This window comes from Acomys russatus, chromosome 32 (assembly GCF_903995435.1).
Source record: "Acomys russatus chromosome 32, mAcoRus1.1, whole genome shotgun sequence".
In the NCBI taxonomy this organism is placed as follows: domain Eukaryota; kingdom Metazoa; phylum Chordata; class Mammalia; order Rodentia; family Muridae; genus Acomys; species Acomys russatus.
In genome coordinates this window covers 19,601,247-19,673,335 of record NC_067168.1, presented here as the reverse complement: position 1 = coordinate 19,673,335, position 72,089 = coordinate 19,601,247, and the positions used below count along the sequence as shown (strand labels likewise).

The window sequence follows — 72,089 nt, the reverse complement described above, 5'->3', positions numbered from 1 at the left end:
GGGGTCCGGTAGGTTTTTGGTTGCTTTCTTGGGATTTAGAGAGTTATTATCAACTGTCAGAACCTGCTCTGGACAATATCAACCAGCACCTGGAGATGGGGTATGAGGCTAAAGAAATAAAAAAGATATAGGAAAAGATAGTAAAGATATAGCAAAAGATACAAGAAAAAAGAGACAAGTATTCAGGAGGGCCAACAGTAAATACTGTAGTTCCGAGTTTATTTCTTTCAGAGCTTTTATACAGTATACGTTCATGTGAACCAGAGGATTCTTAGAACAAAAACAAAAGCTACCAATTATTTCAGTTATCTATGTGTTTAGATTTCTTTTAAATTTTAGGTGAGTTACATCAAGCTCCACACCCTGATCTGGAATTAATAATAAACATAAGTATCTTGCCAAATCCCCAAGGCTGTATGAGAGTTTCAAGCTAAGATCGATCGAAGTTCTCTGGCCTGTTTCTGTTAAGCAGTCCAAAAAAGTGGCTCCTAACAATTCCCTCTTCTTTATATAAAAAAAAATTGGGTAGACAGACTGAGCCTGTATTAGGTTGTCCTATTCAGGGTATAGGGTCTTCACCGTCATTGGTACATGAATTCCATCATTCATAGTCTGTCTTAGGTTGGCCCGTCTTGACTGGTTCTTACCTGTCTTTGCCTGCCAGCCTCTGCTCAAGGGAGGTCAGGCCTATTAATGAAATTGTCATGGAGCTTAATGTTATGCAGCTCTGCATGGAGTTTTGTAAAAGAGTTTAACACGTACACCAGTAGAGTGGGCAAGAGACATAACGCCACAATCACACAGAATCCAAGGACTAGTACGTGAATGGCAAGATGGCTAAAAGAGGACCAGGAATGGAAGAGAGCTTTGTAAGCTGTTTATAAGTCGATGTGCAGAATCAACAGCATTAAAGAAATGGGACCAGCATCCTTTACAACTAACATTTCTTGAGGTCGCTGAATAAATGCAAAGAAACATTAGAATTATCTCAAATACATGTAAGATGAGAACAAATCCTGCTCCGCACATAGTGACTGTCATTATGTTTTTTTCTTGTAACATAAATTCATTTACATTTTGCATGACATTCAAAGTGTGAACATATTTTTAACCCTTGAATTCTATCACTCAAATATAAGACCATATCAAATAAGATATTTAACTTTAAGTTAGTATCTATTGTTACAGTAGAATGTATGGGTTCAGCCTAAGATGGCTAATAAAGGACACAGAGTTTGAAGTGTACCTCAAAGCTGCCAGCACTACACTGGGCAGAATCTAAACTGAACCAAACCTGCTCCTAAAACTAACATAAACAAACTACTTTAAACCTCATATCATTTATATATATATATATATATATATATATATATATATATATATATATATATATATATATATCCGAAGCACTTGCCATTATGGTGATCCTCGGCCATTTCTCTCCCGCCCCCCCACCCCCAATCCTCCTCAACTGTAAACCCTTTTTCCCTCCTCAACTGTCAATCCTCGCTCCACTCTCTCTCCAGGAAGTCCCGCCTTCCTCTTCATGTCCTTCTGCCCAGCTTATAGGTTAAACAGTGCTTTATTGACAGTTGTTACATCCATTCAAGACATTCCTCCACAATCTGTATCTTCTTGAATCTCTAAGGTTAGAGAAATATTTTTGATAAAGTATTAACATAACTGTACATTAAAATAAAAATATCTGAATATGAAACAAAAAAGCATTAACATAAGTCTAGTCTGATTGTAACAAAGCCAAAGCAGCAGTGGTACTAATATTCTCACTCCAAACTTGAGGATAAACAGTAATACAACCTAATTAAGTTTTATTAACAAAATATATAGGCATACCAAAGCCAGATCCAATATAATTAAAGTTCATGAAATCTTGTTTTTTAGTCTTTTTAGTCCATGTAAATCCCAACAAAAGTATCATTTGTAGCAGCTCTAATTTCAGGTCCTTCCCATAATGTCGCCTTTACTCATTTTCGACAGGTTTGTCAGGGATATTAACAGGAGAGTTGTTGACATCTGCAAGTCAGACCAGCCTTTTGGGAAACCACCAAGGGTTATCAGCATCCTATGTGACAAAACATAAACATGCCCTTGTCCCCATATTAGCAAAGAGTTGGGACCATTCCATAAACCGGTAATAGGATCCTTCTACTTTACGTTAGCATAAGTGCTTTGTGTAGTTGGATGTCAAAATTAGTCAGCTGTTGAACATCCTTAAGTATCTAAATTTTAAAAATTCAGACTAAAAAGAGCATGGTGTAAACTATTATGTGGGGAAGAGGGGTATGATGTCCCTTATTTATTTAAGTAGTTGATTTTTCAAACTCCTGTGGCCTCATTCAATGATGCCTTGACCTTGAGGATCATAAGGAATTCCAGTTTTATGAATAATAGAAAACTGAGAGCAAAAGTGTTGAAACTTGTGCCCAATATACCCTGATCCACTATCAGTTTTAATCATTGATGGTGGACCTAGATCTTTAAAACATTTTAAACAATGGACAATAACATGTTCAGAAGCCTCGTCAGTCTGAGCTGTGGCTAAAATAAAACCTTAATATGTGTCAACGGTTACATGAATGTATTTTAATTTACCAAATTCTGTAATATGTACGACATCCATTTGTCATACTTGATTAAGAATCAACCCTCTAGGATTAACTCCATAATTAGTTACAGAAAAAAAACTGTGGGCACATGTGGTACTGTTTAGCAATTTGTTGGGCAGCTTTTTGAGCAACACAGAATTGTTTCTTTAAACTTTGACTGTTTTAATGGTGCAAAGCATGTGAATTCTGAGCAAGTTCAGTTTGAGAAAGAAATATTTGTGGAGTAGACTGGTCTGTACAGTCACTTCATTTAGATGAAGGACCAGGTAAACCTGAATGTGCTTTAATATATCCTATAAAATAAGGGTGTGTTCTCTTATGCAAGCATCTCTGTATTTGAGAGAATGATTGAATTTGATTGATTACTGCTTTATTACTTGTAATGCTTGAACCACATACTGACTATTTGTATAAAAATTAAAAGAGTCTTGTGCCGTCACTTCAAACACAGCTGTCACAGCTCTTAACTCTACTACTCATGCTGACGCAGAACACAGTTTTAATATGTATTTTTGATCTTGGATCACATATACAACAGTTCCATTGGATGAACCATCAATTAAAAACTACTGGGACTTCAGGGATGGGGCTTTCTTTTACTCTATTTTGTAAAACTAAAGTATGAACATTTTAAAATAGCAACAACTTATCTTTAGGGTAGTGATTATCTATTCTCCCCATGAAATGAGCCAAAGATATAGTCCATGCGTCATTATTTTGAAATAACCAATCAATCTGTTGGTTAGTAAAAGGGATCTCTATAACGGCAGGTTCAATACCAAAGTATTTTTGTGATTGTTTTCTTATCAATTGAATTAAATATGCAACAGATTCATAGTAAGGAGTTACTATTTTAAAATGAGTTACAGGGAGATTAACCCATAATAAAGGGCCCCCTTTCCATAAAACAACTGTAGGAGTATGTTTAATAGATGAAACATAGGCTTTTAAATCTAAATTATAATCAATATATTTTATTTGTTGATTTGCTACTGTAAGTTTTATTTAGATAATAATATATTATAGTTCCTTTTTTGAGAGTGAAGTCATAGAGCATAACCATCATTTTTATAAAATAACACCAAATTTTAACAGTGTTAACAATTTAGTGTTTTTAAAATCAATACCAAGTGTACTATTTTCATGTTACAAAGTTTGGCTGCCAGCAAGAAAAGATCTTGTTTATTAAAACATAGAGGTGCAGTTCTAATACTTCATTAAAAAACAATGCTTTTGGGAGACCTGGTGGCACTCAGAGGAAGGACAGCAGGTTGCCAAGAAGAGACTTGATACCCTATGAGCATATACAGGGGGAGGTAATCCCCCTCAGAAACAGTCATAGGGGAGGGGAATACTGGGAAAATGGGAGGGAGGGAAGAATGGGAGGATACAAGGGATGGGATAACCATTGAGATGTAACAAGAATAAATTAATTAAAAAAAAAAACAACAATGCTTTAAATCTTAACACTTATAAATCTAGTAGGACAAGAATTAAATAAAAATCTTATCCCAATATAAAAGTATGTTTGGAGACATGTTTCTTTAGTTGGTTTATGCCATTTTGTTGTTTAGAATGGCTGTAACCTTAAATTACAAGTTTAAATTAACTTTTTTGTTACAGATATTACAGATTTTTAACCATGTCCAGGCTTCTGAGCTTGTCCGAAGTTCGGGTAGCCCTGTGCTGGCTGCCAGTTTGATCTAGGCAGAGACTTTCAGCTGCAAGTGCCGGGCTCCAAGCAGAGCTAGTTTGTCAGTTTTGCTGCCTCTTTTTCTAAGAATCTTTGAAATTACTTAGAATTAATGGCCTGCAGGTGAAGCTTGGCATTTTTTTCTCAGAATGCAAGACATAAAACACATTTAAACAATTAAACAAATGTACACACATAGAAACAAAAATTGACATGATGATCATAAAACAGATAACGTCTGACGGGCAAGACAAAACAACACAGTCTTGAGAATTTGACAATATACGTCTGAGCAGATTTCAGGGAGAATTGTGAGCTATATGACCACTATAAACCTGTTTTCAGCTTTATTAACTGTTTAAAGGGAACGGGTCTATGAGATCTTACTCTCTCTGACCTTGAGCATCAATCAATGTCTTCAAAAACTGGCTATGCCAACTGTAATCCATGAATGTCTTCTCCTTTATCACTAGCTTTTCATAAGGTGGCTTGCACCGGAAGCATAGCTTTGGGTGTAATAGACATTGTCTTAGAACTCTGAGCGTTTTTAATCATAGCTGTCATTGGAGAAGAAACCACAAATGAAGGAGAATTGATTGTGTTACACTGTTCGGAGATTTCTTTACCTGTAATCTAGAAAGCCTTTCTTATTTATTTACGGGCCAAATATGTTCTTTTAAATGTTTCATCTGCACTGCTAGTGTTGAAAAAGCTGCCTGAAGAGCCTCTATATTACTTTTTCACAGGCTCAATATACACAGGCTCAGGCCGCAGAGCAGAAGGCTTAGTTTCACTTTTCCTGAGCATTGAGGCCTTCCTTGTAAACTTGGTTTCTAGCTTTTCTCTCTCATGCTTGGGGTCTAAACTATCCCTTATAAGTGCCCAGAGACAGAGGGATCTCTCAGAACATTGCCAGGTACATATACAACATAATAATCTTGTAACTTTTTTTCCTACCTTTTTTCAAGTTTCTAGATTTACAGTGCCTTCTTCCAGAAACCACAGACATACATGCTCAACAAAATCTAAAAAAATTGCTTAACTGCTGAAGTCCTATTTTTGCTCCTGCAGCCTGGAGTGTATTTTTATGCACATGTACAAAAAGCAAACTACTATTTCCTTTCTCCATTAGGGTACAATACTCTCAAAGATTCACTCACCGCTCTTCTTAATTGATCTCATCTTATACTTCCTACGGTGCCCTTCACGTATTTCCTAGTCTCTCAGGTCCCAGGATTGGGTGTCACTTGTCAGAGCCCACTCTGCACTATATCGACCAGTTCCTGGATATGGGGCATGAGGCTAAAGAAATAAAAAAGATATAGGAAAAGATAGAAAGGATATAGCAAAAGAGAAGAAAAAGGAGACAAGTATTCAGGAGGGCTAACAGTAAATACTGTAGCCCCAATTTAATTTTCTCAGAGCTTTTATACAGTATATATATGTGTAAACCAGAGGATTCTTAGACTTCTTTCAAATTTTAGAACAAAGAGTTACATCAAGCTCCACATCCTGATCTGGAATTAATAATAAACTTTCTTAACCAACACAAGTGTCTTGACAAGTCCTTAAGGCTGTGTGAAAGTTTGCAAGCTAAGGTCATTAAGTTCTCTGGCCTGTTTCTGCTAAGCACTCCAAACAAACAAACAAAACAAAACAAAACAAAAACAAAAACCTGCTCCCTACAATCAATGGGAGTTGGTTACAAGTTATTATTGGTCTTATTTAGAGAGAAAACAAGGTTAGACTCAGAAAAGACTTTGCCTTTATCTTACATTCTTAGATCTGGAGATCGAGGCTGAAAAGAAAAAAGGGGGAGAAATAGAAATATATAGGGAAGACAGAACAAAAAGTGTATTAGTGAATCTACTCATCAACTTAATGCTTCAATTGTCACTCACAAGGGTATTTTAAATTCAATGGTATAGAATTTTGTATATAGATGCAAAATAAGTTTAATTCTAGATACAGTGGTATAGAATTCAAATATAAGTTTATTTTTCACATACATTATACGTGTGTGTGTGTGTATCTACTCTAATATGAGACATTGTACTCAATTATAATATAAGATTTACTTCCAATACTTTAAAAGTGCTATTGCAGGATGTTTACGGTAAATAAATTATACAAGTTGATTGTTAGTTGATCAAATCATGGTCATGTCAATTACTAGTCTACTTTTTGGTGCAGCAGATAGATATGATTCTATAGAAAGACAAAGTAGGCTAGTTAGATAAGGTCTTCAAAGACCTCAGAGACATGAAGAATATGTCATTTAAAAATGTTTTTATTCTTTTAAAGATTCAATGACAATGAGACAAGCTAACTTCTGGCAACACCCAGCCTACCTCAAAGAAGATGATGAGTATCAAAGAACCTCCTTATGGAGATGGCTTCAAATGTGGCAAACAAGACACTGGGTGAAATGTCTTCATTTCTACCACAGACAGAATTCTGCCTAAAAATGTGCAAGCTTGGATGCAGGTAGAGTTGACAGCCAAACTCTGCTAAGACAAGGTAAGCAAGTCCTCAATAGTTTCTGCCTCACAAATATGTGTGTCAGATATACAGGGACAGAAGGCTGAAGATAATGCTCTGATGTTATAGAGAGTTTTGGGTGACTATTCAGGTAGAATACTGTCTCTGTCATCTCATTTGGAAAGCTACTAACTTGCACTCCCGGCATACTCAGGTAATGAAGTTTATTCCTTCTCATGTCTCTGAAGGAGTTGAAGACTAGGCAGCTTAGTTTTACATTGAAGCTTAGTTGTTTATGTGTTAAGATGTTTTTAGGTTTAGATAGATGTTTTAAGTTGATAATGACAAGATGTGATTACATTCAGAATTTTAGATGCACCAAGATAGAAAAGATGCCAAATATAAACAGCAAAACACTAAGAATGGTTATATAATCCCTGATTGTGTCATGGTTCTCCTTGCTATAGGTAGTTTATTGTATATATGTGTAATAATACAAATGTATATGTAAAAAATTGAAAAATGTTTAATTAACTGAAAAAAAAACCACCTTATTTCTGGGGCATGGATAGATGGCTGAGTTTCAAAGAGCCCAATTTGTTTCTCAGCTGTGATTTGTGTGGCTCACAGTTGTCTAACTATAGCTCTAGGATCCTGTGTTTCTAGACTCCAAGTTCCCCTACTCCCTGTTTATATACCCTCACCTACATACATATAATTGAAAATAATAAATACTTAAAAATATCGATGTCTGAAATCAACATTTATGTATGTACTTGTTAAGATATGATGTCTCAGTATGTAGCTCAGGCTAGCCTTGAGCTCAGGATCCTCCTGCCTTACCTTTCACAGAGCTGGTGTTACAGGCATGGGTTACCATACTTTGTTTGAAATTTGCATTTAACTAAACATCTTGTAGTCCACATAGCAATGTCACTAAAATTCATGAAAGGAAGAAAATATATTTTACTCACTTACTTGCAAATTCAGTATACTTTCTTGAAGGCTTGGTGACATGAACAAATATTCTCAAATTTTGACAGCAGAATAGAACCTCCCGGGAGAATCTGATGCCCCTGCTGTTGCTGTGGGATTTGGTCAGGATGTAGGATTTGCCTCAACACCAAGGTCACGTCTAGGTGTGTAAGAGCCCTGATGCTCAAGGGCTCTTAATCTGCCCACTACAAACCCAGGGTATTGTTTAAAATGCTGTCTGGAATCCACCTCAGAGAACAAAATCAGTATCGAAGGACAGGATACATATTCATATTCTGAGGAAACCTCTAGCAAACTTTGGTGACCCATCTGGATCATGACTGTCTGTACTACTGGCTCCATGTAACCTCACGTCCTCGTCTGGCTAATAGAGCAGTGGTTCTCTGTCTTCCTAATGCTGTGACCCCCACTTTTTTTTTATATAGTTCTTCATATTTTGGTGACTCTAACCATGGCATTATTTTCATTGCTACTTCAGTGTTGTAATTTTGTTACTGCTAATGAACCATAATGTAAACATCTGATATGTAGGCTATCTGATACATGACCCCTGTGAAAGGGTCTTTTGACCGCTCCCTAAAGGGGTCTCAAACCATAGGTTGAGAACCATTGCCTCAGTGGTGATAGGTCCGTGCACTTATACAACATACACATATACAACTTCCTTTTTATAAAGCATTTGTGATCAGGGGTAAAGCATTTGTTGTTGTGCTTGAATGTTTGAGTCTTTCAGTTCAAACAAAATGTATATACTTCATTTTTTTACATGTAAATTTACCATGGGATTGTCTGACAGTTAAGGGGTAGTATTACTTCATTGAAGAATCCCTGGCTAAAGGTCCACATTTCTGTCATCTTGTTGTAGAATTCAGTTTTCATTCCTGAGATCTGCTCGCAGTGAAAAAAAAAAAATTATCTGTGCCATTCGTAACACTGGCCCTTGAGTCTACAGGAAAGAAGACAGAATAGATTATTGGCAAAAACTCTGATCTTATTTTTATTTGTCTGTTATTCCATTTTAAACAGAGAACATGGCTAGGAGTGTAGGGATAATATTTATTTATTTGTATGAAATACAGTCATTGATTTTCACGCCCTGAAGTTGCCTACACACACACACACACACACACACACACACACACACACACACAAATTGTGTTTGCTTTTCAAGACAGAGTTTCTCTGTATAACAAATCCTGGTTGTCCTGGTGTCCAGAACAGGATTGTTTCAAATTTACAGAAACCTGCCTGCCTCTACATCTTGAGTGCTAGAACTAAAGGTGTGCAACACCATGCCCAATCCCCTTTAAAAGTTTTTTAATCATGAGCAGGGGAGAGAATAGGGCTGGACTTCCTGCCAGCCAGGGGAGGAGGAGTTAGAGAGGGAGCCCAGAGGAGAAATTGAAGAAACTTGAAGAGGAAGGGGCTGGAGTTGAGGAAATCTACAAAATACAAGTATGGCTGCGATGTTCACTGGGAGTCAGACAAAATAGCATAAAGGGTTAAGAACAGAAATCAACTGCTCAGATTGTGTTGTGAAGACTCTCAGTTATTTGTGTGATAGCTGGGTTAAGAAATAAGCTAAGAGAAACAAGGACAGTTGTATGAAATTAAATTCAACAAGCACCCACAGAGCTACCAGTCTTACAGGGCTCATTACAGCAGGGGTGGTATGAGTCCAGAAGAAAGCCAAACCCAATGGCTTCTTCCTCCGAAGGAACAAGGTGTTCTTTGGAACGTCTTAGGATCCGCATTAAAGGATCGGTCTACTGAACCACTGGAAAAACATACCCTGTGGTTTTCCACCAAATGACTGAGACGAACAGTCTGATGTCTGGCTTTTTTCACTACCCTGTGATAAACTGACCTCCCAAGTGGGATAAAGGAAGAACATAATCGTTGCTGAGGTCTGTGCTTTGTGCCCAACACAGATTGAGTGCCTACAGCAGTGAGAGTATATCTCTATACATGTTAGTTTAGGTATGTAGACTCTCCAGAATGAGTGCTGGAAGAAAAAGTTGAAAATTAAGAATAATCTAAAATACCAATGCTGTAAAAGACATTTCACTAAGTGCTTCAAAACTCTGCAAAAGTCTTGGTTTTATGGCAAGGAAATGGAAAAACAAAAACAAAACAAAACAAAACAATAAAACAAAAACCAGAGACCTGTGCTTTCACTCTTGGTTTTTCTGTGAGTTTCCAGGGTACTTTGGATGTCTGATCTTGATCCGTTTCAATTCCTTCATTTGTAGATTAGAATGTAAAGCAAGTGGTCCTAATTGTCCTTCTAGGTTCAAGTCCTTCATCTCATAGATCCAAACAGAGGGAGTCTTGGCTGAGAAAATGATTGTGCTATACTAATAAAATCCACAAGCCTGTGCTGCCCCCTACCGTACACTGTCACACTCGGTTTTCTGACACCAATGCTGGGGAGGCTGCAGAACCAAATAATACTTTCTCCTTAATTTGCTTCTTCCCAGTACCCTCCCTTTGTGTATTTCTACAAAAGTAAAATTATGAAAGACGGTATGGTTTTAACTCTTGTTATATGTTACTATTCAAGAATTGAAACTCTAAGTATACCTAGTGACTGTTAATGAAGACAATTTGGACAAAGTTTTAAAAAGTTGCTCAATGAACACATCCTACAACTGGACAAATGAACTTCATTTGAGCCTGGGTTATTGAGGAGCTGGAAAATTACATGAATTTTAAATGAATGCACTGGACACAAAAGATCCTAGAAAGTGTACCTTCAAAATAAACCTTCTGCGAGGCTGATTAACTTAGGACCTCTACAGGTGTGAAGAGGTTCGGCTATTGCAGGTCTAGAATGCAATTACAATTTATCAGGGGCTAGTTTTCTCTACCGTAATAGCTGTGTCTCACCTGCCTCAGTGTCAGGCCTAATATCCTGTGACCAATGAAAGCCTTTGGAATGTATTAACTTAGCAAGACACCGGCTGCCACTGACCCCCCCTTCCCCCCCCCCCCCCCCCCCCCCCCCGCCAACTAAGAGTGTCAACAAAGAACACCTGAGGACCACGGCTGAGGTTCTCTGCTTTGCTGTAGCCTGCCTCTCTGAGATCCCCATCAGTGTATCTGGAAAGAGTTGTGATTTATGACTTTCTTCTGCTGCTATGAAAGCTTCATGAAGCTGCTTCAACATTGAATGTAGAATTCAGGGTTTACTAAAGAAACTGTTTTCGTGACCCTTCCTCCATAGCCCTGGGCCGTTACGGCCCCACAACTCTTTACTTGTTTTATAAAGGAGCAATATCATCAACATCAAGCTTAGGAATCGTTTGGTATTGGAGTTCTACTTCTCTGACGTTTTAGAAATTGCATGAGGCAGGGTGTCAGGAGGAGGGGGAGGGTCCCAAGAGCCAATGCAGGACCAAGGAAGGGGAGGGGCCATGCCATAAAGGGATTTGAATACCATGAGGTTAAAGTGTTGGCCTCATAGCGTGCCCAGAGATCTTACATGCTGTGTTCCACCAGTCCACATGCATTGACATAAAAGCAACATACTTCCCCCAACACAATGTAAGCCCCTCCCGGGTCAGCAGCGGAAGTCCAGTGCTCTCCACTGTAGAACAGCTTCTGCTAGAGAGGTGATCTGTGGCTGAAGGGAATCGAGACGGACCGTAGTGGAAACCATGGTCCTGTCAAGCTTACCCTGCAAGTCACCAACCAGAGGATATGTTTGGACAAGGACTATTCTAGCAGTACCCATGGCACCCAGCCAGATGGCGAGACTCAATCTGATGAGCAGAGGGATAAAGGCCTCCCTTTTCATTCAGTGCCCTCCCGGCTATAAAGCAAGTTCTTCAGGCTCGTAGAGATAAACCTGGGCAACAATCCTTACAGGGGTGCATAAACCTTGAAAAAGAGGCTTGACATAGGAACTGATAAGGTTTTCGCACCAGAGAAGAGACGTAGTGTGTGTATATGGGGGGGGGGGAGGGGTCGTTACCACATACTGGCTTGGGGGACAGTGGTATTATGAGAACTTATCAGATGGAACCTGGAGAGGGCCCCATGAGTCAAAGGGGAAATGATAGATTAAAAAGAGGAATATTTTGTAACTTTCACGGGGGTAAGGAAGGGACTATGGGAGTTCATGAAGCCGAGATCAACTGCCAATAGTGGCCAGGAGAGGGGAGTGCAGAAAAGGCATGGAGAGGAGTTAGGGTTAGGGAAAGGAGGTTGTCCATATATTGGATGTATTGGAGGCAGAAGAGGGTGGCTTGGACTTCCGCTTGATTTTGATCCTCCTCTTGAAGAATGTTAATGTGGGTAAAGACCAACTCAGAGGCAGGGGAGGGACAAGCTGGCGGGAGATCTGTAGGCTAGCTGCAGGGCATTTGGCATAGCCGTTACTTAGGGTAGAACTTACACACAACTCTCATTCACCATCTTTGTCCTGGGGATCACTGATAGAAATCTGAAAATGAGTAGTAATGTTGGTGAGCATGGTACCACCACAACTGGTGGATTCCATTCCGGTACCTCCACTATCTGCAACCTCCATTTGTGGAGGCCTGCTGGAGGAAAGCAAAGGAAAGGGCTGGGGATAGTGGAAATAGCAGCAGGGTGTAGAGGAATTTCAAGCGCTGCCAGGCAGTCCTATGATTTTGTCCATTACAGGTCTCCCTAGCAAAGATTCTCCAGTGATGGGTTTTGAGAGCTTTTGGAAGAGGCTGGGCAGTAACAGAATTAGAATAAAGAATAACGAAAACATATAAGACTAGAGGAAAGCAAATACAAATAGCCAAAACACTAAGAATGTAACATTTATATAATTCCTGATTGTGTCACAGTTCTTCTTGCCATAGGTAATCAATTGTATATATGTGTAATAATATAAATGTACATGTACAAAAATAAAATAATTAATAAAAAAACATAAACAAACAAAAAGACTAGAGGAAACGGAAGTCTGTGGAGGGCACATAGCCTGGGCAGTCTCCACTAAGTCGTGAATGTCCTTCCATTATAAAATAATTGTGCTAGACAGGAAGAGATGTCCCTCCAATCCTGGGGCGTGGTTAGAGTGGCAAGTTTACTTTGGAGGAGAGACTTAGTGCAAGGAACATGAATACTATCTTCCTTGGCTCCTTGTCTGAATTCCTTTAAATCTGTGGCTTGATAGGAGTAACAATTGAGATGTTTGGCCCACATGGGGTGAACATTGACTGGAAGTGTCTTAAATTCCGGATTCATGATGTTTATGGGCTGTAGAGGGAGAAGCAGAGCTAGCCGGAAGCTTAAGTGGCATTTTACTTACCTCTGTGATGGAATCATGGAGATTACACAATTACCGTGTGGTGGAGAATGACAGAGGGGAAGCCCAGGGCTTGTGTAGCATTCCTTCTCTGTCTTGGTGGTGTCTTGGAAAGTTGATCGTTGCTGGGCAGAGGAAAGAGAAACAGGGGAGGCTATGAGCCTGCATAGCAATCCCACTGCTTTGGCTGAGGAAGGGGGGAGTGAGAAAAAGAGCAGATGCGCCAAGAGCTTACATTCTCCTCCCGCCAAGGAATTGTTTGGCGATAGTGAGGGATATAAGCTGCATTGGACTGGGCAATAGCAGGCCAGCAAGGCCTAGGAAGAGATAGCCTTATGGATGGCTTTAGTTTTCTGTCCAAGGGCTGTGAGATCTGGAACAGGGCAGTCTTTAAGACTGTGGGTCCCATTTTAGGGGATCTTATGCGTTGGTTGGTGGATTGCAGCTATGATAGGCAGAAAATGGCGGAGGAAGATTTCCCTTCTCGGATGTCTCAGAGCCAAGGCAAGGTAAATGACTCAAGTTCCTGGGTTAGGGCTGTAAGGATCACCTGTGGCTATATATGGAGCTATTTTAAGGACTTCCTCCTCAAACAGGGAGGCTTATTTTCTGGTGAGTTTTAGATTCCAGGGGACTTTAAAAGGGCCGATGATTCCCTAATCTGAGGTTTCTTTTGATATAATGAGGCATTTCCATGATAGAAAAGGAAGGAAATGCCAGGGCCAGAGAAGAGTATTCCATAGCTTTACAGCTACCGGGGCTTCTTCAAGCCCCAGATGCAAGCCTGGCCATAGGTTTAAGAGTTCTGATGGCTGGGCGTGGTGGCACACGCCTTTAATCCCAACACTCAGGAGACAGAGGCAGGCGGATCGCTGTGAGTTCGAGGCCAGCCTGGTCTACAAAGTGACTCTAGGACAGCCAAGGCTACACAGAGAAACCCTGTCTCAAAAACAAAACCAAAACCAAAACAACAACAACAAAAAAAAGAGTTCTGTCGATCACCCTAGCTGTGTTTACTGGTTTCTGCATTACTTTTATTTTATTTTTAATAAGGAACTAACAGACATGGGGGATATTGCCGACACCAAAAACTCTGTCAGGGTTCAGACAGAGGTTTCTACCAATACCAAGAAGTATCCTTGGCCAGAAAGTGTCAGTTACCCTTTCAACATGCCTGACCCCAACACGACAGAGCAAACTGGAAACAAAGAAGGAAAAGACTGACAGACAGACAGATAAACACCCTTCAGCATGGGGGAGGCTTAGGCTTTTGGGGGCTGGGGCTGGGGCACTCACCTATCTCTCATTTAAACCCAAGATCTTGTTACTTCTGAGCTGGACGCCAGTTGTTATCATGTGTGCTTTCCCCCTTGGGATGTTATGCCGAGATTACCCAGATCGCGAGACCCCCAAAAAAGACCACCAGGACTCGATATCGATGCAATAGACACAGGGTCCTGTATTACGGGCTCAGAGCTTCGGATCACAATCCTTCCTGATGGAGCAGGATAGGAGAGTGATACCTGAGCTTTAAGGGTAATGGGCTTATAAGGAAAAACTGTAATTAGGGGTGCAGGTCACAGGGAAGTAAGGACAAAACCATAAGCAGAGGTTGTGAGTCTCAGGAATGTAGTCCTTCAGGCAGGTTGGGTCTCCAGGGAAGTTGTTTTATCTGAGGGGATCATTGGGCGTTAATTGTATTTAATTGTTCCGGGGCAGTTTCTGGAGAGTGCTGGCAAGTGTCATTCCCAGAACGCAGGGAGAAAGGGCACCTAGAGGACAAGTTCTCATACAGACCATCATTAATTGCAGAATATAAATTACATATGGGATATGGCATTAATTTTGCCCCTACAGGAGTAGCCTATTCTGTTGTGTAATGAGCTAGGCTAGAGAGAGGGAAGCTTAGCCAGGTGTAGGTGAGTGCAATGCAAGATCTTGATTAGGGATGAGGGTGTAGGCAATGAGCACATCCAGGAAAAAGCTTCAGAGAACTGGCTCAATTTATTGAAGGGGAGAAAGGGAGTATTTATGACCCCAGGGAGGTGGTCAGGGTCTCTGGGACAAGGTTTATGTGGCTGCATACCATTGGTCAGGACAAGAATGTTGGAAGATGCTTCATCTGCATACTCAGGGGCTGGGGGCAGGGTGGGGGCGCGACCTTATAGGGCTGGGGGGGGGGGGGGGGCGGGACCTTATAAAGTCAAACAAGGAATGAAGCCTAATAACTGTCAGGGTAATACATTCTTCCTAGGGTTGATGGCGGGGAAGCCGCCGACTTTATGGTGCGAGGCTGGGAGAGGGGCGGTAGCCAACGCCTGCCGTCCTCATGGTTGAGGTTTCCAGGGTTGAAGCTCCCTTGACCTTCCTCCATAACCCTGGGCCATTATGGTCCCACAAAAGTATAACATATGGGGCTCCAGAAAAACTTCTTTCTCATTCCCTATGAGGTGAGAGTTTGTGTTTCCGCATCACCAATATTTTCCTTAACAATCTTAGAAATATTAAACATTTAACGACAGTATGATGCCATCTCAAAAAGAAAATAGCACTAACATACTGTGATAACCCACAAACCCAATGCAACTGCTTTATGCTTATGTTATAGAACTCTCCCTACATATCTAGCACGGAACTTCATGCCGTTTTTTTAATGACCCCCTTCTATTAATGCTATAATTACAAACTAAATACAATTCTCTTGCTGTAGGAAGCTTAGAAAGTCCGACTGGAGTATAAACCAAACATACTGATGGCAAAGTACAGCTTGCTTCTAGAAGAGCAAGAATTTAGTAGCGGTTAAAAAGTAGAAGTGACCTGAATTCCTGACTATGGAAAGAGGCTGCACTTGTGTCCTCATTAACAAACAGTTTCGATTCACCATCCAGGACAAGGCTGATAGTGAGCCTCGAGCTTAATAATGTGTGGTTTTAGAACAGAGAATCACCAACAAAATGAAAAGCCCTAGAGGTATGCACTGACACACAAGGTGGACTAGAAAAATCCAGCCACTGCTAAGCAGCCATAAAGGGAATTATGTATGATATATATATATATATATATTAATTCTATTATAATAAAAATATTCTATATTAATTATGTATAATTAATACATAATACATGTGTAAAATATTATTACTTTGCCACAGGTAAGAAAAGTTAAATTACTTGTGGAGAAATTAAAAACTGAATATTGTCCTCATTGTTTAGAATTTCATATTTAAAAACACACCTATCCTACAATGTGTGTGATTGGTATCCCTAGAGCACCACCAGGAATGGAATTGAACTCTGAAGAGATCACAGTTCACAAAAGGACACCTTCTTGTGCCTCGAGTCCTTCCCTGCCATATGTCAGCATTTCAAAATACACACACACAACACCCATTGCCACTCTATTCTATTTCTATTTCTTATATTCCATTAACATGAAAATTAAACAAATACCACCCAGAAAAAGAATACAGCATAGTGGTTAAGGTTTAACCTCTGAGCCTTGTGTGGACAGTAACATGTGTGAAACATTTGCAGAATTCTCAACTTGGTCTACTCCACCCTACAGTGAAAGTCTCATAGTGTCCACTGTAAGAATGACAGGGGTCACAGTTGTACAGCAGTGTCCTCCTCATGAACCATATTGAAAAGATTGGACAATGTCTAGCCTCATGCATTGCTATAATAATTAGCCAGTCTTTAATTTCCCTTATGAAAATTTCCAGATTGACTTTTAAAAATTTATCTCCAGACTTCCAGGTACTTTCTCTGACATATGGTATAGTCAGCCTCAACAGTTTGAGTGTGACAGCAGTATTATTACATGGCACAGTGCTAGCAGCCCCTTGTGAATGTACCAGTACTCCAAAGGGTCAATGTCTACCATAGTCATCAGAAATGTGTGTTCTAAAGGTCTCTCTTGACCACAAGCCTTTACAAGCAGTATTTACATATCTTGTTTCTTGTGCTTCAATTTCTGAGGAATAGGGGACGGGTGATGGGGAAGAGGGAGGGTGGATGGGACTGGGAGGAGAGGAGGGATGGAGCTACAACCATGATGTAAAGTGAATTCGAAAAGCAACAACAACAAAACCCATCAGCTGAATACATAGGAAGCCCACAAAGTGGGAGGAAATATTTTTCAACTACACGTATGATATAGTTTTTTTTTTCAAAGTCAAGGAAAACAAATGACTAATTAAAAAATTGTCTAGGGAGAAATGCTTTGAATCACAATGGTGTCCTGCCTGCAAGATAACCTAGTACCATGGTGGCACAAGCTTTATGGGAGTAAGCAACACATACCTGATTTGATTTAAGGCTCACTCCACAAGGTAGGACCCACACCTGACACTGCTTGGGTTAATTAAGTACCTGAGATTAGATAGTTCCGGAACCTAGTGTAAAACTAAGTACAACTAAATTAAGTTAAAAAAAAAAAAAAGTAAAAGTAAACTAACTTCTAATGGCATTTCGTCATACTCCATACATCAGCCATCATCAGAGAAGCTCTATCATGCAGCAGATGGGAATGCATACAGAGCTACCACAGCCAGATACTATGCAGAGAATGGGCTGCCTTGGAACACTCACTCAGTCTCAAAGGGAATGTCTCCTTCAAATCCTTCCCCTCAGGGTTCAGGGAACTCCTCGAAAGAGAAGACAGAAAGAGTGTCCAAACCAGAGGGGATGGAAGACACAAAGAAAACAAGTCTCTCTAAGTTAACACAATTACAGTTCAATGAACTCACACAGTCTGAGGGCCTGCACAGGGCTCTGCTGGTCCCCTGTATATATATATACCACAACTTTTAGTTTAGTGTTTTATGGGATTCCTGAGTTTGTGAATAAATGAGTCTCTGATTCTTGAGCCTCCTCTTGGGCTTTTTATCCTTCTATTTGTTTTTGTTTTATCATATTATATTACATTAAATTACATTAATTATTATATTGATTATATTATATTATATTCCTGTCAAATTCTGTTTGTTTTCTAAGGAGAGACAGAAAGAGGGTGTTACAAATGGGAAGGGAAGTAGGGGAGGAAGTGAGAAGAATAGAGGGAGGGGAAAACATAATCAGGATATATTATATGAAAAAAAAAGTCTATTTCAATAAAAGGAAAGATAATTTAAGAATGGCTAAGGATCTGTGTAGGGAGTTCTCAAAAGAATAAAATAAAAATGCCTAAGAAATATGTCAAAAGGTATTCAACATCCTTCGCAATTAGTGAAGTGAAAAAATCGAAGCTGCTTTTAGATTTCATCTTACCCGAGTCAGGGAGAATGACTAACCCTGAGAAAACAACTAAGAGCAAATACTGTTGTAGGTTTCAGACAGGTGTAGCCCCTCTGCAAATCCATGTAGAAATTCCTCAAAAAGCTAAAAGTAAATTTACTGTATGATATCACTGTACCACTCCTTGTTATATGCCTAAAGGACTTGGCATCCTACTCCACCGATACTTCCTCAGCCATGTTCACTACTCCTTTCTTTACAATAGCTAGGAAATGGAAACAATATAAACGTCCTTAAACTGGTGAATGGATGGACTGCCTTCCCAGTGCTGGTACTACTCAAAATGGCCTGGGATCTTCCACATCTATTATTACTTAAGAAGCTTGCCAGCAGGCCAATCTTACGGGGCATTATCTGAATTGTGGTTCCTTTCTCTTAGATAATCTTAGCTTGTATCAGCGTTGACAGCAAAACCAACCGGATCCATGTTGCCCTTGCTTGTCTTCCAGAAAAAGAAGGTAAAGCCCTATTGCTGAAGATACCATACATTTAGGACAGAAAACTTGGAGGAATAGAGGTGACACTGCCCTGGAAGCCTCCTTCCTGATCTCTCTCTCTCTCTCTGTCTCTCTCTCTGTCTCTGTCTCTGTCTCTGTCTCTCTCTGTCCCTCTGTCTCTCTCTGTCTCTCTTTCTGTCTCTGTCTCTCTGTCTCTCTGTCTCTCTCTATCTCTCTGTCTCTGTCTCTGTCTCTGTCTCGTCTCTGTCTGTGTCTCTCTCTGTCTCTCTCTGTGTCTCTCTCTGTCTCTCTCTGTCTCTCTCTCTGTCTCTCTCTGTCCCTCTCTCTCTTAAAGGTGCTACACAAGCTTCCAAGGCAGAAAACGAATTATATTCTTGCCCACCACATGCTGGCAACTTGACCCAAGGCAAAGTCATCTGGGAAGAATTTTCTATTGAAAAATTGCCTTTCAGAAAGATTGTAGAGCACTTTCTTAATTGATGATTGATACGAGAGGATCCATTTACCGGGGGCAGTGCCACCCCTGTGCTGATGGTCTTGGATACTATAAGAAAGCAGGCTGAGGAAGTCATGAGACGCAAACTAGTAAGCAGCGCTCCTCCGTGGCCACTGCTAAAGTCTCTGCATCCAGGTTTCAGCTCTGATTTTCCCAGACTGTCAAGTTTAAGTATAAGTGACATGAACCCTTTTCTCCCCAAGTGGCTTTTGCTTGTGGTGTTTTATCACAGCAATAGAAGCCCTAATTATGACACAGCTGTAATTTTTACAAACCATAACAATTACCAGAATGGCAAACTATACCCAGAATTACAATAGTGGCTTTTATATCCCTGGAGTCACCAACAGTTGTCTAATTGGATGTATGACCCACTTAATCAAAGGGAGTTCATGCCCAGTACTGTAAACCTAGCCAACTACCCATGGATGGTGATGTTATGGACTCTAAAGGAGAACCTGTGACTGCCACTTCCAAAAAGGAGTTCAATTCCCACTTGCATCTCAGGATTTATCTTCATATATACACAGATAAGTGTAGCTCTCACCTCTCAAAGGAGATTCTCCAAAAATAGTGTTTTAATTAATTGTTTCAGGATTTTGATTGTATTAATATTTTGACCATATTCACCTCCCCATCTTTCCTTACGTCATGCCAGCCTTTGTTCCTAACTCCTAACTTTCACGTTCCCTTCTTTATTTTTCTTTTCTTTTGGAAGATAATATATCACAGCAGAAATCTTTTTCCTTTGGCTCTTACTATCTTTTTGCTTCCCCTTCTGTGATGTTCCCTTAGTCTTAGGCATAGGAACTGTGTTGTAACTGTGGAGTGAGAGGGACAAGGAAATTTGATGGGGAAGAGTATATGGTAGACATGATATAAATATAGTATTCATATATGAAATTCCCAGTAAACAGGGCTGGACAAAAGACTCTTAGTTGTTCTCTGTTTTTTGACCACTTGTGGATTTCTGTGACAGTCTGTCTTACAAAAAGAAGCATATTTGGTTGTTGTCGTTAAAGGGTAGGAGGGGAATTTTAACCAAACAAAAAATAATAAACACTACCCAAAGAAACTTCTTTTTGCAGCAATTAAACACCATCACAGAAATCCACAACTCCTCAGAGAGAGGAACGCGGAATTGGGATGCCATCCCCAGCTGATACATCTACGACATAACCCATACACTTGAGGAGAGACTGTACAAAGTTTAGGACAACTAGCTCCAAGTGAGATAGCGCTTTCTACATAGGACAGGGAGCATCCAAGAGATTGTAACAGCATGGTCTTCTAAACAAGACCCACGCACAAAGGCAATACTAATTGACATTTCTGCATATATGGGGAAATCTCACAGGACCCTATGCATTGATGTAGAGATACAGACAGTTAATGGGAACTAAAAGAGGGATAATCTGTCTTCTCCAGGGATTAGCTGCTAATACATTATCCAATTCTTAGTGGTCAATCCTAAACTCATACACATATGAACAACACTAAATGGATTTTTCAGCTCTGTGTGTGTGTGTGTGTGTGTGTGTGTGTGTGTGCATGCACACGTGCATGTGCATGTGTGCGTATGTGTCTTAACTAAAGAAGAGGTTATAAACTTGAGAAGGAGAGGGAGGAACAAGGAAATTGGAGGAGGAAAGTATGGGGGGCGGAAATGATATAATATAGAACTCACACAAAATTCTCAATAAAAGAAAACAAATGTAAAATATATACAAGTTCAAAATGAAAGATGACCTGAAATAGGAGTGTAGGGATGTGGGAGTGGATCTGGGAGGAGCTAATGGGAAAGGTTAAGGCGGGAACGATAAAAAAAAATACATTGTATGAAACTATCAAATGATTGGCAAATATAATAAAACAGAATGTTAGTTACTACTATACACTAGCTCAGTAAATAGTTTATTAATAAATCTATACAAGAAGGTAAAGAGCTTATTTAGTAGTTAATAAAAATTACTTTAAAAATCTTTCAGGAAAGCATTCAGAGTCAGTCACAACTCAGAGAATAAAATACCATCTTACTATTAGTTCCCTTACACATTTATTTAAAAGTCAGAAACCTGAAGAGACAAGAAAACACTCAACTTTACAAAAAACAAAAAAACAAAAACAAAATAAAAATAAAAGATAAAAAAAAAACACGGTTCTGTTTATTGTTTAGTTAAGTTGGTCAACTTGATACAATGAAACTCCATCATGAGATACAGAAATCATGTGCATTATATTAAAATCTGATAACTAATTATTGCTTAAAGAGTTTTGGTGTTAGAGAAGTATTAGAGTCTCACACACTGAAGTATGAAACGTGCTACGTAAAGCAGCCACACCCATCAAAATGAGGTAAGTATTGAAATGGTGTGTGGATGGGTAAAGGGATAGGTTCATACCTGATCTGTCTGAATGCTGCTTATCTCGTTTATATGGAAAGCTCAAGATACCATACTGAAAACTCATATGTCTAGTTAAAATTAGAGCTGCACTGTAAAATATAATGTAATGAATTTTAGGCAAGAATTCATATTTTTAATAAAAAGCAGAAACAGCAAGTAAAGGTGTGTTACAAATAACTGAGAAAAACAACTGTTATGACCAAAAGATTGGTATAATTACAAATGAAGCCCCTGTTTTTTTGTGTGTCATCTTGTTTTGTTTTGTTTTTTTTAAGCTGTGGCCTAAGTCTCTCTTCTTGAGATAACCCAGCTCAAGAGCTCTTAATCTTCATTTAATAAACTCTAAAACAATGTATCCATGAAAGAAGCCAGTCTACATGCTGGTAGGAAGCCAAGGTGAGAGACTCATATTAATTAGTGTATTCATATTAATCAGTGTATTCATACGTACACTGTCCTTAGTACAAATGAGTGCTCTACTGGTCTCCCACAGTTCTCATTGATAATCTGCAGACAATGTGGAAACAACATAACTGTGTTTTCATACTATTTGTGTATAGAGTTATTTAACATGTAAAGCAGTCAAGCGGTGGTAAACAATGGTCAGATTTATATAATCATCTTTTATAAACTGTCATTAGGACATCCTGGTCATTAGACTTAATTTTTTTTTTAAAAAAAAACGCCACATGAGATACAAAGATACAATATGTGATCCCAAATATCAGGGTAAATATTTGGCTATTAGGCATGTGTGGACAAGAGAGGTCATGCTAGATAGACTGAGTAAGCAAATGTACAAGGTTTGTGCTCAGGTACCAAAGCCCTAAGATGTGAAGAACGTATTTGGCTGTGGCCTTGGCCAACTTTCTCTGGTAGCCTCATCCTGCTTCAAAAATGGGTAGTGCCAATTTGTGCAGCTGAGGGGATGAAAAACTACACATGGGAAATATAAACTACCGATAAAGAGAATAGTTTTATTTTGTACTGAAATAAAATTCCCCACTGAGAACGTTATGGAATTTTATGCATGTAGTAGAATGATGGTCTGATAAATGCTAACAAAAAACAAACAAAACAAAACACAACCATTTCCTTGTACCTTAAGGCATGTTATTTCTGTGTACCTTTTTGGTTCTAAAGATGAAGAGTAAAAGGGGCAGATATCTATCTTATCTTGAATCAAGTTTGCCCTCTTGACGAAGAAGAGAGGGACAGATATAGAAGATGTATTATGGCCTGTTGAAAATTAAGGGCTTAATTTTCCCATAGGTCATGTGCCTATAGTTTTAATGCTTGTATTGTGTGTGTTTACACAGCTAATAGAGCAGAGACTTCAGAAGAAACTGGTGTCCTAAGAAGCCAAATACTCAACTGGGACACACGTCAAGCCGGGATATAGACTTGCAAATAACTGAAGGTTGGAGTGTGAGCCCAATGCAAACTCCTATAATTTTGTTTTCAGTTGCTGCTCTTCTTGATCTCTCTATCTTGATGAACGTCGAGGAGTACTTTCAAAATACATGAAGTCCTGGAATGGGAAAAGGAATTATATTTACTTTGAGAGACAGATGGCAGATAGATATAAATAATTACATTATTATATGTATATAAATACATGTATATAAATACATATAAAGAGCCTTTGTAATTTGTCATGGGAACACTCTATTCCAGTACAAGTGAATTAATCTAATGAAATATTTATGAACACAGCTAACATGTAAGAATGCAGGTGGATAATAAACTTTTCATATTCAGCACCAATTAAAAATGCTGTCAATAACTGAAGGAAAAGCTCAGTAGAGCTAAGGGTGATGTAACATTGGTGAGTGTGATTGCAGTTGACATGCAAGAGGAAGAGGGCGACTGATTTGTACTTACTCTATTAATGTTTAGTGGAGCAACTGTTTTGAACTATACATTAGTTATAGCAACATAACTAATGGGCAATGAGGAGGCTATACGCAGTCAGTCGGACACCTTCCAGGTGTGTCCCAACAGACTTTGCTCTGCCGAGATCCATCACCCTGGAAGTGTCAGCATTTTTCTCCCTGCTACGAAGGAGTAAAGCCAGTCTGTCACCCAGTGCAAAGTGTGTAGCTAGAAGTGGTAAAGATAGAAGCTGGCCAAATTTCATAGCAAATATTCGGCTGTAGCATCCTGCTTCCCATCACAAGGACTAGTTCCCTCCATGCCACAGCAAAAGGCTTACAATGAGGAAGCAAGAACCAAAAATCATTGCTTTCATCTTCACATCCAGGTCCAAAGGGAAGCGGATCTCAAAGTGGTCAGCATTTGCCATTGTCGACAAAAAGCCATTCCATTTCCTGATAATACTGCCGATGTTAGATACTCCGTCTAGAGAGTTGACCTGCAATGCCAAGAGCAGGACTTTATAGTGATTGAAAGCATCAAGGGGCATGCCTCTGTCTTTCTCTCAGAAGCAGTTTGTGAAGTGATAAGATACAGTGCAAGAGCAAACCCTAACGACATCACTTCAAATGAAAAATTTTAGGATTAGTGTCGTGAAACAGTTTCACAACTGAGCAGAGACGTAGCTTACAATCCTCAACCTAGTGACTTTTCCTTGTCCTTAAATACATCTTTTTGGAGATTTTCATTAGAAGGTATAGTTTGAGTTGAGTGTGAGAATTTGGGAATGGAAAATCACTTTCAACCAATGGAACCTCTAAGCAAAACTAAAGAGTCTGTACTATACACCGCACACGACTCTGTCCTTTGTGGGCCAAACCCCAGCCTGTCTTAGCAGACCTTGGTGTGAGAATGGGCTTCAGCTTCTGAAGGAAGGACCACGGTGCTTAACACAATAGAAGTAGCCCAAGCATAGCTGCTGATGCCACTCAGCAGTGGGGAATCTAATTTGCTGAGAGCTTCTACACCTCTCTTAGTAAGTGAGCATTATTTCGCTACATGATGACGTATAATAAAAACCAACAAAAAGCGCTTGGTATCGCAGGAAGAAGAAGTTGGAGAAGGAGTAAGTTACTATACGGCACACCTCATCCTGCTGAAAGGATTTGAGAAAGCCCCCAAACATTCTAGCAATGTTTTTGGCAACCGCTGCAATAAACGCAAAACAAAAGACCTTTCTTTAACTGAGAAAAATGTTATAACATAACCCTGTTGTTTGCTATATCCGTGTCTTTATACATGCTCTAAGCGCTGTGTTTGTTAGACTTTTGCTTTTACAATCTGTATTTGCATTGTAGAAATCATTCGAAAACAGAGAGAGGATATATACCAAGAATAAGTTGATGCCATCAGGCTGCTTCCTCCCAAAGTTTTTGTGTTCTGCATTGGAAAACATGTTTCTAAAATGGCAATGCCACTCACATTTTGAAAAATGTCAAGTAATCAATAATGAGACACTCACTATTGACTCTTTCTTCATACACTTTCTCAGTCACATAAAAAACACTGGGTAAGAACATTTTGAAGTCTGAATGGAAAAATTAGAATATATATATATAATATATTATATATATTTACATATATTTACCTCAAAAACAGAATCTGAACCACAGCCATAGGTTGCGCATGGACCACGCACCCTCATTATATTTTCTTTCTTCTGATTTTGGATGCTGTAGGTAGCTCTGCATAAGTTCCAGTGTTCTGCAACAAAGCCAATTGTGACACCGGGAGGACATTGCACTTCTAACTGCATGCAAAACAGTGATAGAAGTTAGGATGCTGTCTGTGCACAATGCAGACCCATGTCTCTCTCTCCCTCCCTTCCTCCCCCCCCCCTCTCTCACACACACACACACACACCTGCATATGTTCTTTCTCTCTCTCTCTTTCTCTCTCTCTCTCACACACACAAACACACACACACACACACACACACACACACACACCTGCGTATGTTCTTAGTCATGCAAGGGCAAGGGGAATAATTGCAGACAGGGAAAGGCTTGTGTTTCCCTGGGGCCATTTGCGGGGTTGTATTTCAGAAAGCACTCTAAAGAGGTGAGGTCAGGTTTTACTGTGGAACAAAGACTAGGCTTAATTACTGCTGAATTGCTTGATATAAGATTCCAGTTATCCAATCTCGGTGTTCCTAACAGGACACACAGCATTGTCTGGACAGACATACAGCCTCTGTAGACAGATCTAAAGGGGCTCATGTTGCTGTGATACAATAATGGTCTTTGTTTGATCTAAGACTCTCATGGCTTCTGACTTAATCCGCTAAATCTTAAGCATCAAAACTAAACCCCCTATATGACAACTACAACAAAAAAGCAAATGAGAAAGAAACATTATGAAAATTTGATGAGTGTCCCTTCTCTGAAGGGAATGCCTCAAGTACAGATAGTTGTGAGCCTAATGCACACCACACTTTACAATAAACTGATGCTATAGCAAAGTTTAACTCATCCGTTAAGCACAGTATGGTAACTAACAGTAGAATGGTTGCAACACACTCTGTTCTATAATAGAAATTATGCAAATGTAGCCATTCAACTACCACTGTATGTACAGCAAGTATACCTTGGATACTCTGAAAAAAAAAAAAGAGTAATTCATGTTCCACAATTCAGCATACTATTCAGTTTATGGATTGTTTATTTCTGAGACTTGCCATTAATATTTCAGACTACCTTTGTCTATAGTAACTAAAACCACAAAGAGTAAAATTGCTGATGTGTGTGTGTCTGTGTGTGTACCTTGCAAATACTATGCTATAACAGTTAAAATTCTTCATGTAGAGGTAGACAATGACATTTTATTAAATATTTAAAAAATATTGTCCACTGTCTTGTTCTATTTAATTACCAGTATATAAGATGTTTATAAAAGACAGCATTCTCTTTTAAAAACAAGAGCTATAAAGATTAAATTATTTCTTAGAAGTTCAATGTGAAAGCATGATTCCTTTTCTGAATCTAGAAGGATACTGGGAGTGGGTTTTATGCAACAAAGAACAAGACTGCACATCTTTGCATTGCCAAAGCCATTGTTCATATATATAAATTTGTACCTATATGAAACATTAAATTGGATAGTTCCCTAGAATCAAAATTTCAAAAAAGCTTAAGCCCATAAGATTAAAACAACTCAGAAATGTGAAGTTTTCACATAAGTAAATTACTATGTTGTGACTAAGTGACTAATATATGGTTCACATTTTACAATATACTCGAATAAGAAATTGCAGAGATTCAGAACAAATTAATGGTTGCCAATAATCAACAGTGAAAATGAGGCAGAACAGGGAGTGAGTTAATGCGGACCATGTTTGTAGGTATGAAATTGTTAGTACTTGGTTCTGTGGTGATAGGTGATGTAGTTTACATAGGTGAGAGGGCTGAGTAAGAAAAATGCACAAAATGAATAAAAGAAGGGAATAACATCTTAATTATGTTGTCAGATAAAGACTCAATTATTTTAGAATTTTGCAACTCTGATTTGCTTTCGTCTATTTTTACCTTCTTCATAGGAATTTAAAGGCTGTGATCTGAAAGCAAATTATGATGTTTGAATATAAACACTTGCTGTATTGGAGAAACACGTATTAGAGAGATTCACCTCAAACATAAAGTTCCTATTACAATTATAATAACTTCAGAGGAGTACTGAGAACGACAGAAAATACTGATGGGCGGGCATTATGCTATCTATTAGGAACTGAGTTTAGAGACTGGTGTGTACTGACAAGTCTTCAGCGAGACCATTCTGTCAGGTAGAAACTGTTAATTATCTATTCAATTTTAAAGGTAATTTGGAAAATGGAGAATATGGTAAACAGATTAATATTTTTAGCCAAGAATGACATATAACATACCATTTAAAAGCCCTAGGTATTCTAATTCAGGGCCTAGACAGGAAAGTTAGCAAAGTGGTGAAATGGAGGAGAAATGATAAAATCTGGAGGAGAAAAAAATTCAGCAGAGAATATGATACTCTAAAAACAATGAAAAATAAACAATGGAAATGAAAAAACAATCAAGCAAGCAAATAAAATGCACAGTGAAGGGGCATCATAACTATCAAGACAAAGCAAGAACATGAGTTTTAAGGACTCAGGACAAGGGACAAGGCAACAAAACATTCATATACATACATATACACACAAATATATATATATACACAAACTGCATATAAAACCTATATATACATACAAATTATACACACACACACACACACACACACACACATATATATGTCTTCTCATATATCTGGGATACATTCAAAAAACCAGATCTAAAAATCCAGAGTAGGATAAATGATGTAATAAAGTCTAAATTCTACTGAAAATCAAGAAAAAGTCATAGCAACAAAATATAAGAACATTTAGAACCAAAACCAGAAATGAGCAGAAGCAAACTTCTCCATGACATGTCACAATGCAGATATAAAATATACAAAGCAACGAAACAATAGTAAAGCTTTAAGGGTAAAATACCAAGTCACATGCAAAGGAAAAGGCAATACCACAATAGCATCAGATTTCTTGTCATCAATACTCAAACGAAGAAATCATGGAATGAAAATAAACAACTGCAAACAAGATTCTAATACCCAGCCATTTTAAGGTTGATGGAGAAGTAAGACATTGGAAGAAAAGCACAGATTAAGGCATTGCGTGGCAACCAAGGAAGCACTGAAAAAAAAAAAAAAAAAAAAAAAAGAAAGAAAAAGAAAAAGAAAACAACTCCAGTACTTAAAGATTATGAGTTGCCCTTGCCCAACATAGGTGCTGGGAGCCAAACTTGGGTTTCCAGGAATAATTTAAGTACAATTTTCTCAACTGAGATTTTATTTTCTCAAATAACCCTAGCTTGTATGAAGGTAACAAAAATTCTAACCAGTACAAATACAAAATATTGTAAACATTTTGGCATCAAATATTGAGTGCCCCAATTTCTTAAAGCAAACACAGACAGTGAAACATCAGATATGTTCTGATACAGTAATAATGGGAGACTTCAACACCCTTTTACCATCTTCAAGATTTCTTCTAAACTAAGACCTATAACAAAATTATGGAACTTTACAGCTAAACTATTCCATACATCACTCTAGCTCATGGAATCCATTTTTTTTTTAAATTGGTGACATTGTAGGCCACAGAGCAAACCTTAACAAATACAAGAGAATTTGAAAGAATCCCTAATAGTCTGTCAGATCACAACAGAATGAAACTAGAAACAACATTAAGGAAAACTATAGAAATCACTCAAATACATGCACACTTTCAATAAATACTGGCTCACTGAAGAAATTAAGGAGGAAATTGAAACAATACTAGATTCAAAGTTGAGTAACAATAAAGCTTCTCAAGCCACCAGAACACAGACAGGGAAATTGCAAAGGAAGTATTACGGCTGGAAGAACTTGCATTAGAAGTTGGGTCTCAGGGGCTCGAGAGATGACTCAGAGGTTAAGAGCACTGGCTGCTCTTCCAGCGGTCCTGAGTTCAATTCCCAGCAACCACATGGTGGCTCACAACCACAGATAATGTGATGCCCTCTTCTGGCCTGCAGGTGTACATGTAGGCAGAGCAATGTATACATAATAATAAATAAATAAATCAGACCAATTTAAAGCATTTATTACTGTATTTCTTAACTGAAAAACAATCCAGGACTGTAGGGCTCCAATGCTAAATTCTATGAAACTTTCAAGGTTGAGTTAATGATATTATGCCTTAAACTATTTTTCAACTTGGAAGGGAAGGGAAACTAGCAAATTAATTGAGCAAAGGTGGTATTACACTGATACCAAAGCCAAATAAAGACAGAACAAAAAAGAAGAAAGGAAGGAAGAAGGAAGCCTACAGAGCAACTCTCCTGCTCCACAAACACAACCACTCAGTAAAATATTGGAAACCTGAATTCAAGAACACAGTAAAAAGAACATACGTCACAGCCAGTGATCAATATTTCATGATCCATCCCAGGGATCCAAGTGGCTAAGAGCCTGAGACTAGGCTCTTGAGTATAGAAGAAAATCTACTAATAATGTACTAAAGAAAGACAGCAGTAAAATGACACTTAATGACATATTTCTACACCCATAGAGCAGAGTATTACTCAGCCCCCATCAGAAAAGCTTCCTGAAGTAGATAAAAAAAAAAATAACACAGAGACCCAGAACTGGCCAAAATGCAGAGAGCAACAGAATAGGAGCACTCAGCCCTAAATGGAACATCTCCATCAACATCCGCAACCTCCTATCTTATGATCTACTCAGAAGAGGAAGTGGACAGATTCTAAGAACCAGCAGTGATGGATGACTCTAAGGAAACAGCATTTTCCAAGCACAACAGGACTAATGCACATGAACTCAAAGACTGGGACACATTAGAGGAAGGACCAAACCACAACACAGAGCATCTGTACGGTAGGTGTAGCTCTGCCATCTGCAGGGCTCTATCTGACAGTTCATCTACTTTTAGGACTTCTTTTAGCATGAAAAGAGTAGGCTGTAATGGGTACTGCAATCAAAAACCCTTCCAAATTTGTCATCTGGAGGATATGTTGCCATTATTACATAACATGTGGTTACTATCCATTCCTGTAAGTACCTAATTCATCAGAAAGTAGCTACTCCCAAAACAGCATCAAGTTCTACTTGACCCCCTCGCCCCCATCACATGAGAAGACAAAGAAAAATTGAGAAACTCTGTCCTGTGATATAAGTCAGCTTCCTCTCTCCCCACTAGTCAGTCTCAGTTTCACTCTGAATGGTAGGGCTAAAACTCTCCCTCCCATGTATTTTAGGAAGAAGACCAACCACACTGTAAAGGGAAGATCAGGAGGAAAGTGTCCTTCCACTCTTGTTCTCTGACCTCTTGCCTCGCACAGGGGCAGCAGAAGCAACAGCAGGTGCATCGGAAAGGCCTTTGCATGGTCATGATCTCTCGCCCCATGCTGTCAGTGACCCGGAGCACAAAGGGTCGTAGGCTTCGATAGGCATTCCTGGTAAAGTCATCTGTGTCTTCAGTTACAAAGTAAACCATCTGGTCTACATTGTTCTTGATGTCATATCTATTATTAGTTTCATAACCTGTCATCACTAAAAGTTAGAATGAGGAAAGAATCATGAGTTAGAGCCAGTCAAGACTCAGGCAGCCTTTGTTGAAGAAGGAGGAGGAAAAAGATGATGATGATGATTGGACTGAAAGCCAAATAATTTTTTTTAATTTTCAAGTAAAATACAACCATGTAACCCATGAAGATTAAGTACTTTAAAATTTTTAAACATCTGTTAAGTTTAATATGAAATCATTTTAACAGTTTTCCCACAGAAAAAAAGTAATGGTCAATACAGTGTCCCTGGAATATCAGAATCAGAAAAATTTTAAAGTAAAACCATTCTACTGGAATCACACACATCAGACCATGAGTTAATCAGCTCCTGAAACTGATGAAATGACTAGAGACATGCTATTTGTAAATGAGAATATAAATCCAGAACAATCAAAGCCCCTATGTGGTGCCTAGAGGGGCATGCCCAGTTGCTACCCTAAGCATGAGTGAGCCAGAAAGGAACTGTGAAGAGTCACCTGACTGGCATCAGTTTTCCAGACTTTGATAGCAATAGTCACAGACTAGAACTCAGCAGTCCTAGATTCTGTTTTCTGTTTGCCACACAGACTGTAGTGGGCTGTGGGGCTCTAGCTAGCCCAGCCCATAATTTCCCCTCTTCTTGTACTCATCTAAATAAGTGGATGAATGCAGAAGGTAGAAGGCAGTTAGCCAGACTAGATCTAAGTCCTTTCTGGGTCTCGGAGATCATCAGTGTATGGAGGATTGATCTATAAACTATATAGAATAATTCCTTTCATTGCTTTTATGAACATAAGGCAATAAAGAAGAGTCTTTCTCTCTTTGAATCACTAAAATCTCATCAGCATAAAATAAGGGAGTAGGTATGAAGTAACACAAATTTCCATCTGGTTACAATATGCTAATCAGCAAACGATGTGAATCAAAGTACAATTATACATACATTCCAGAGGCTCAAAATGCTGAAGAACGTGCATGTTGTCCAACTGTGGGGACAGAATGGAAGTAATTAGAATACAGGAAACCAGGACTAACGTTTATTACCAAGAGAAAAGAATAGGATGACCCAGTATTAAAAGGTATCAGTCAGGGACTGGAGAGTTAGCTCAGCCTTTACAGAGGAAGTGAGTTTGGTTCCCAGAATGCACATGGTTGTTCACAACCATCTGTACTACCAGCTCCAGGGGGATCAAACACCCTCTTTTGTTCTCCGTGAGTACCAGGCGTGAAAGCGATGCACAGATACATGAACAGGCAAAATGCCCATATGCATAAAATAAAAATAATTGCAATGTGTCAATTAATGCCAAATATCTCTCTGAAAATTGAATGGAATCCAAAACCTTAATCAATTGAGGTTATCTCATCTGCGTCTAATTAGATGCAATGGTGTCTAAATAAGAAAAAACACTTCTCCGTAATTCCACATAAAAAAAAAAAAAAAAAAAAAAAAAAAAAAAAGCTAAGCTAACTGACAGGAAAACATCTGCTTGCTAGAGTGAGAGCATATTGAGGAAGCCATACACGTGCATAGATGCCGAAGTTGTTTCTCCATTAGCTTCCCTGAGATGCCCACCTAGTGGCAGGATGACTTAACACAGGCTAGGGACAGAGCATGTGATTCTCCTTTGGTTTTCAGAAGGTAAACAATCCAAGGTAAGCCCTGAGTAGGACTCTCCATTTCACACTGTTTCCCGAGTACCTCTCCAATAGGCTAAGCACATAGACTCTAATATGAGGTTCTTTCCCCAGTGCACATTTTAGTAAGATGCCATGAAGATAGCACCATGTAAGTAGCATTTGGAGAAAGGGAAGGGGGCATTGTAAGACAGCAGTCCACGAAAAGAAAGGTTAGGGACATCATCAGGGAAACTTCGCGTGAACGGGGCTGGAATCACTTCGAGAATAGACGGTGTGATGGTTCTGTTATCACAGTTCAGAACACCCCAGCAGATTAAAAAGCCTCTTGTAGGATAGAGGGATCATTATCATCATAATTGTAATCATTTGGAACATTAGACCGTTCATAATCACTGAGCAGAGAATGCTGCCTAAAATGTTGCACTTCGTCAAAATTCATTAAAGAGTGAAAGCTACATGAGTGTAGTAATGTATTTAAATAATATTTAAACAACTGGTCAGGGATGACCTGTGGTGTAATTAGTTCCAAGAGGATACAGGAGGATGTGACCCATATTTATTGTAAAGCTTTCATTAATCAATAATGAGACATCGAGGGGTCACTTCATGTAAAATATCAAAATGGCCGCTACAGTTGTTTGCAGTTCCTTTGGTTAAACACTAAGAAAATTCCAATATTGATGGTGTCACAGAATCCAGAGACCTCAAACCAAATCAGTGACTCATTGCAATGAACATTCACAAGTCAAGATATGTGGACAGAGGGGTATACTGTGGGGCACACTGTGACACACTAAAGCTTCAACAGAGAGGTTTTCTATACTTAAATAAATAAATAAATACATACATACATACCAAGAAATTAAAATATAAAAATATTTACTCTGTGGTAAGAGTGTCTACTGCAGGGCAAAATGTCCTGATCACTGCTGATGCAAATGTTTTTTAATGAAGAGCTGTGCCAGCAAGGAATAGACAAACAGGTGAAGGTCACTGGCAAGCCAAAATTCTGGAACTATTCTAAAGCTACAGTGGATGGATAAAGGCTCTTTTTAGTTCCAACAAAGTACCATGTGATCTGTAGGTGAGATCTCAAAGCACCTACCAGGGAAATGACACAAGAGTGTGTAACTAATAGTGTCCACAGCCGGCATCTGTAGGACATGCCCCTGTGTGCCAGCAACAGGACAGCCATTATAAGATAATCCACTAAAACTTCTTCCAACAGTACAGGCTGGCATGCATCAAACCTTTCACGGAAACTAAAAATAGAAAACTACAAGGTTAGAGTTAGTAAAAGGTAGAGAAGACAAAGAGGAGGTTTGTCTATCTCCAAACCTCTTTCATTTTCACTTATTTTAAACTCAATAATTCCTTAAAGGAAAAGTAGATGTCAGAAAATAGGTTGATTTACTCGCAGAGTAAAAGCAGACATTGAGAGATATACCCTTTGCAAAAGATTTCAGATTTCAACCCCTTTTGAAGTTTCCCTGGGTTTCTGTAAACGGGGCTTTCTAGATCCGCTAGTCACTTTGGAAAGCCTTTTAGGATAACGAATGCATCTACTAAGTTTCCACAAGCAACCCTAGTAACAAATTCCATGTTCATAAAATTAAAACATGTCTAATCTAACACTGTTGACTCTCATATCTGCAATACAATAGTGTACTTGTGATTTTTAACAGGTCCCTCCCACACAGAGAACTGAAAATTGGCAGGTCAGCTCCAAAAGTGTTTGGTTAACTGCATGGAACACGTTAAACTGGGATTTTTCTTATTAATGATGTACTTAAAAATACCTCCTTTTTCAAAAGCACAAGATTTATAAGCTCAAAAGGCATTTCCACAATTAGCTCTATCTTATTTTCACCAACAATTTTTCTTTTTTGCAGGTTTTAAATATCACCTGTGCAAAAACTAATATCACACCAGCTTTTATGTTTTCTACCTCCATAATTTACAAGTACACAAAAATTGCGAGGTCACTGTACCGTACGAAAGGGATTGTAATCTAAAGCAACATCTCACACTTATTGATGTTTATGTGCTTGGGGGTTCATGGGTGTTAAAGAGAGTCTGAGATATTGGAGAGATGCCATAGGTTGACCATCCTGTGACCCACTACCATCTCCCCTTGTCTACTTATTCTGTTTTTTTTCTTGGTGTTGAGTTCTTTCCTCGTAAATAAATGGCATGGCATCAAGTTAGTGACTCTTGTTCTTATTTTTCTAATTCCTTTGAGAAAGCCACATTTGAAAGCCATAATTTGAAAGTTGATTTTGTTGCTTCAGGAAGAACTTATGTGTTCTATAAATGCATCCTTGTTCTCACTACCTACACAGAAATTCACCATCACAGCTCCCAGCAAGCCAGCTTCTATGGTCAGTGGCTTAACTCCCTATTCGCTCTAGCCAGCTTCTTATTCCCTCTCCCCATACTCTACGGTCATACTTCATAGAAAAAAAATGCTTTGAAATTTATTGGGGTACCTGAGCTAAATATTCCAGACCAGGAGGGCAGTTGGGTATAGGAGCTGGCCCCGGCATCCACATTACAGGAGCAGGCTGATTCGTCACAGGATATTTGCCAGGCTGGTACTGGATAGGATGGATGCCACCAATGGGATGGTACGTGGGCATGGCACCAGGCTGCTGGGGAGCGTAGTATCCCATTGGCAAGCCTGCTGGTGGAGGTCCAGCTGGTCCAGCAGGGCCTGTGTTCTCAAACAGATGAAAATATTATGTATTCTCACTTTAGTGTGTTGGAGGTTATATGATTTTTACATAAGTAAATATCCATGCAACGTGTTCTTTTCTTTTCTTTTTCTTTTTTATTTTTGCTTTTTAAATTTTTAATTAATTTATTCAGATTACATCTCAATTGTTTTCCCCTCACTTGTATCCATCTGTTCCTCCCTCCCTCCAGCTTTCACCCTATTCCCCTCCCCATGTTCTTAAAGAGAACAAGTTCTCCTGTTCTCTGAGTGTGTACTCATATAATTAAAATGTACTAAAGAGATTATTCACATCTTAGTTCATGTAACCCTTTTAAAACTTGTTACATATTATGCCCATATCACAGATATGGAAAAGTTTGGCATTCTAAGAAACATAGTAGCCTCTCATTTCTTCCCCTTTGGGGATCATAAATGCACTTTATTGGTTTCAACTGAGTTAACACAAGGTCTAACCTGCAATTATCACTGTCATTTTTACAATTTATTATAAAGGGGTCCTTACCATCTATTCTGGGTTGCCCTTGTTCAACTTTTTTTTTTTTTTTTTTTTTTTTTTTTGCCTTTCATCTAGACCTCAGGCTGTTTATCAACACCAATATATCTCACAATTTCTCTTTTTTAAAATTTTTATTTATTCATGTTACACCCCAGTTGTAGCTTCCTCCCTCCTCTCCTCCTCACCTCACCCTCCCTCCCTGTTTCCTCTATCTATCCTCCAATATGCCTCAGAGAAGGGGAGTCTCCCCTGCCCATCCACGCCAACATACCAAGATTTTTACATTTACATTTTACATTTACAAATTATTCTTTTCTTTCCTTCTCTAAATGTATAGTTCAGTGGGCTTTGCTGCTGCTGTTGAACACTTTTTCTGATATATTTTAGGGGATAGCAAGACACCTAAGTAGGTAAAACTATTTTCACTACAAGTATGATAACATGAATTCGAACCTCAGAACCCACGGTGAAAAGAGAAAGCCAGTTTTGGAATTTGCCCTCTGAGTTCCACATACTCACTGTGACACTTGTTTGTTCACCTCCCTACCCTGTAATGAAAGTTTAGAAGTGCTTTTGGGTATTTGTGTTTCCTATTCTGAACTGCTCACTCAGTTCATTATCCCATTAATAGGTTAGGGTTTTGTTCATTTTATGTAGCTTTTTGTTTCTTTTAAAAATTATTGTAGACACTAATTTTCTATCTGATGTTCAGCTGACAGTGTTTTCTCCACTCTGGAGACTGGAATATTCTGCTGCTTTTGGCGCTTGCTGAGCATAAGCTTTTTAATTTCATGCAACCCCATTTGTCCATTCTTGGAAATGTTACCTGTGTTATTAAAGTCCTCCTCTGAAGTGTCTTACCTGAGCCATTATCTTGAAGTGTTTTTCTACAACAGTTTCAGAATTTCAGGTCTTATATTGAAAGCTGTGATCCATTTGTGTGTGTGTGTGTGTGTGTGTGTAGGATGAGAGATACAGATCTAATTTCATTCTTTTATGTATGAGTGCCCTGCTATCCTAGCATGGTTTGTTGAGAGAGGTTGTCTCTATCCCAGTGTATGATTGTGACAACTTTGTTGAAAATTTAGTGGGTATATCTCTGTGGATTTATCTCTGAATCTTAGGTTCTACTGGATTATGTGACGGCCAATGTTGGCTGTCAACTTGACTCACGTGGGAAGAATACAGCTTCATTGGAGAATTGCCTCCATCAGACTGGCTTGTGGGCATCCCTTTGGGTCATTTTCTTGATTGGTAATATATGTTAATGAAGGATGGCTCACCCCACTGTCAGCAGCGACTTTGTTGAGACAGTGGACCTGGGTCTTCCTAGGCTTTGTACAAGGAAAATAGCTTTGCAAGCTAGATGAAACCTGCATTATCCCTCCACTGTCTCTGCTTCAACTCCTACTTTGAACTCCTGCCCTGGCTTCCCCCAGTGATGGGGTGGACAGTGACCTGTAAACTGAAAGAAGCCCCTTCCCTATCCAAGTTAGTTTTGTTCCATATTTGGTCATATTAGAGCAAATAGTGTTTGAGGAAAAAAAATTAGAACAGTCTACACGTCTGCTTTTTGTTTATAGCTCTTTGATACATTTTGGTGTTTTCAGCACTGTTTTATTTTCTGCTTAGAATATGTTAGATAATATTTACATCTTTGCTACTGTGTGCATTTTAGGATTATATGTTCTAGTTTTATGAAGAATACAGTTGAGGTTTTGCTGGGCATTGTGTTCAATTTGAAGAACATTTTTCAATAATGCAATTATCTTTACAAAACCACCTGATAATTCATGGTAATGAGAGGTCTTAAGTCTTTTTGTACTTCTTTCCTTAGTATTTTAACTTAAAAAAAAAAACCCTTATAGTTAGGAGTTTTATTCCTGGGTATATTATATTATTGAAGCAACTGTGAATGGAGTTTTTCTTTACAAGCTGTAATTGGTCTACAGTAAGACAACTGTTTTTATGCTGTTTTTTCATCCTGCCACTTTGCTGAAAGTGTTTATTAGGTGTAAGTTCTTCTTGATGGAATTCTTATGGTTCTTTAAGTATAGAGTCATACCATCTGCAAATAGGAGTGCTTAGATCTTTATAGTCTGTATTTCTTTCTTGTGTTTTACTGCTCTAGCTAAGAACTGAAGCACTATGGTGAGTAAAGATGAAGAAAGTAGGCACCTGCATTTGTTTCAGATGAGAAAATGCTCTCATTTTTCTTATTTAGTATAATGTACATTATAGATGGGACCTATATAGCCATTTTTATATTGGTGTATGTTTCTTCTATTTTTAGTTTCTTTGGGTTTTTTTTTTCATAAAGGGATGCTGAACTGTCAGAGCCTTTTATGAATCTATATTCCTTCATTACATAGCATTTACTGTTTACAGCTATATTGCATCAATAATATCCCTACTGTATCATAATCAAGGAGTAGTAACACTCACTAGGGGATTCTGTGGAGGTCTGTAGATCTAGGAAGTTTAGTGACAACAGTTAATTCAATCCTTAATTTACACACACACACACACACACACACACACACACACACACACACACACACCTAATCATAGAAACAAAGTGGTCTAGGGTTAACCAACACTGAGAAAAATCAGGCAGTAGAAGAAAAAACAATCTCAGAGTTTGAAGAAGTTTCTCTGAATGAAAACTACAGAAAAGCATTTAATGCAAAACCAGTAGTGCAAGGAATGAAGGATGCCCTGTGATATAGACATTAAAGAAGAGTAGTTTTTGAAGCTATGTGACATTCTTATCTATAAATCAAAGCTCATTAATAAGGCCAAGAATTACAAAATCAACTCTAATACTATCTCAAAACAAAGCTATGGTATAAACATTACTTTATCTGGGAAACAATCAAAACAGCTTCAGGGACAAGCTGCAATGACTAAGGTTAGAAACAGACTTGCATACATATTACTATCTTCAGTATTTTGGAACATATTCATATTAATTCTTGTAAGAGAAAAATGGTTACTATAAAGCAAATAACTGCTTCAATCCCAGAGAGATGCACATGTCCTAAGAGATGATAGGAATGGTTCTTAACCTATGAAGACAAGATGAACTATGGTATAAATGCTACCTCATCCAATCTGGCACTCCATGAGGAAGAAAAGTTTTATGCGAACACAGACCAAAACAAGAACTGTAGAAAGTAAGCTGAGCTTTGCAGAAGTAAGGGCTGTTTCTGGAGTATTCACTGGCAAGGTTAGAAAGCAAGGTAGTGTTGCTGGATATTTGATCCCATTGTGAACCCCAAGATTGTGAACTATAAATCCCTGTTTCTTGTTTGGTGTAGTTGAGCCCTACCACACACCTTTAATCCAAGAACTTTCTGTTTATTGTAAACAGGTAGCTATGGTGTGGTTCAGCTATCTCTAGCATAATACACACCTTTAATCCAAGAGCTTTATGTACACAAGATTTAATAAAATGAACCCTAGGTCAAGAGAAAGGAGCAAGAAACCAGCAGACAGGGATTAAAGAGTAGGAGGGACTTTGAGTTGAAAGATATTTAAGACAGTGTGAAGAAATAGAAGGAGCTTTTGCTATCTGGCTTTTTGAGCTTTGAGCTATGAATCCTTTGGCCTTGTGTTTTTGGCCTTTTCCTCCTGGCTGTCAGCTGAGCTAGTGAGCTTTTTGGGCATTTTCCTCTGAGACATACATGAGCTGAGTAGAAAGGTCAGCTGGGTGCTTTATCTGCCTCTCTGAGTAAATAGGATTTCACCTCAGCATCTGGCTCCTGAGTTTTTATTGGTAAACTTTAACAATGGGGATTTTCATTTATTATAATATATTTTAGCACTCTAACAAGTGGCATGATCACACAGACAGAGAGATAGCTCCAGCTGCAGACAAAAAGAAGCCATCAGATTTGGGAAGCCATCTGAGAAATTCTCAAGGAGAGATCTGAGAATGGAACTTAATAGAAGGCTTTAGGATCCTATGTAGTGGTACCCCAGATGACTTGGAAAAAAAAATAAGCAGAAAATTAAAAGCTAAATAGCTTAGCTAAAATTGTCCCAGTACCAATTATGATTATTATCATTTCAGTATTTTATATTTATTCTCAATAGCCATAATGGCTCTCTGTATTCACTCAAAGAAAAAGTGTATAAAAGCCTTAGAAGAAAAATTAGAGAGACTTATAAATGAAAATAAAAATACTCAGACACAGACAGAGGAATTTAGACAAGCCTTAGAAAGATTTATAAATGAGAAAAAGAAAAATGCTCAGATATAGACAGATGAATTTAGATAATTCTTAGAAAGACCTATAAATGAGAATAAGGAAATTTCTCAGATACAGACTGAGGAAATTACACAAGAGCCTACCATGACACAGCATAATGCAACTGAAAAGGGGGGCCCAAGATTGTTAGAAAAACAGCCTTAGTATATCCAGTTACTATACCAGACATACCAGAAGATAATAGGCACCCCAAGGTTATGACAAATTTGAATGGCATCCTATAGACATACTAGATTTGAGGATTCAGTTGTGTCCTATGGTATGCATTCATCCTATGTGAAGCAGATTCTAAATTCATGGTTAACTCTGAACAGGATTACCCCAAGATTGGAAAGATACAACAACAGCAATATTGGAACCTGGTCCTCAGTTGCAAAGGCAATCATAGTGGAAAGAGGAAGCGAAGGTCATAGAACAACTAAATCAGGCCAGATGTGCTGATATTTCCCAGAATCAGTTGCTAGGTTAAGGTCAATATGCTGATTCACAGAGGCATTTTGAATTTGATGGCCACACCTTGGCACTATGATGTGTAGCAGGTTTAAATGCTTGGGATAAGGTTGAAGAATCAGGAAAGAGCTCTGAGTCATTTACTTAAATTATATAAGGCCCAAATGAAGCCTTTACTGATGTGTTTAAAAAGGTTGACTTCAGCTGTAAGTAGAATACTATCAAATTCAGAAGTCAGAAAAGTACTAAACTTTCGCTTTTGAAAATGCTAATTCAGAATGCAAAAGAGTGATTAGACCTTTAAAGCAAGATCAGTCTTTAGCCTTTAGAGATAGAGGAATGAATTAGAGATATCACTGATATTGGATCTCCTGTTTATAATGCTAATCTGATTGAAGAAGTAAATTCTAAAAGACTTAGAGAAAATTAAAATGGCAGATGTTTCAAATGTGGTAAGAAAGGCTATTTGAAAAGGATTGTAGGTTAGGCACTTCTAGAAATAATAGTTTTTCTGGAGATAAACCAAGAAGAAGCCCCCAGCTTTCTGGAGTATGCAAAAGGTGTAGAAAAGACAGGTATTGGGCTACTGAGTTCAGAACAACAAGAGATAGGCAAGGTAACTGCTTACCTTTGGTAAACACCTCGGGGGCCTCCTACAGACCCCAACATCACATTTAATTCAATCATTTGGCACAGGAGAAACTCATCCACTGAACAATTAAAAGACTTAGTGTCTCTTGTTAAAAACAACACTGCTCCACATGTAATCAAGGACAGAACAGCTTCAACAAATAATACAAAGAGTTCAAGAAAGACCATAAGACAAATATATTGGTAAACTTCTATAAATAGAGACTTAAGCAAAATAAAAATAAATGGCATCGAAGTGAAAGTTTAGTAGACACAGAAACAATTTTATCAAAATCTTGGCATCCAGATTGGCCTCTTCAAGAATTAAATATCCAGCTTTTAGGGATTGGAACATTATCTCAGATAAAAAAAAATACAAGATAGGTTGAGTATATAGGACCAGAAGGACAAATGGGAAAATTAAAGTCACATATGTCTAATATAGTCATAAATTTATGAAGATATAGTTTGTTACACCAATGGAAAACACAGATTAACATTCCTCCAATCTAAAAAACAAGCTATAAAATAAAGAATTCTGAAAAAATATAAAAATAAACATTTAGAACAGACACAGATGTTCAGGTTATCTATCCATGAGCAGAACATGACAGGTGTTGGTCTTCCAAAGGTATCAACTGCCCTACCTTTACAATGGCTAATTGACAAGCCTGTATGGGTGAATCAATGGCCTATGAAAAAAGAAAAATTACAAGTACTTGAACAGCTGGTACAGGAGTAACTAAACGCTTAACACATTTAGGAACCTTCCAGCCTGTGGAATTCCCCTATATTTGTTACAAAAAAGAAATCAGGGAAATGGAGGATGTTAACAGAGCCATAAATAAGGTGATTCATCCATGGACTTTTGATAGCTTGGAATCCCATTGCCTTCTTTATTACCTAAGTTATGGCCTTTGATAGTAATTGATTTAAAAGGTTTTCTGTTCACAAGCATGATAGAGAAAGGTTTGCTTTCTCAGCACAAACTTATAATAAGAGTAGGCCAAAAAAGAGGCATTATTGGAAAGTCTTACCAGGAATGATAAACAGTCCTACTTTGTGCCAATATTTTGTACAAAGCTATTAAAAATAATTCATAAAGAGTTTCCTCAATCTAAAATTTACCATTATATAGATGGTATCTTACTGGCTGATTCAGATGAAATACCTTGGGAAAACTGTGTTCAATGAAGTAAAAAGAATTTTGCCTTGCTGGGGATTATAAATTGTTCCTGAAAAAATACAACAGGAGCTTCTATCAGTTATTTAGGATATAAGTAAGTTTACAGAAAATTTGACCACAGAAAATATAAACCAGGAAAAATAAATTATAAATACTCAATGATTTTCAAAAATTGCTGGGATATATTAACTGGCTCTAGCTCACAATTGCATTAACTACTCAAGAGTTGAGCAATTTATTTCAAACCTTACAAGGTGATAAAGATGTAAACAGTCCAGGAAAATTATTAGCTGAAGCTGAGAGAATTGGCTCTGGTAAGAAAAGAAATTACAGGATGCACATGCGGGCTGCTTGGATCCAAACCTAGATTGTAGTTTTGCCTTCTACTTGTTCTCCCATAGGAATCCTTATACAGAAAGAAGATAGTATTTTAGAATGGATATTTCTAGCACACAAATAGAATGAAAAAAGTAAAGACCTATGTAGAAAAATATTTCTGACTTGATTCTGAAAGGAGAAATGAAACTTCATCAATTAGCAGGAATAGACCCAGTAGAAATTGTGGTACCTTTTACTGCTAATGTTGAAATTACCTCATTATGGGCAGAAAATGAATATTGGAAAAGAGCATACAGTAATTTTTTGGAAGAGATTAACAACAATATCCCCAAAGCAAGAGACTTCATTTGTAAAAAGAACTAATTGAATTCTCCCTCATATGGTAAAAAAGGGACACCAATTTCTGGAACACCTACATTTTATACTGATGCAAATAAATCAAGAAAAGCAAGTTATGAGTCAGGAAAAATAAGTTAAGTGGCTCAGAGCCCTTATGATTCAGTTCAAAAACCAGAGTTGTATGCAGTTCTTATGGCATTATGTGATTTTCCTGGATCTCTTAATATAGTTACTAACTTGCAATATGCATAAATAGTTATTTTACACATTGAAACTGCTGAGCTTTATTCTGGATGATTTAGTATTAACTTTGCTATTTATTCAACTAAAATAAATAATTAGAAGTAGAAACCTTCCATTGTATATAACACATATCAGATCTCATACAGGCCTACCAGGCCCCCTAGCAAAAAGTAATGATGAAATTGATTAGCTGTTAATAGGCAATGTGCTAGAAGCTTCAGAATTTCATAAGAAACACCACATTAATAGAAAAGCTTGAAGGAAGATTTCTCTATCACTTGGCCACGAGTTAAGGAAATTATAAGGCAATGTCTGACTTGTTCTTTGTATAACCAAACTCCATTACCTGCAGGAAGTAACTCAAAAGGTTTCCGAAGAAATGAAATTTGGCAAATGGATGGGTTTCACTTTGCAGAGTTTGGAAAATTAAAGTATGTGCATCATATCACAGGTATATATTCAGTATTTCAATGGGAAACTGCTTTGAGATCTAAAAAAAAGCTGATTCTGTAATTACACATTTATTAGAAGTTATGGCTATTATAGGGATACTTGAACAAATTAAGACTGACAATGCTCCAGCATTTGTCTCTAGTAAAAGGAAACAGTTTTTTTTTTTGCATATTACAACATAAAGCATATTACAGGTACACCACACAATCCCACAGGACAAGCAGTTTTAGACAGATCTAATATCACTTTAAAAGAGATGCTTAATGAACAGAAAAGGTGTAATAAAGACCCCTAGAGATAAATTTCACAGTGCTTTACTGACCTTAAATTTCCTAAATGCTAATGAAAATGAAACAACATCTGCAGAGAGACATTGGATAATAGAAAAACTAAAACAGACTGTATATTTTAAAGATATGTTGACCTCAGAATAGAAACCAGGATCTGTGTTATGTTGGGGAAGAGGTTTTGCCTTTGTTTCCACATGATCAGAAAAGTTGTGGATACAATCAAAATTGATAAATTCGAACCAGAGATATCTCCTAAATAAAGAGAGGCATTAGTTAATCAAACAGCTTGGTCATTCAGTTCAAATTAATATATAAAGACTAAAGTTTTCTTCTTATATAAAAAGGACATTTTTGTTGTTTGGTATTAAAATCACAGTTAAGAGATTTAAAATGTTTTAAGTAAATTCAAAGGATTACTACAGTTCCAATTTTCTAAATCTCTAAGAATTAGAGCAATTGGAGCTAAGATAAAAAAAAAAATTGAGCAGGGAAGTGGTAGCCAATGCCTTTAATCCCAGGATTTCTATAAATTAGTGGTTTTCTAAATTCTAGAGTTACAATAAATATGGTAATGATATTCACACCTTTAATCCCAGCACATGGAAGGCATGCATCTTTAATCCCAATGCTCAGGAGACAGAAGCATGAACATCTCTCAGTTCAAGGCCAGCCTGATACAAAGCAAGTTCCAAGTAGAATTTAGGTACAGGTGTGGTACCTAAGGTAATTCCTACCTTTAATCTCAGCACTTGGAAAGCACGTGCCTTTGATCCCAACACTTAGGAGACAGGACAGCAAATAAGAATTGTAATGATTAAATTTAAAAGCCTCTTGTAAAAGGCAGGCAGAAATTCAAGGTGAATGTTCTATAATCTAAGATTAAATATACTTAAAGGTATATTTAGTTTCAAATTTTCAAAAGAACTTTTAAAAAATTTTAACTGAGACATAATGCTTTTTCTCTTGCCAAAAACCAAAACAAGACAAAAACGAAAAACACAAAATACATTTTCCCCTAGGAAAGATATAACCCACCAAAAAAGAAGTCCCCCCCTTAGTTAGGGTTGGGGCAGGCCTTTTATGTTTATCTTTCCAAGAGGAAAAATAAAAATAAAAGCATCTAACTGGGGAATCTGGAAACCACTGGAAAAATGAAACATCTCATGAAAAAGGGTGGATTATCAAGAGAAAATGCCACAAGAAAAGGAATAATTGACTAATTGGTATCTGCCATTTCCTTCTGTCTCTTCTGTCCCCTACAGGCATAAGTGGACAATGGTCTTTCTGTGGCCCCAATTAAATGAAAAATTAATTAAAGTTCGCTTTGGGGTTGGAGTATGGCTCTCTCCTTCTCTAAACCCACACATGGTTCTTAAAGGGGAATTCAAAGATCTCTGTCTCATATCAGAAGAGCAACCTGGTATGGGACAGAGGAAAATAAAAAAAAATGGATTGTTTATATATATATATATATATATATATATATATATATATATATATATATATATATATATACTTTCTGTCATTATGCACAGTATTAACTAATTTTAGAAATAAGCTTCATTTGGCTTCTTGTACATGTTTCCAGATTTGAGTCTGAAGCAAGTAACTAGGAACAAAGTTTATGTACTTTGGATGTACTTAACAGGTTATGGTCTTCAAAGCTTTCCGAAATCTGCTGGATATGGCATTTAAAATGTTTAAGTTTTTCTACCATTCCTAACAGTAACCTTTTGGGTTTCCAAGATGACCGGACCCCGACAAAGAATCCACCTGGACTGTGTAACACCAACCACTGAGAAAAACTGCTCTATGCTTCTTCTGAGGCCTGGTTCTGCACTAACAGTGGACAGCCTTGAGTTGACTGTTATGTTCTGCCCAGTCAGGATTGCCACTAAGCCAACAATCGTTCAAAGATCTGCTCCAGACTACAGACTGATTAGGACATTCAAATTGCTGAGTTCATATGAGATTAACACAAACATTTTACAGAACTTTGAACTCAAAAATACTTAATCCTAATTCCTGATTGTGTCATGGTTCTTCTTGCTATAGTTAGTTTATTGTATAGATGTGTAGTAATATAAATGTATATGTAAAAAATAAAAAAAATGTTTAATTAGCCAGGTGTGGTGTCACATGCCTTTAATCCCAGCACTCGGGAGGCAGAGGCAGGTGGGTCGCTGTGAGTTCGAGTCCAGTCTGGTCTACAAAGCAAGTCCAGGACAGGCAAGGCTACACAGAGAAACTCTGTCATGAGAAACAAACAACAAAAAAGTTTAACAAATAAAAACGAAACAAAACAAACAAACAAACAAATAATCTCAAAACTTCCAAATACAACTAAGATGGACATTGTGGAAAGATTAGCAAAAATTGCTTCATTTTTGTAAGTAGTTTTATTGTAATAGAGTTATAATCTTTTCTTTTTATTAAGATAAAAGGAGGGGATATAGAAATAATTTAAGGACAACAGAGAAAAGGGCTAGATTATTGAACATAGTCTTATCGGTCTTTTGTATTGATACAAAATTAAGATTATACTTGTATATTGATACAAAATTAAGGTTATGTTTTGTTTACAGCATGCTATGTATCAACTCTTTTTAATGTATCGTACTATGTAATTCTTTAAAAATGCAACTGAAGTTCTAGTCCTTTTGAAAGCTACTATCACAAACTGTTTAGGATAATTAAGAAATGCAAACTAATAGTCAGTCAAATTTGTGGGTTGTTAGGTACTAGTTTAGTAAGCCACAGATGTTTTCTAAATTAGCCAGTCAGTATATAGCCAGAAACAAGTAACTCAGATATATTAGTGATGTATAGTAGATGGTCTTCAAAAACCTCAGGGATCTATAGAATCTGGCATTTAAAGATGATTTTTATTAATTTGAGAATTTTTTTAAAATGAGTCATGTCAGCTCCTGGTAGCATCCCTTCCTTTATGTTAAGGGCTTATTCAATAGGATGATTAGATTTCTATACTTATATACAAATTTACATACATGAGTAATTTTCATTATAAAGATGTATTAACCCATGTTAAAAATGAAGAAGTAGGGCTGGAGAGATGGCTCAGAGGTTAAGAGCACTGGCTGTTCTTCCAAACGTCCTGAGTTCAATTCCCAGCAACCACATGGTGGCTCATAACCATCTATAATGTGATCTGGTGCCCTCTTCTGGTATGCAGGCACACATGAGGCATAACGCTGTACAAATAATAAATAAATAAATAAATATTTTTTTTAATGAAGAAGTAAAAAGTTGACAAATTATGTGTAAGTAACTAGCATATTATGCTTCCATCTGAGTTGGAAATTGCCCTTAGAGGTTTTTTTTACTGTTTCTGTAGAAAAAAAATCAATACATGTTTAATTTTGTGTATCCATAGTATTTCATATTAACTTACAGAAAACTCTAGTATGAAGCCACCTACTGATGCCAGTGTAGAAACTGCCAGTGGCCTTTTCATTCCTAATGACATTTAGTATCACCATTGTCTATTATTTCAAACAGTCATGCCATTTTTCTTCTCAAATAGGTTCCATAAAACAATTATTTATTTTGTTAACTATTCTTTTAATAAAAAAATACTGGTTCAAAAATACATTCAGAACTACAATGAAAATTAAAATTATATTTGTATTTATGTAATTTCATTAAAGCAAATTTTGCAAGTGTATTGTTTCTGCTTCCTGTGAATTTGGAGAAGACAATTCATGTCATAAGAACTTCTCTGAGTTGTTGGTCATGGAGGTGCCAGAGGCTCCCAAAAGAAGATAGGTTATTGCCATCGCTCCTGGTCCCAAAACTGAACTTGATGGTACAATCAAAACCCAAATCATACATTTTGGATAGAGACATAGACACAGAAATCAAGCTGGAACTGAACTAAAGTCTTCTTCCTGATGGTTGATTTTCACAGTGCCAGAAGGCACTATACAGGCTAAGGAGATGGGAAAGCCATCAATCAGTGCATCCCCTAAGCTATAGTGTTAACTTTCCAGGTAAAACATGGCCACTGGTCAGACACAGGCATGATTATGATGAGGAATAAGGAAGCACGATACAAAAAGACACCTGTAGACTCAGCAATCTGCTGCATTCGTGAACCCACTGCAACTGTGGCTACCTGCTGATGATACCTCCCATTGTCTTGAGGAACTATTATTAGAAGCTAATGATTGCTGGGAGAGAGGGTACCATGTTCGTATAGCCTATGCTCCTGTAAGCAACCACCCTCCTATGTTCATGAAAGCAGTTCTAATCAAACTTAGTAGAACACATGCAACACACACACACACACACACACACACACACACAGAGAGAGAGAGAGAGAGAGAGAGAGAGAGAGAGAGAGAGAGAGAGAGAGAGAGAGAGAGAGAGACAGGGAGAGAGAGAGAGATTAAAGTAGAAAGGGATTCCTGGGAAGAAGAAATGGTCTCAGCAGAAGAGGGAGGGGTGACAGAAACCATGTATGGAACTGTCAACCATTTTTAGAGGATATAGTCTAGCCACTATACAATGATCACAGTGGCTTTTCACTGTTAGTGACAATTCATTAGCATTGTATTTGGCACTGAGTTTATTTTCAGCTTAACCTGTGTAATTTGAAAGAAGTTTCTGGAACTAAACCCAGAGATTTCATTTGCTAGAAAACGTCTCTGTGACTGAGCTAACATCCCCAATTCCACCAATTTTTTTCTATAGAGAAAAACAAGAACTTTCCATAGTGAACAGAACCTCGCTTTACCAGTGTTTGCTTTTGGGAAATGGTGCAGTTGTTTCTGAAAATGACTGCAAGCTCCCAAATTTACTCTAGAACTATGTGAGACCCTCTCCTCCTGAGTCTCCACCAACAGTCTTAAAACACAAAAATATGTGCCACGGTCCCTTCGTCAGTACTCACGGCTACTCCCTTCCACCTCTCTGACCCTCCTGCCGTTTACCTGTGCATGCCTCATACCAGATCTTCACAAACACTGCATAAGACACAGCAAATTTTTCTGCTATACATCTTTCTTGTCTAACTGTCAAATTCTCTAACATCAAAGTCTGCTTTATTTTTATTTACTTCTTTAGTTATTCATTTTTACATCCCAAGCATGCCCCCCTTCCTGCTTTCCTCCCAATCCCACTGTCCTTCCCTCTTCCCCCTGTCCCCCCCCTCCCTGCCAGGCCACCATAGAGACACCTGCTTTATTTAGCACAGCTCTCCTCCAATCCCTGGTAGGGTCAGTCAGAACCATGTTGTGTTCCCACAGTGTTCTCTTTATCTGTCCACTAAGACCATAGAGAATGTTATCCTGGCTTTTACAACTTCCTTCCTCCGTGCCTCCCTCTTGACAGCCTCGGATCACAGGAATATGTTCAAATGGGCATTCTATCAACATTCTGTTTATTTGCTGAATCAAATGTTAGCTGAAAAAAAAAATGAACCTTAACCATTGCATTTGTTCTGGAGGAGTATAATTCCTAAAAATGTATCTTACCTGGTACAAAATGAGAACTATAGTCAGGAGGGGCTTCAGGCACTGCAACTGGTGATTTTATCTGATTTTCCATCTCTTCTGTCAGCTGCCCAGGGGCTGTGGGGGCCACACCTTGTGGAAAAGAGGAACACGACCCACATGGTAAGTGATATCATGATTGCAAAGGGCTCTCTTTTTTTTCCTCGTAAGCTCCAGAAAATACACCCATATTTCTTACGGAAAAAAAAAAAAAAAAACCTATTACTAAACTTCATGACTTTTAGACTGAACATGGTTTTGAAAAGGAAACAAACCATCACCCTGTGCTTGTGGCTGCAGCCTAAGCTCTCATGGTCATGGCTCAGCTGAGCCCCTGCTGACTCCCTCACAAACAAGCGTGAATCTGTGATTCTTTCTCTTGTTATCCGAGAGACATTGGAAATATAAAGCTGATTCCTCATAGTCTTTTGAAAATGTGGTATCTAAATTAAAAACATTAAATAAATTGTCACTAAAGACCTAATATAGACACAAATGCATCCACCAGAGTTGATTCAGGTCACATCTGCAGTGAAGGACATTCATATGTACATAGATATTAATTTATTCATATTACATCTCAATTGTTATCCTATCCCTTGTATCCTCCCTCCCATTTCCCCCTACTCCCCTCCCCTATGACTGTGACTGAGGGGCACCTCCTCCCCCTGTATATGCTCATAGGGTATCAGGTCTCTTCTTGGTAGCCTGCTGTCCTTCCTCTGAGTGTCACCAGGTGTTCTTCCTAAAAGCCATGGTGGTTGCTCCGAGTGTGGTAAAGGAGACACTTTGTTCCATCTTGTTCTCTGGTGGAGATTAAAGGAAATCCTTACTTGTCTCACTATAAGAAAGTGTCTCAGCTTCGTAAATAAATGATTAAGCTTTATATCAGAGGAAACAAAAGACTGTAACTGCGATGTTTCTCTTCTTATATCAATTATGGGCACAATCAACATTTGACTCTTGTGCATCCGGGCAAACTGCCACCACAGTCCCTTCATTGCTCTTTCTGTCTGGATTTGCTCTATTATTATTCTTTGGCTTCACTTGATTCCTTTTGAATACTTCAAGACATTTCAGGCGTATGTGCACATATGGGCTGTTTTTACTCTTTTTCTTACAGAGAGTTAATATGTACAAATGAGCTTACAAACAAATACATCTAAATGCTAACTGATCAAATATTTTAGAATGAAATGCACCTCTTCAAAGAAAGTGATCATATAATTTACAATTGAAAGCGAAACATTAAAAAATATATAATAAAAATGGGGCAGGAGGGAGGGACCAGCAGTTAGGAGTGCTTCTTGCTTTTGCAGAGGACCCAGGTTCAGATCCCAGCACTCACACTAAACGGTGCACAACTGCCTGTAGCTCCAGCTTCATGAATATCAGACACATCTGGCCTCTGTGATCACCAGAATTCACATGTGTAAACACACCACACACACACACACACACACACACACACACACACACACTATAATAATAAAATAAAATAAGGGTCTGGAGAGATGGCTCAGTGGTTAAGAGCGCTGCCCGCTCTTCCAAAGGTCCTGAGTTCAATTCCCAGCAACCTCACGGTGGCTCACAACCATCTACAGTGAGGTCTGGCGCCCTCTTCTGGTGGGCAGGCATACATGAAGGTGAAACACTGTATACTTAAATAAATAAATCTTTAAAAAATAAAATAAAATAAAATAAATTTTAGAAAATTAGTAAAATTGTACCTGACATTTTGATGAATTCTAATTATACCTGTAAAGGAAAATATGTTAATAACCTTATGTGTACATACAATATATGTATACAACAACAGAAAGAACACAAAGTTCACAAACTCATAGAAACTGAACATCTCATTTATGAATGAAAATGGATCAGGACAAGAATTTAAATTGAAGTTAAAAACTTTTTAGAAAGGAATGAAAATGAAAGTACAGCCTACCCAAACCTATGAGACACAATGAAGGCAGGTTTAAGAAGCAAGTTTATAGTGCCTACATTAAAAAAAGAAGAAAGAAAAAAAACACTTAGATTGAATATTAATAACATACATGAAAGATCTAGAAAAAAATAAAAACAAAAAGAGACAATACACCTGCCCAGAATGCCTGTAGTCTCAGCACTCAGGAGACAGAGGAAGGAAATCTCTGTGAATTTGCAGACAGCCTGGTCTGCAGAGCTTATTCTAGGATAGCAACGACTACCCAGTGAAACACTGTCTCAGAAAAAAACAAAAAAAAAAAAAAAAAAAAAAAAAAAAAAGACTTCAAAACAAAACAAAAAGAGTATAAAGGAAGAAATAATCAAACCTAGGGATGAAATCAAAGAAATAGAAATATAGAAATAAACATAGAAAAATACAAAGAATCAATGACATGAAGATTTGTGTTTTTGGGTAAATCAACAAGATTTACAAATCTTTAGCCAAATTAATAAAATTAGAAATGAAAAGGGGCTGCAACATACACTAAGGAAATTCATAGAATCATCAAGGCACATTTTAAAAATCTGCATTCTACTAACTTTGAAAACCTAAATGAAATGAGTGGATTTCTTGATATATACCAACTACCTAAGTTAAATCAAGATGAAATAAACAGCTTAATCAGACCCATAAGCCCTGGTGAAATGGAAGCAGTAAAATCTCCCAGCCAAACCCCAAACCAACCAACCAACCAACAAAAAAAATCAAAGCCAGATTCAGTCAGTGCAGAATTCTACCCAACACTCAAAGAAGAACAGATTATTCCAAAATATATAAATTTAAGGAACACTTCCTAATAACTTTTATGAAGTTAGTGCTATCTTAATATTAAAACATATGAAGATCTGAAAAAGGGAAGAAAAGTATAGACTGATACTCCTTCTAAACACAAATGTACATATCCTGAACAAAATATTTACAAGCAGAATTCAAGAAGACATCAGAAAGATTATCCACCATGAACAAATTAGATTAATCCCAGGAATGCAAAGTGGTTCAACATAAGTAAAATCAATAAATATAGTCAAACATATAAATAGACTAAAATATAAAAATACACATCATCATCTCACTAGACGCAGAAAAGGCGTTTGATAAGATTTAATGTCCCTTCATGATAAAAGTTCTGAAGATACTAGGGATACAGGGGACAGTCTTCAACATAATAACATTGATTTGCAGCAGCTCCATAACAACATCATCCTAAACAGAGAAAAGCAAAGCCTTTCCACTAAAATCAGAAACAAGACAAGGATGCCCATTCTCTTCATATTTATTCAATATAGTGCCTGAAGTCTTAGCCAAAGCCATGCAACACAATTCTTCAAAGCTTGAAAATGTAATCTTCAACTTCATATGAAAAACAGAAAACAACCAGGCTACCTAAAAACAATCCTGAATAATAAGAGAACTGTCAATGTTATCACCATTCATATTTCACCCTCTATTACAGAACTATAGTCATAAAACCAGCATAGTATTGTCATAAAAGCAAATACTCTGATCAATGGACCCTAATTCAAGAGTGAGACATAATTCCACATGTTTGGCTGTCATGTGTGTAAGCATGTGTGTGTGTGCGTGCGTGCGTGTGTGTACATATATACATATGTATACAGCATGTGTGTGTGTGTGTGTGTGTGTTGAACAGGTGTTGTGAACGAAGATGTAGTGAAATCCTACATTCTTCAAGTCCTTGAAATTGGAAGTAATTCCAGGAACGCAATACTGCATTTTCTTTAGTATTTCCCTAGCCTGGGTGCTAGCTTCAGTGAGATTTAAGACATGCACTATTGCACCTGATGACCTTAACATCACTTCCCCCACAGATCAGAGAATCTATAATTATATTCTGCTAGTTACTGAACATGTCTATTCTTTCTTTTTAAATTTTTTATTAATTTATTCTTGTTACATCTCAATGGTTATCCCATCCCTTGTATCCTCCCATTCTTCCCTCCCTCCCATTTTCCCCTTATTCCCCTCCCCTATGACTGTTCCTGAGGAGGATTTCCTCCCCCTGTATATTCTCATAGGGTATCAAGTCTCTTCTTGGTAGCCTGCTATCCTTCCTCTAAGTGCCACCATGTCTATTCTTGTATTGTGGAACTGGGAGACTATCAGGGAGTAGGTTTGTGTACTCACAGATTGACTGGGAGAAAGTCTCAGTTATAACCCACGATTGTTTGATTACCATAAGCCCATGCTCTATGATTGGTTGGATTCAATAAGCCCATATTCTCTGATTGGTTGGTTTCCATACACCACTACTCTGATTTGTTGGCCATAATAATGTTGATGGCCATCTAGAAGAGCATCAATTCAGAGCCAGTGTATAGAAGCTTTTGAATGGTATGATTCTTTTCCTTCCTTCAGTCTATAGCTATCTTGAAACAAATTCACTTTTAAAACGTCCTTTGAAGAAAGGGGAAAGAAAAATTAACAATGGAATTTTCGGTGTTACTCTTATAGGATTTTTCTTCAAGAAGAATTGGCTTCCTCTTCAATCAAGGAATTCTGTGCCTACAAGCTGGCTGTAAACAGCCAATTTTATATTAAATTGACACAACCTAGAGTCATGTAGGAAGAGGGAACCTCAAAGGAGAAAACAGCCTTCCCCAGATTGGCGTATGGTCTATCTTGATTGATGTGGGAGGGCCCACATTGCTGTAGGTGATACCATCTCTAGGCAAGAAGAAAACAGGCTGAGCAAGCCATGGAAGGAAGCCAGTAAGTAGCATTCCCTGATGGTCTCTGCATCAGGTCCTGCCTTCAGGTTCCAGCCTCCAGGTCCTGGCCCTAACTTCTCACAGCCATGGACTGTGATGTGGAACTATAAGCTGAAATAAGCCCTTCTTTCTTCCCTCCAAAAGTCATAAAACTTTAGGGAAAAAAAAAACAATACTAGTGAAATAAAAAGAGTGTGCATATATAAATCACCTCAGGCTATAGGTACCAAGTTTCCTTTCATCTCCCGTTTAGCCACTAGGGACTTTTCTTATCAACCTAGAGTCTCTTTCTTTTCTTATGAAGTTTTACAATACAATTTTAGCCAAAATATTATGTAAGCATAAGAATTACTAGTAGGTACAAACAGAAATTTGGTCAACAGCAGCAAATCACACCATACATTGAGACTGATGTCTGCATTCATCGTGTCTGGAAACTAGTGCTTGGAAATTGAGCCACCTCTCCACAGGTTAATATATCAAGGACCAGAAAGTCCTGCTGAAGCCTTGGTATTTGGAGGCATATGATCCACACAGGGTATCCTCCGATGACTAAACAAAGCCAGGTGACGTGAGGATTTGCTTCCTTGCAAGGCAGTGCCTAGTTCAAAACATATCTGGTAGCAACAGAAAACATATTAAATATTACATACTCTAACATACCTATGCTGTTGTTCTTTACATATATATATGTGTGTGTGTGTGTGTGTGTGTGTGTGTGTGTGTGTGTGTGTGTGTGTGTGTATTGCCAACCTATTATGTAAACAGGATAATTTCCAGTTGGCACAAGCAATAATTCTCTTAATCCTGGAATAGTTCATGAAATGAGAAAGATGTTCCTGTCATTCAACATGTATAGACAGTTCTCTCTGCTTCTCAGTAGGGCAAGAAAATAGCTAATTCAGCCAAGAACTATACCAAGTGCCCAAGTTGCCTCTCTGTTCAGGATTAGGCCTTTAAAAGTATTTGATAGGCCTTTAAAAAAGACATATAAGCTAGGAAGAGATGTGTGATAGGTCTTGCTACCATCTGAATCATTATTTTCTTCCACCTCCATTGAGAGTGATAGTTGTTAAACTTTTGTTGTTGTATGTATAATTTAGTGCTAGATAACAAGAATCTGGCATAGCTGGTCTTGTCCTGGTTCTAAACCTCTGGAATGTCTCAGTGACTGGAATACTCCTGTTATGCACAGGGCACCCCCAAGATCACACCTGAGGTTATGTAGAAGTCAAGACTCAAGATGTAGGCAGGTCATGCCAGACAGGCTTCCCACATGTTTTAAGGGTTAGAATGTTCCTATCTGCCTGACCTCTAGGGAGGTAGGGGACGAGAGACTTAGTTCAGCCACATAACCACAGCTTTTAGCAGTCACACCTATGTACAGAAATGTCAATGCAAACTGAACATCGAGGCTCAAGTCAGCATACCAGCAAGTAAACACCAAAGTGTCAGGAAAGCAACCATTGCAACCCATCGGGTGAAAAGATGGATGGTTTGTATTTACGACAACAATCGAAGCTTTACACAAAAGCAATGTGGGTAGGTGATGGCCTCGCAAGAGACATAAACATGACAATGTGCAAAGGTCAGAGAACAAATTTCAAAAGTCAGTTTCTTCTTCTACAGTGTGTTCTGGGTATTAAACTCAGGTCCTCTGGTTCTGCAGAAAGCACCCATGTGTGTTTTTATTTGGTTAAATTTGATTTGTATTTCTTCTAATAAAACTTTTCTCACTTGTAGAGTTCTGTCCTGAGTCCTGTGAGTTATTACAGAATATGATCACACCTGAAGGGGTGAAAGAGACTCAATTCCATTGTCAGAGTGTAAGAATCTGCAAACCTCAAACTTTTGTCAAATGCCGGATGTGAGAGAATACTTGTCAGCAACTGCGAAACTGCTGCGCCTGTCGTGACTCTCCATAGTTAACGTTGCAAGTAGACTGAAATATGGTCTCACTTAACTGAAAAGTTGCTAACACGCTTTGATTATAAAGCAGGGACATGAGGCAAAAAGCTTTTAGTTTGTTTCTGGTTCTCTTGGCCTCACACTGTTTCAGAATATCCTGAATCTCAGAGGGAGGCACTGGATGGCGTCAGTACATGCACGCCTTTTTGTTCTGGCTCAAGCAGGCAATGGTGACTCAAAAGGATCCCAGTAATGTTTCCCAGAGCCTAACAAAGACCGGGAGAACTAAGCAAGAGAGAACAGTGCCCAAGTGTGAGAGTGAGTGCTGGGTTGTGTCCCCTCAAGAGCTAGCTGAGTGTCACTGAAAATAAAGCTGGCATTGAAGTCACACACCCAGAAGTTGGCCAGGAAGGGAGGCCTCAAAGCAAGTGCATGAGCTGCCTGGCAAAACAGTGAGACAGTCAGCTTTCTCCATCAACCTTAGCAAGACTCAGGGTCTAAACAATGCTCAAAATGTCCAGGAAACAACACAAAATTATGGGGGGGGGGGGGAAGAGAACCAGAAAAGGGTCAACTCCTAAAAAGCAGTATCAAAAGATGTTAATGCTAGGTTGACACCAATGTTGACTTACTTGACAAATAATTTATGTATTTAAAAATTCTCCAGTGCCAAGAGATGATTCAGTGAGTAAAGGAGCTTGCCACATAAACATGACCTCCAGAGTCCACGCAAGGTGGAAGATTAAACTGACTCCACAGGGCTGCCCTTTGACCTCCACATGTGTGCCCTGGGCACAGAGTCTCTCTCTCTCTCTCTCTCTCTCTCTCTCTCTCTCTCTCTCTCATACACACACACACACGTTACACACATCATCATCATATAGACAAATGCTAAAAGAAAATTTAAAAATGATAAATGTTCCAAGAAGACTCAAAGTCTTAGCGAAGAAATAAAAAAATACATATAAATTTTAACACAGGAAAAATACAATAACAGAATTCTAAAAATCACTGGGTGAAATCAATAGACAAGTGAAAAATATACAAATAGGTAACATCTTAATAACAAATCAATAAAAATCATCCAATCAGACAGAGAAAATATAAAAAGACCAGCAATATCAATAATAGAAACACAATAAGTCAAGGCCAAAGATACAACTCAATAGTAGAATGAATTTTCAATAAGGGTAAGGTCTTGGGTTTGAGCCCCACTATGTGTCATGTTAATTTTGTTCTGTTTTAAGGTCATATTATAATGTACTTGTTATAGAAAACACACACGTACACCCAGTTTAGATCAGCTAAATGGCATAGGCATTCCTAGAAAGACACACCACTAATGGTGACTTGGTAAGAAGCAGAAAATCTGAGCAGAATTACAGGAAGATGATGAATTAGTACTGAAGAGTCTTCCCACATAGAAAAACTAAGAGGATAGCACTTTTCTGATAAGATGAAAAATTCTTTGAAAAGGATGAATGCCAAGCTTTCACAAATGTCCCAGAAGTAAGACTGAATGTATCCTAGCTTATTTTGTTGGTTCAGAGTGACCTTAATATAACCTGACTCAGACACCATGAAAAGGGAGCTATATTAACATTGCTTAATTACTTGACTCCAAAAGCCAAGAAAACACTAAAAAACAAGCTCAAGCCATATCACTATATGTACACTATAACCAAGCAGGATTTAATCTCAATTTTTATTTACTTGAATGTATTTTCTACATTTTATTAAAATATTTTATTAGCATATATGTTTATAGCCAATAATATAATTTAATATAAAAACCAACCAATGTACTATACGACTAAAATGAAAAGCAAAACTTCATTTCATCCCAATAAACTCCAGAAAAACATTTAAGACATCTTCTTTTATTTTCTTTTTTCAGTTAAAAATATAAAGGCAAACACTCAATAACCTAAAAAAAGAACAGAGCTTCCTTAATCTGGCTATGACCCTCATGAAGCATTCCATAGCTATCAACAGAAGAACCAAGAAAGACTGTTTGCTCTAAGACCAAAACCACAAGGCTGTTTATACTCTCTTCTCCTTGCAATGTTATTCTGGAATATTCTGCTGGGAAAATTATGTTACCAAAACAAACAAAACAAAACAAAACAAAAACCAAAATAAATAAATAAATAAATAAATAAAAAGAAAGAAATGAGGCAAACAGATTAAAAATAAAATTGTGATATTTCTACATTTCTTCTGTAGAAAGGTTTCTGAGGGAGTCACTAAGAATTGTTTTAAAAATTAAAAACCTGTATAATGTGATCAAAAGAAGATGAATAAGCCAGAGAAAGAGAGGAAGGGAAAGGAGGAGAGAAGAGAAGACCAAAAAGGGAGGGAAAAGAACAACCAGCAAGATCATAATAGTGTAATGGTCTCTAAAATCTCTTTCTTAACCTAAGTAATCCTCTATTTCAAATCCCAGAGATTCTATACTGGTTTTTGCTTTAAGTGACGTTCTTATTTTCTGTAAAAGAACACAGACTAGAAGCAAGCAGCAGTGACTCCAAACTGCATGATAGAGTAGCCTGCTAGCTAGGAGAGCACCTCACAATGAAATATCATAAACTAATAATCCATGAAAATAGAGGTATAAATAGTCTTGCAAAACCCATGAAATGTTTACAGATTTGTAATGTTACAATGTAGTTTGTTAAAAACACAAAATGGAGAAAATCTTTCAAAAAAATAAAACTACTTCTTTACATTTTCTATAATATGTATATTATAATCTGAACTTTAAAAACTCGAATGGAAACAAAGCTGTAAATGTATTCCTTCAGTGAATCCATAATGAAACTGCCCTTGAAGCTTGCCAGACATAAAACTTGAATGCATACCTCCTCACATAACTCTATAGATCTTAAGCCAGCTTCTTGGCATCCGTGATGTGAAGGATTGACTCATTTTACAGGATTCTTCATGAGGAGAAAACTGGTAGTGGAGAGGCTGAATACAAAAGGACCCAAGTCAGCCAGCATATTGCACAATTCTGCAAGGAAGAGGAGCTGGTTGTGCAGGCTACAGTTAAGAAAGTACCCAATGCAGACAGTGTAGATAGGGATTTTTATTGTCAAGTTAAAGGTGACAGCAAAATACTCCATGCAGATAAACCCATCAGAACTATGTACAAAACATATTTTCATAAAACTGCACTGCATAAACTCAACCATACAAGAAACCAGAGAAGCCACTTCTCAATGAACTAACGAACACACCAAAAAAAAATGATATTTTGTAATTGCATTTATAGCCTAAAATATTTGTTATTTTACTTACACTTGAATCCTTCCAAAGAAAAATTGTACAGTTGACTCTTTCCTTAGTATCTGTGGGTTGCGTGTGGGACTGCTTTCTAAAATAAATGGTAGATTAAAATGCAAGCACACTGTGTAGCAAATTCACAGATAGTCATTAACTCTATACTTGCAAACTTGTACAATCTGCTTAAATGTTTTATTTTTATTTGGCTTTGAGACATGAAATGTTTTCATTATACAGTGTACAAAAATATTCTCACTACATTTATATAGACAATCACCAAGCCCAGTGCACAACCAGGAGTGTTGCCAACTCCTGATTACGCCATGGTTTAGCTGGCTAGATAAACAGAACGGGCCTGTGGTTTACTTTAGATTGCTTGAAAAGATACATTTCTTAAAGTATACATGATCTGAAAGCAAACAGCTACTAAGCAATTAAGTAGTTAGATAAAAAGACTCCCCTGTTTCCTTTTCTCATCTGTATATTGGACTTTTTGTATGCCAGCATACATATTTCTGTGTAATTTTTGTGTGTGTAATATACACTGTGTGTGTGTGTTTATCTTTTAGTAGAGAGAGGAGGCTTCCATATTTTCTTATTAAAATGTCTACTCTCACTTAATAGAACTATTCTCATTTGATAACTGGAGAATATATTTGACTGACTGCTTAACAGTGAAATTTTAAATTATTCCATAATTTATACTATCACAATCCATTTGGAAACAAGCATACAGATAACCCTGCATATCAACATTATAAACTTGAGAAGTAAAGGTAGCAGGAGCAATATTTGTGCATTTTAAACACTATTAAATTGCTAGCCAAAGAATTTAAATCAATTCACACACTGGACATAAAATGGACAATGTAGTGGGTTTTCACTGTGTTTGTCATTGTCTGCTGGGTACCCGGCCCAGGTGAGGGCTGGGCTTGAAGCAGGTGGATGCAAGAGAGTCAAGGGAAGAGTCAGATGAGGGACAGCATCTAATTTCATTCATAAGAGACTGAGCAGAGTGGAAGAATATCTCAGTATGGCTTGACCTACTCTGACAACCTGTGTCCCTCACAGGCTTCATTTATGCACAAAATCATTTTCTTGAGACCTTTAATCACTGATTACATACCCTTTTAGGATACATATATTTTCCTAAACTCTTCCTTGATTGCATAAGTATATTGATTAAAAAGAAACAAAGCAAGCAAACAGCAAATTTGATGAGAACTACAAATTAACATGATAAAACCAGTTTTCTCTTTGCTCAATAACTTTTTAGATCAGAAGTTACTTCTTCTACCAGTTACATCAAGCTTTTGTTTCTACAGAAGCCCAATCTCTCTGACCCTTGTTTAATTCTTCCTTTCCTCCCTCTATTTTTCCTTTATATTTGGCATAAGACCACCATCTTTTTCCTTTGATTCTTAAAATACTGTGCAGCCCCTTGCTTAAGCAAAGGTGGTCTGTTCTTTGTTTTTCTGCAATATCAGAAAAGTTCTGGTCTCACAAGTCTGTTCAGGCAGGTAGGCAGTTCACTGAGCCAAAATGTTTTCCTCTGGGTCTTCACCATGAACCCTTGTTTCAATAGGATTCCTAACTTTATTACAATAGTGCAGGTGCTAGAAGAACCTCAGGATCCCTAAAACTGATTACTTTGCCTTCAGGAAGGTACCACACTGTGTCATTCACTGTATGATCAAAATCTCTTCCTGTCCACACTAGCTCCTTGTTACTGAGGCTGGACATGAAAACCAAACAATCCAGGTACAATTGGTCAGCATCTAGAATTTCCCTAAGTGTTTCTTCTTTAATGTTTTTATTTTCTATTTTATGTTTACTCATATCACCTACAAATGACTTAAATGTGTTTAAATAATGGGTTCTATGAAAGACTCGGTTTTCTGCATAGCTCTTCTCCCCAGGGACCCACCATTAGTTTTGCTCTTATTAACACCAGCTTTTGTTGTATTCCATCAGCGCTAGCGTTCAGCGAGAGGCCTTTACCAGTAAGAAATATAAGGACAAGCAAAAGGTATGTAGTGAACTTTCACCAAGGGCTGTGAAGGGTCAGTCCAGGTCGCCCAAGCCCTGGAATTTTGTCAAACAACACCTTCAGGACATCTGTCACCACCAATTGTCCGTCTTTCAGGAAATGAAAATTTGGCTTGATTTCCCAATATTTTGTAATAGGGGAGGGTGAGTAGCCATGATTTCATCTGGAAGTCATTTACATCTCCACTGCAGGCAATGTTCTTGTTGTCATTTGCTGATTTTCTGTTTAATAGTTTTCTTTTCTTTGTCATGTATACGAACGGCATTACATTTATTTTTTAATCTTAAGATTCTCCCCAAACGTTTCACTTTTCTCATTCAATGGTTTAATTTTGTTTTTTTCACAATACATATTCTCTTTCTGAAAGAATAGCATATCTAGGTATTAAATCCAGAAGAGTATATATTATTAAAGTGGGATTTAGCACAATGCTGGTGAAATATATAAAAAATATGAACTGGCCTATATTTTCTTCTTTTGACAAAGTTAATGATTAAAACAATGCACAGAATTTTGTACTTTTGTCCCTATAACAAACATCATAATCATCAATATTCATGAAGGAGAAAAGGGAGTTTTCTAAGGAGTATCACGAAAGGGTCTTTTAAAAAAGAAAGTGAAAAGAAGATAAAAATCTTCAGGAAAGACAATATAATTTTTTACAGTAAATGATAGCCACTCTATCCAGAAAGGATACATACACATGAATAACAAACCACAGATATTCTAGGTGACTTTAGTTTTCTTATAATAACATTGATATTTTTAGCCAGGGGCAGTGGCACACAGAGAAAGCCTGTCTCAAAAAAACAAAAACAAAAACAAAAACAAAAACAAAAAACAAAAAACAAAAAACCACATCAATTTTCTTTATAAACATGCACACAGAAATATGTAGGAGGATATAAACATCAAAAGCAACAATAATTCATTTTGTATCCCCCACGTTCTCCAAGGCTGGAGAATACATTCAAGCTGTAGCTGTGTGTCTGCACTGTTGCATAGTTTTTGTTCATGTTCTTTTAACTAGTAATTTTCCATACTTTCCTGTTAGAACACTTAGGCAATCTAGTGCTTTAGACTATGTACCTTCTGTCTCATGGTGCACGAGAAATTAAGCAGCCAAGTCCTAACAGATGATTTCCAGTTTTAAAGCTTGCTGCATTACAGAGAATGCTACCGCCAACATCTTTGAGGCAGACTTTTGACAGAGATTTTTATTTTCTCCTTGTCATGTATAGTTACACGACAAATTACAAAAGATAAATAATGAATGAAAACATTTACAGCTATCTCTTTGTGAAATTTTTTCCCTAATTCACATTTCCACCGGAAGTATGTTAAGTGTACATTTCTTTTGCTTTGGCAGCAACAACACAATGATTAGATTTTCAAAATTAGGAGTAGTAAAAGTTGCCATTGTTAAAAAAAAAAAAAAGTTGGTGTTGAATTGTAATTGTATTTTTATTTGATCATCAGTGTTTCTGCGACCCTTACTGATAATTTCCCTGAGTCACCTTTCAGCTGTGCTACTGATGGTCATCAGATCAAGTTGTGGTTAAATTATCTTTCTTTTTTTTTTCTTATAACAGAGATCTCTTGTTCATATCTATGTTTGCATAATTGTGCTGATAAACATGTTCCTTATGGGCCTACGTTTTACATAATGCTTACCATTTGTTATGTACACAAACCTTCAGATTTTATGTAATTAGATTCAAGTTAGAAAGCCATTTAGACTACACTTCATATTAACACAAGGGATGCTTCCAGTTTGAGTATCAGTTTACTCAAATAAACGCCAAATAGTCCAAGCATGATCAATTTACATGTTACTCCCTGGCCCCTTCCACTGATTTAAGATGAATTTTATTAAATACCTGTCCTTATTTTATCTTGAAATTTCTTTCTTCAGTTTCACTGTAATGTCTGGTAGCCTTATACTGTCTGCTAATTCTTTAGAATACCTATTTTTATATAATGAAGAGCTGCTACATATTTTTTTTTAATTGCAGTGTGGACATTCTTTCAAACAAGCTAATAAAACATCCAGTTTAAAACAATGTATCAGTTAGGATTATCTTTAAGTATGTATCATTTTAAGGACATGATAGTTTCTTTTTTTCTTCTTCTTCTCTTGTTTTTGTTTGTTTCCTGAGACAGGGTTTCCCCATGTAGCTTTGCCTGTCCTGTACTTGCTTAGTAGACCAGGCTGGCCTTGAACTCACAGAGATCTGCCTGCTTCTCCCTCCTAGAGTGTTGGGTCTACAGGCTTTTGCCACCAGATCTGGCTGGGATGTGATATTTTTCACCTAAGAAAATATATTTCATTAGCTTCTCCTACCCGTGAAGCATAACTTTAATTCCTAGCATTTCATATATTTTAAAATATATTTTCAAGTTTTTGTTATTTTATACTAAATTAAAGTCTATTTCTACCGTACTGTCCAGTTTGCCTGTAGCTGGGCCTCAGAAGACTTACAAAGTTTAATGGAACTGGAAAGTTTATTATTTTTCTTATTGTCCCTACAAGCCTATCAGCTGCTTCTTGTGGACATTTAAAGTATGAACATACTGTGTCCTCTGTTCTGGTGATGTCATTGGCCCATACAATGCCACAGTGTGCTAATTTATTGGTAATGCTTTGGTTCCATATTTTCCTGTGACAAGGGGCAGGAAGGTGGAAGTTATGGTTTTTTTGTTTTGTTTTGTTTTGTTTTCGAGAGAGGGTTTCTCTGTGTAGCTTTGGCTGGTGGAGGTTGTTTTGTACATCTGCGAAGTAGCATGTGTATCCCAGAAGTATTTTGGAAATTAACCTTACTGTATAATGTCTTCATTTGTGCTTCTGTTATTGGCTGCACTTAAAGTACTCTATAAAAAAAAAAAAAAAAGCCACAAGCACACTTAGGATCTAAACGTATATACACACAAGCACACTGAGAATCTGAAGAGCTATCTTAATCTAACTCCTAAAAGGCGAATATTGCATTCTGTAAAATAACGGGAGAAACAGGCTCTATTTTGGAACACAGCCTCTGCCCAAGACACCTTGAAGTCATCTGAAGATGTCTAAACCTGCCAGAGAGAGGCCTGAGGAGAGACCCACAGAGCTGCAAGGAGAGGGCTGGCTGCCACTGATACAAGCGGGGGTGGGGGGGGGGAGGAAACAAGTGGGCCAGGGAAGGGCCCGCCCCCTGGAGAGTTCAGGTCACCATGACTAAATGACACTCCCATAGGTCCTTCACCCGGCTCTCTATTGTCAAGACCTGCGGGTACCTAGCGGACCCCAAGACAGGAAACCCTGCCTGGCACCCCGCGCCAAAGTTGCGCAGCCACCTGCGGCTGAGCTCCAGCCCCCCGCCGCTGCCCCGCCTCCTCCATTGTCGTGGACCCAGCGCCCTCCTGCATCCCCCAAAGTTCCCGGGCCCCTGCTCACCGCGGCCCCGCTCACCGCCCGCAGCTGCAAGCACTACAGGCCGTGTTCCACCGTCCTGGCCCGGGGAAGGCGGGAGGCGCCGAGGAGCCGAGGCGATCCACACGGGGCAGCGGGCAAGGCTCCTGGGGAGGGCTTCCTGCAGGGTGGGGCCCTGGCGTCCTGAACTCCATCCAAGGGCAAGGAAAACAAGTTGTGGGCGCCAGCGGAGCCTGTGGGGCTGCGCTTTTGCCGGGAGCAACTGTCTCCTAGCCTCACTGCTCAGCCACCAGTTGCAGCCCTGGAGGAGCCAGTTTTATCTGCGAGGGAGGGAGAGGGACTGGGGTTGAGGCGCGGATCTGGGCAAGAGCAGGCCTGCTCAATGTTTTTGACTCTAGAAAGAGGACATTGGTTACTTGGTTACTTGCTGTGTCAAACTAAAAGTGGTTCAACCCTAAACAGGAATCTGAAGAAAGTGGGCCAACCCAAATGTCCTTTGACCTCATACTGAACCACAACTGGACACAGACCTGATGAAGATGATGAGAGAACTTGGCCTTGCTGTGCTCTGGGAGGTGTTTACATGGGGCAGGCCCTTGGGAAGTAGAGTCCTGGAATTTTCCATTTTCCTTCCCACGTGATTTGTCAGAATGCATTTAACAATTAATAATGTTCTGCTTGGTAATAACCGCCAAGGGCACTTCTCAAATGAAGAAATAGTACTTTATTGAAAGCATAAACACAAAGAAACTGACATCAAAGTCTTAGCAAAATTTGATATTTTAAATTTATTAGAGGGACCAAAAGAAAATAAAAACTGAGCTTGTGAATACAAATATCTATAGTGGCCACATGAACAATACAAAAATTTTTTAAAGATTTAAAAATTATAAATTAAAAATCAAGTTTACTCTGGCTATATTGTAAAGAATTTATGCATATGAACCTCATTCCACTACTTTCCCCCCCTACTTTTCTTTCTCTCTTTATCATATGATCCTTGAGGACAGACATTACGCTCATCTCCTGTACAATGCTTGGCAGAAAGTACATATTGATTATTAAATGGAGACACATATGGCTGTTTTGTTTATTTACCATTTGGTTTACTTCTTGTTAGGTTTAGAGTAAAGCAGTGGTTTTTCTTTTTATTTTTTTAAATCAAGTTGAAAAAAATGTCTGTGAAGCACTGCTTGGGGGACAAAACGAATATGTGAGAGCAACCAAAATAGAAGCTGAGCCACAGCCAAAGGACCAGAATTCAGAGGTTCTGCCTTTCCAGACCAAAGGACCCGCCATCTTGAACCCTTGATGATGGTGGTGGTAGTGGTGGTTATGGTGGTGGTAGTGGTGGTTATGGTGATGGTGGTGGTTATGGTGGTGGTGGCAGTGGTGGTTATGGGGGTGGTTATGATTTGGTGGTGGTTCTGCTGGTGGTAGTATAGGCAATATTATCACCCACCGGAAGAAGGCTGTCCTACCTCAGTTAACCTGATTTAAGATGATTTCCCACAGGCATGCCCAGAGGTTGACCTAACAACAACACCACCAAAAATTTCTTCACAGATATTCCCAGAGGATTTTCTCTGGTACAATTTTAAGTTCTAATAAAGTAGTGGCAATAGCCATCGCATGCATCCCTTACTTCCCCAATGATCTACTGTGGGGGAAGAAAGATAAAGGAAGGAGAGATAGAGCTACATCTAAATCTAAGATTTCACATATAGTATGACCTATACTTACTGAGCTGTGAACATAAGGATATTTAGAATATAGATAGGAATTCTCCTATTATAGTAAAGTGTTAGCTGTAGGTTCATTTCCAAGATCTCTGTTTGTTAGTGACAGATTACCAGTAACAGGCATGACTTCCCTGTTGTTGAGTGTGCCTTACACCCAATTAGAGAGCTGTTGGTTACCAACAATGTATGTGTACCACTATTGTACCCTTAGTCTTATCTCCCTATACTGGTCATTGCTGTGGTTCATAGGAATCATAGCGGGGTGGGACGATTGGTTGCTTCCCTCTCTTGGGAGGGTCTATGGCATCTTCTCAGGGAGAAGACTTTTGGGATAGAACCAACTCAACCTCTTCTCAGTTCTGTGTCCAAAGTTCGTGGCGTCTTCAGCAGTAGGGACTCCATGTGATATTTGTCTTTTGGCGTCTTCAGCAGTAGGGACTCCATGGGATATTTGTCTTTTGTAATCTGGCTGCTTTTATTAAATATAATGATCTCTAGTTTCATCCTTTTTTCTTATAAGTATCCTAATTTATTTCTTATGCCTGAATAAAATTTCATGATATGTACATATTACATTTTCTTTATCAATTCATCTGTTGATGAACATCTAAATTCTTTCTATTTTCTGTTTACTGGAAAAAGGGAAGCAGTACCATGAATGTGCAAAGAACCCTGTTACTAGGTCGCATCTTATGGTTATATAACCAGGAATGCTATAGTCGGGTTTTATGATAGTTTAGTTTATTAGGGAGTTACCACACAATTTTCATAGCGGTTACGTGAGTTTATAGGATCGCCAGCCCTGGACAGAGGTCTCGCTTCCTCATATTTTTGCCACCATTTAAATTAGTTTCTGGGTCCTTTCTTTTATGCTGCATCTATTTGGTGACATGCTACTTTTATTTCTTCATTTCTTATATAATTTGAGATACAGTGATATTCCAGCCTTGACCTTTCTGCTTAGGATTGCTTTGGCCATTTGAGACTATTGTGTTTCCAATATGACTTAGTAAATTATTTTTTTGGTTCTGTGTAAAGTTTATTGAAATTTTGATGGAGATTATGTTGAATCTGTAGTTTTATTTCTGTAACATAGACATTTTCACAGTATTTATTTTGCCAGTCTGTGCCCATGGCTGATCACTCCATTTGCTGGTGTATTCTTCAGTTGCTTTATGTTAATACTGGCCCTTGGTTTGCCTTTATTATGTTGAGTCATATTCCTTTAGTTTTTCTAAGGCTTTTATCATGAAAGGATGTTGGAATTTGTCAAAGAACTTTTCTGAATCTATTGAGAGATGATCACTTCATTTCTGTCCTCACGTCTTTTTATGTTTTGAATACAGGAGTTGCTTTTACTATGTTGCACCAACGCTGCTGTGAGACATGTTAGTCACACCCATGATTTTCTTTATAAGCTCTTGATTTTGGTTTGCATGTATATGTTTGAAAATACTTGTGTCCATGTTCATAAAGGCAGTTGATCATTGTTTTGCTTTGGTTTTGGTTTTGGTTTTGGTTTTGGTTTTCTTCTTCTTCTTCTTCTTCTTCTTCTTCTTCTTCTTCTTCTTCTTCTTCTTTCTCTCTCTCTCCCTCTCTCTCTCTCTCTCTCTCTCTCTCTCTCTCTCTCATATTCTAAGCCAGTTTTGTTGACAGGGTAATTCTGGCTTCCTAAAATGAATTTAGCAGTGTTCCTTCCATTTTCACCTCATGGAACAAATATAAAATTATTATTATCTTTTCCTTAATGGTTTGGTGGTGAATTTGCTCAATCACTGGCTCTTCTTCTTAAGAGATTTTTATTACTGTTTTAAAGTCATTACTTGTTATGAATCTTTTTTGTTGTTTATATATTATTGATTGGATTGTGGAAAGTCCTGTATTTCTTCATATTGAATGAACCTTAGAACCAATTACACAGCTGTTGACTGCCTTTAAGTTAGTCATTCCTGGACTTTACAGCAGGGTAGGGCCACTGATTACACTGTGTTTTCTTCCCAGTGGAGCATAGGTGACTCCCCTCTGAACGTTATCAGAAATAACATGAAGTCCGTAAGAACCTTTTACTCTATGTGAATACCAGAGTTGCTGTCTCTGCTACTTTAGGAGGAATCTTCCTTAGTAGAAAGGGGAAACATAAATCCAAATGATGATAACTTACCAAGCCCCCCAAAGTCATCCTCTGATGTCTACACACAAGCCATGGCAATCACAGGCCCTCTCCCATATAAACAATAAATGCAAAAAAGAAAAAAAAAAGTAAAAGTGTGAGAAAGATGGTAAATAAATGGTATAATTGTGTACTTCCAAGTCTTAGGTAAACAAGAATGAGTCAAAACCCTAAATAGTAGATGGAAAAAAAATAATAAAGATTAGGACAGAAACTGATGAAATGGGTATGAAAAGAATAACATAGAGTAAGCCAAAGAAAATGTCACCACAGCTTATCTGGAACTTCATGCATTTTTAAGAGTATTTTCACCTAAGTTTAAATTTTTGTGTGGACATATTTTTCTCTCATTCCTCAACAACTTGTTTTTATAACTTCCATTTATCTGTTGGGACCCATAGCCATAGTTTTTTTGTTTTGTTTTGTTTTGTTTTGTTTTGTTTATTTAATTAATTTATTCAGATTACATCTAAGTTGTTATCCCATCCCTTATACCCTCTCATTCCTCCCTCCCTCCCGCTTTCACCCTATTCCCCTCCCCTATGTCTGTGACGGAGGAGGACCTCCTTCCCTTCTGTATGATCATAGGCTATCAAGTCTCATCTTGGCAGCCTGCTTATCCTTTCTCTGAATGCCACCAGACCTCCCCAACAAGGAGAAGTGGTCAAATATGGGGAACCAGAGTTAGTGTCAGAGTCAGTCCCCACTCTCCACTCAACTGTGGAGAATGGCCTTTCCATTGGCTAGATTTGAGTAGAGGTTCAATGTTCACTGCATGTATTGTCCTTGGGTGGTGCAATAGTTTGAGCTTGATGTGTGGACCCAGATCTGCCCATCATGATGTTCTTCTTGTAGGTTTCTAGGACCCCCTGGATCCTTCTATTTCTCCATTCTCCCATACTTCTCCAACCTAGAATCCCACTAGGATGTTCTCATATTTATCCCAATCTCCTAGTAAGTGGACTTTCATGGAACATACCTCTTGGGCTAGTGTCAAATTATAAGTGAGTATTTACCATGTAGTTTTTCTGCTTCTGGGTTAACTCACTCAGTATGATTATTTCTAGTTCCATCCATTTGTCAACAAAATTCAGGATTTCCTTGTTTTTAATAGCTGAGTACTATTCCATAGTGTAAATGTACCACAGTTTCTTTATCCATTCTTTGACTGAGAGACATTTAGGTTGTTTCTAGGTTCTGGTTATTATGAATAAGGCTGCTATGAACATGGTTGAACATATGTTCTTGTTGTGTGGTGGGTCATCTTCTGGATATATTACAAAGAGTGGAATAGCTGGGTCTTGAGGAAGCCCTCTTCCCAGTTTTCTGAGATAGCACAAGATAGATTGCGAAAGTAGTTTGCATTCCCACCAGCAGTGAAGGAGTGTTCCCCTTTCTTCACATCCTCACCAACATGTGCTGTCACTTGAGTTTTTTCTATCTTAGCCATTCTGATGGGTGTAAGATGGAATCTCAGAGTCATTTTGATTTGCATTTCTCCGATGATTAAAGACGTTGAGCATTTCTTTAAGTGTTTCTCAGACATTCGATATTCCTCTGTTGAGAATGCTCTATTTAGTTCTGAGCCCCATTTCTTAATTGGATTATTTGATTTGTTTGTATTTAATTTCTTGAGTTCTTTATATATTTTGGATATTAGACCTTTGTCAGATGTAGGGTTGGTGAAGATCTTTTCCTAGTCTGTGGACTGTTGCTTTATTCTGTTGACAGTGTCTCCTGTCTTACAGAAGCTTCTCAGCCTCATGAGGTCCCATTTATTGATTGTTGACCTTAAGGCCCAGGCTGTTGGTGTTCTGTTCAGGAAGTTGTCTCCTGTGCCAATGTGTTCCAGGCTCTTCCTCACCTTTTCTTCTAACCGATTTAGTGTCTCAGGTTTTACCATAGCCATGGTTCTAACACTGATGTTTTAATATTTACCTTTGTGCAGCTAGTCACATTAAAAGGTGTGATTTCTTGTATCCATACTGCCTATGTTTCTTTAAGCTTCATAACTGGCTTGGTGTCTTTCATCAAAATTGGAAAGGTATTAGCTATTTTCTCCTTAAGCTATTTCCTTCAAACATTTTCGTCCTTTTCTTCTTGGCCATTCAATTAAGTGTGTGTTAGACTCACCGACTGTCTAACAAGTCTATGTTTACATTTTTCTCTTGTAATATAAACTTTGATATGCTTGGAAACCTATGGCAAATATTGGATTTATATAGTGTCTCTGATTGATTCCTTCTCGAAACTTGCCTGCCTCTTGATAAATTTTATAACCAGTAATTTACTAGAACCAATCATTTTCTTTGGATTCTTGAATACCATTTTAGCAGTTGTTTCCTGCTGTACTGCAGTATTGTTTCCTCTGTTTCTGTGGACCAGCACTGATCTTTGGCAATGTGTCATAAGTTCCTTTTTTTTAAGATGCATTACAAGTTTTTAACGTGAACAGGATATTTGGCATAATTAGGATTATGACTTCTGTTTTATGTCTCTGAAGAGAGTTAGTCATGCAGGTGGTCGTAGGCTAATTATTAACTTCTGGAGTCCTGTGTATAGACTTCGACAAGGTAGCTCTGCAATGCTACTAAAGGTGAGACTAAACTTCTCTATCATTAATATTTCTCAAATCCCAATCTCTGTCTCCCCTGCTATGGCTAGGACTTGAAATTTCAATCTAGTCCTTTTGTCTGTTGCTTTCTATTTCCTGTTGGTACCATAGGAGTCTCTCCAAAATGTGCTGGTAACCTTTGTCCCTCCAAACCCCACCAGGAAAGAGCCTGAGAATGAATGCTTGGTCCCTAGCCCTGGCACTGTTGGAAGGTAGTGGAACTTGAGGGGAGTGAAGACAAGTTGAGAAAGAGTGGTTGCAGCTATGCATGCCCTAGATTGTGATACTGGGGCGTAGCTTTTCCTCTTCTCTCTTTTGTTCAGGGAACATCTTAGAAGAATAGGTGAAAAGAATGAGAGGTGGTGAGCAAAGATGAGAGCAGTGAAATGCTGACTTCTGGAGAGGCCTTGGTTGCTATACCTATAATGCATAGCAGCTGTGGTTATCCACAGAAGACCTTTGCAATCTCAAGCCAGTCAAAACTCACATATGAATCATCAAGGATCTGCAGAGTACCACCCTTGGTAGAGTAGCTACTTACAGTGGGTGGTGGTGGAAGAAGTAAGAGCCATTCTCTTTGGGGACATGGCTGGTGGTAGGCCATGCATTTCCTTGGGAATGGCCCCATACCCCTGAACATATGCCAGCATTGACTGGACTTGGGGAATGAATAACAAAATATAGGGGACATGAAGTTGGGAGGAAGATAGGGTATGGGTCACCAAAAGGAATTTGGAAAGAGGTAATGGTGACACATATGATCGAGCACCATGATCTTGGACTTCCTTGCTTCCTGCCCTAGGAGTCATACACTGTTGC

General features: G+C 38.1%; 1 protein-coding gene across 1 annotated transcript; it reads right to left on the bottom strand.

Moving 5' to 3' along the window:
- Positions 1-22,915: 22,915 nt before the first annotated feature.
- Positions 22,916-64,805, bottom strand: Plscr4 (phospholipid scramblase 4). The gene is made up of 9 exons (XM_051140824.1): positions 64,784-64,805; positions 51,101-51,128; positions 49,353-49,463; positions 34,910-35,133; positions 31,723-31,765; positions 30,560-30,786; positions 25,259-25,420; positions 23,951-24,109; positions 22,916-23,266 (listed from the first exon to the last, which is right to left on the bottom strand). Exons 2-9 carry the CDS (start codon positions 51,105-51,107, stop codon positions 23,222-23,224), a joined length of 978 nt encoding a protein of 325 aa, XP_050996781.1. The 5' UTR covers positions 51,108-51,128; positions 64,784-64,805; the 3' UTR covers positions 22,916-23,221.
- Positions 64,806-72,089: the final 7,284 nt, after the last annotated feature.

Coding starts and splice junctions, on each gene's coding strand:
- Plscr4 (XM_051140824.1), bottom strand. Junction 31,766..34,909: donor GTCTGGAATATTTAGCTCAG/GTACCCCAATAA, acceptor CTGTCCCCACAG/TTGGACAACATGCACGTTCT. Junction 25,421..30,559: donor GCCCCTGTGCGAGGCAAGAG/GTCAGAGAACAA, acceptor TTTTGCATGCAG/TTAGAAGTGCAATGTCCTCC.